We start from the raw sequence: 54834 nt of genomic DNA, 5'->3' as shown, positions 1-54834 counted from the left end.
ATACAGTGAGAACGCCGGTAAGTGGATCTGAGTCCACGAAAGGATCAGCCATGATCTTATTGAATGGCGGAGCAGGCTCGAAGGGCCAGACGGCCTACTCCTGCTCCTAGTTCTTATGTTCTTATGTTCTATCACCCCTTGCAGATTCTTTCTGTTCTCATCCTAACATGTCCTTCCACCTGTTTGTGCAACAACAACAAATTTGTATAGGTTACAGTCTGGTCTCTCCTGCAAATCATTCATATAAATAGTAAGTAATTGAGGGTCTAGGACTGATTCTTCTGGCACTCCATGAGTAATATTTCCTACCTAAAAAAGACTCATTAATCCCCACTGACTTCTGCATGTTGACCCAATCCTCTATTCAAGTTAATACATTACCCCCAGTACCATGCTCCTATCTTGTGCAGTAACTTTTCATGTAGCACGTTATTAACTGCCTTCTGGAAATCCCAATACACTACATCTACTGGTTTCCTTTTATCAATTCTACTTGTTACATCTTCAAAGAACACTAGCAAATTTGTCAAATGTGGTTGCTCTTTCACAAAACCATGTTGGCCCAATTTGATTGTATTGTTTTTCTAAATGTGCCGTTATTTCTTCCTTCATTATGGATGCTAGCACTTTCCCAATGAGAATGAGAGAACATAATATATGGAAAGTATAAATCACTCCATGGATGCAATTATGGAAACTAATTATTGCATGTACAAAGAGGTCTTAGAGATAAATCTCCGCTTAACTGCATCAAATGTCTTTCCATTTCACTTGAATTCACTGCTGAATAAAAATGTCAATGCTTCAGCTATATAGCTACAGCTAAGCAAGATATGGTCACATGTGAGTGTGCACATGGATGTCAGATGGGGAATGCTCAGGTTTGGTTGTAATGCACTTAGATACTCGTATCAAGACCTGCCATTCCAGGTTCACATGGGAGTAACAACTGCAAGAGTGACTAGAGGAAGGATGCATGTTGCTTTCCCCAACATTTTTAAGTGGGACAGAGAAGACCCACTTGCAACCTTATCATATCAGAGTGGTAACATACTAACATAAAAGTGACTAAAATGGGGTCCCACATGACAGCTCACCTAAAATTTTGAAAACATAAAGAACTAAGAGTGGGGATGGGCAATTCAGCCCCTTGGGGGTGCTCTGCCATTTGATATGAACATGGCTGATCTCATCTGGTCCTCAAGTCCACTTTCCTGCCAACTTTCCATAACCCTTCAACATATTAAGTTTGTCAAACTGTTCTTTTCTCAATTGTGCTTTGCAGATTACTACAACATTAGAAAATGCTTAACTGCATTCAAAATTTTTCCCAGCCTGTCCAAAGAATTTGGACTTTAAAAGGTGGGACTTGATAATCAGCAGACTGATTCTAAGTACTAAAGACAAGCATCTAGGATACGTATGCAAATGCATTTTTATCAAGAGTCACCACAGTACTGGAAACATTAGCTAATTACCCTCTCCTAGTTTTGGGAATCTGAAACTAATCATAGCACTCCTCTTGCCATCCAGATGACACCAGTTAATTTAGACAGAAGTGCAACTTGCAGACCCAATTCAGAAAGGACTGTGGAAAAATGACTTTAGACAATTCAACTTCGTGCCACAAACTTTGCATTAAGAAAACTACAGTTCAAAACGCATTTGCAGTTGGATATCCAGTGACCGGACAACTGAAGCATAATTGTGAGAATTTTAATGACACACAGGATGGATGATAATTAGCTTGTTCATCTAAGACCTACAAGCACTTGTGCTTATGGTACTTTGAAGTCAACCTCAGCCATAAAATTGAGATGAGCAATCTAAATGTGAACAAAGTAGTTTTAACTTAACCAATACAAAAAAAATTAAATAATTTTCTTTGTGGTAGAACAAATTTGCAGTCATGACAATCCATCAGAATTTTCCATTTATTATCTCAACAGACTCTAAAATGAAATCAACGACTCGTGAATTCATTTATACACACGCACAGTGGACATCATGCCTGTTGCTACTAGTAACGCTTGAATATTTCTAACAATTTAAAAATCTGTCTCCCTATATCTGTCATTCTACACCAAAGGCTGCACAGCTTCAACTTATACTTGTTAAGTTTATTTCAATCACAGTATGGTGCTGGCAACTAGTGGCAGGAATGGGATTCTGCAGCAACAAGGCATGGAATTAAAACACATTCAAATTCATTTATTCAAAAAAAATCACCAATGTTTATCCAAACTGTTCATATGATACTTTGTCCATTTGTGGTTTGGAGATTATTAGTTTGGAAAGTCCCAGGTCCTGAGAACATTAATTCAATCTTTGTCCAGCAACTACGACAATATTAGTTGTATTTACAACACGAAGCACTGTCAATAAGAAAACATTGGTGTTTAGATTTTTCCTCTTGCTGCATACGTCATCTTCCACCTCCACCTGAACCACCACCACTGCCTCCTCCGTTAGGATCCTGAGCACCCGACATCATCAGAAAAATCACAATGGGAACGATATACATCCACTGTGAAAGGAGAGAGAAAGAGAAGAAACAAAAAGAAAGAGGTCAACTCTGAACTCCCAAACGATACAAAATTCACTCGTCCCTGCAATGAGTGAGATCCCAACAGCTCAATAGTACAAAAAGACTGAGCACAGGGTCCAGTTTTAACCAGTGTGATATTCAATTTATACAAAACTTATTTTGCAATTTAGTTTAAAAGTATGGCAGAAGCTACAGCCCTAGTGAGGGCAAGGCAGCATGGCCAGGTCACAGGTTAATGAGCTGGATTACCACAAAAAGAAGCAATTCTGAAATGAAAGTACCCCTCCACTGCTCACAAAATGCTGCAAAGATGAATGCTGCACACATTATGTTCTGATATCAATAATGAGAAAGTCACTGTTGCTCTCACTCACGAAGGATTTGAAAATACCCTCATTGCAACCCTGAATGTGCCAACTCAGTTGGCAACAACAGTTTCAGCCCCTTGGGAATGCTCAGCCATTCGTAGGCATAAGCTCAGACATCAAAGGAAAGATTTTCCATCTGTGCATGATTTCAATCACCTGAACATTAAAATAAAGAAAACAATATCAGGCACAAGGATCATACATCAGAAGGAAACCTGCTTCCTGCTTTTTAAATTAAATAATTAATGGAGTGAAAAATCAGGTAAGCTCCTTTCCTGGTATTTAAATCTTCCACCCTGTTTTCCTCAGAGCACTGCGCCCAGACATTTCAATACAACTAGGTACAGGAGCAGGAAATTCAGTGCCCGAATTAATCCAGAGGCACTTTTCAAATAACCACCGACGACAAGAGTAACTGGACAACGATCTGACAGAGGAAGTTTTGGTAATTTTCTTCCCCTCTCCTTCTCCATTGACTCATTGACAAACTGCAACTCAAAATGGTTATACCACCAAAGGCCAGAGCACAAACTTGGGTCCTTCTGCTCTGAATGGTTCAATTCCACTTTGAATGTTACGATTACCCACTGTAAGGTGGAGGAGCCTTATGTGAGAAATTTAAAGAGTCTCCCAATTTTGCTTTATCCGTTTAATTTAAAACATTATAATGGTAACATTGTTCAGCTCACAGCTTGTTACAAGTTGGTAATCGGCATTTCACATTAGTTTAACAACATTCATCCATAGTGGGGTGGGGGTAAACACAGAATTCAGCTCTAGGCTGAAGGATCTTATGGCACAGTAGCATCCCTACCTCTAGCCTAGGAGATTCAGGTTCAAGACCCACCTACCCTGGATGTGTCTGAACAGAGTGCCTTAAATGAGTTTTTAAATCATTCAGTTTTACATCAAATACAGACTCATAGGCCCTTCCAAGGCAGTGTTTCTCCATCCAGAGAAGGAGCACTTGCCAATTCTTTGTTTGACGTACTTTCTTTCTTTAAAATAAGATGGCCCTGATGACATAAGTTTTCTTTTTAATTTATTAAAGTCTGGAGTGATTGTGTGGTTTAGAAGATGTTGCTTTGCTGTGTAGTATTATGGTTGAACTGTCCACTCCTCATAGTAACCCACAGCAGTGTCAAATTCTAGACTGTTAACAAAAATAAAAGTCAAGCTCTTGTACTAATTATCAGGAAAAGAATAGATTTCTAATTAATTTAAGCTCAATTTAAACTCAAAAACAAAGTATTATGCGGCAATAAATTACAAAAGCTGCAGATCTAACTGTAGTGTTGTTAGTACAAACACAATTTAAATCAGTCTCCCAATTCAAATTACATCACGTGACCCTTGTGGCTTTCACTCAATATGTTATATTTCAGAGGTTACTTCAAATTGCATTTGCACATAACCGCCAAGGTAAATGGCTAACAGTGGATTTAAAATGCTGCTAACAAGTAACTATACTTGTCCTGAATGCTGTGAGGACTAAAAGACCTTTCACAGCTTCCTTATCTTCTCCATCTTCTGCCATCAGATTGTTTTGGAAAACATTCAAGAGTTTTCTGCATGATTTTTCACAGCATTCCAAGTCAAGGTGAATTGGCTTCTTTTTCTCCCTAATATATAAACCAGTCCCAAGAACAATGGCAGCCAGGTGGGTTGCTGCTCCCTACACAGGCCTCCAAATATCCTTAATGGACAGGCATATATCTTATAACCTGGTTACTAGTGTATAATCAATCCTCAAGTCACTTATGTTGCCACTGAGGCGGTAGCCCAGGTACCTATCACCTTGGGTCTTAGATGACCCCTAATGTTCTGTAACTCAGTACATTCAGGGACTTCAAAGAGGAAATAAAGGAGCACAAAGAGACAATGGTTTTTTTATTTCGCTGAACCTGAAATAAGTTACATTTTTAAAATCTTATTCAATGTTTTCTTTCTTTCCACTCCTCTTTTGGGTGATCAATCAGTTCTCGAGCATTAGGCGCCTTCCAACAAGAACATCAATATTCACTCAACATCTGCCACAGGGTTGCAAGGCACTAATGGGTTTTAGAGTCGGGCTCGAATTTATTCACACCCAACATCTACACAAGTGTCTTTCGGCAGGGAGCCTCTACTTACCAAATGTAGCTGTTTTATTTTTCTTCTCCTCCTTAGCCCAGAAACCTAGAGGTTAATTAAAGCACACTAATAGCTGTTCCAGCTGACTGAGCACAAGCAGAAATCAAAACTGGGACCCTCCAGTCTCTCTAACATTCAATCTTTCTGAAGCCACATTACCAATAATGTCAGGATTTTAAAAGAACATTGCTCAGTACAGTTTGAGTTGGATTGCTACCAGGTTAACATTATTTCTAAAAGTACACCATTAAAATCACTTTTGGAAAGGTTTACTTTTAGATGAAACCTCTACTTTAAATATAGTGCTGTCTGAACACGGCATTTCCATAGGTCCAGTAATGGCCCAGGTCATAAATGCATTGTCCAGTACGGAACAGAGCCAAAATCATTCATAATATGCCACTTCTAAGTCTTGGTTTATGTGGAGTCTGCCATGGTCAGTCAAGTTGACATCTAGCCTGCTCATTCGTCTTAGCCCTCGTCAGTTTGCTACGTGTGCAACGAATTGTCAAAGTAAAGTTTACAGGATAAAATAGGGCTCCAGTCACTTTGACCTCTTCCCCCACAGCTGGATAAACAGGTACATTAATTGTCAAGGATACCCAATTTATGGCTGTTTAGGTCTTACTGTCCCCCCTACTCCCATGTTGGGAAGCTTGAATTCAGCATACAATTCTGGGACACAGAGCCAGAGACAGATTTATAATTGGGGAACAAAAAGGGGGAGGAATGAACACAATGGTGTATTAAATAAGTGAGAGCAATCAAGAAGAAAGTCATGGCTTAGGACTATGAATAAGTTATGAATAAATCTCTAACGTATGAGCCTTGGCTAAAAAGTAATGCTTTTGCCTCCAGTGTCAAAAGTGATAGGGTGAAATCCCACTCCAGCAGCTTTGGCACATAACTGAACATGCACCAAGTGCTGAATTATATAAGGTGTCATTTTTGGCTGTGACATTATCCCAAGATCCCATGACACTATTTGAAGGAGAGCATAAGAGTTCTACTGGTGTCTGGGCAACATCTGACCATCAAGAAAAACGATCAGAAACAGATTATCTGCCCATGTATCTCATTAATGTTTATGAGATTTTTCTATGCATATATTGACTACTGTGATTCCCTACATTACAACATTGATTGCACTTCAAAATGAACTTCATAGGCTGTAAAACGCTCTGGGATGCCCTGAGGTCATGAAAAATTCTGTGTAAATTTAAGCTCTTTCTTTCAAAAGAAGAAAGCACACCATATAACTCTTCCCTGCAATGAAAATGATGCTAGTGTTAGGATTATTCTAATTGTAATGAACCTACTCTGGCATTCATCCTTTTTTTCGACAAAGTACGTTGAGAAATAATTATTTTTAAAGGCTCCTGAATCAAGCCTTCTCAATCCATTTCATCAGGAGAACAGTAAAGCAGATATACTTCTGGCAATGTCAGCCAAGATCATCCTTTATCATGCCATTGCAGCATTTTATTACCGTTCAGATAGACCACTTATGTTTGATTGCCGACTTTCCTCCTTTCTCCACTCCTGATGGTATCAGCTCCTTGGTGGAGGTACATGATTCCACAGGGGCCAGCTGCCCTCCACTAGCTCAGTCAGGCAACTATTTGTCACACTGAAGCCTAGCTATTGAGTGATGGCAGACTGATGTTGGCCGGGGAAAGCATGAAAGCCTTCTTTCCTTAAAATGTGGAGCAGGAGCCGGGTTGCTTAATTCTCTCACCTAACCAGAGGGCACTTGAAGCCATTTGCAACATGCCCAAATGCTGCTATGGGTAAAATCTGCTCATGGGCAAGACAGACTAGGAATCCAACCAGTTACGTTCTACTCTTTAGCTCAGTGTTACACTAGACCATCAAGCTGTTTTGCTTTTATTCAGTCTCTGCAGGTTTTGGTTTTGGTTTTGCTATTACTATTTACATTCACGAACCTCAGTACCTAAACACAGCAGGAGATCAATGTTTAACTCAACAGATATTTGAGAAAGCTTTTTCCCCCAAGTAAGAATGGGAAAATTATAGATTTTATGCAGCTCTTCATATATATCTTCAGACTGTGTTGTCAAAATTTCCCTGGGAGATTAGGATAAGGGTTCTTAATCTTCTTGAGCACCAGCAGGGCAAGCAAAACCAGAGATTCTCACACAGCTGTGTGAACTAAATATAAATGCAACAGACCACCCCAGCTTTCTGATCAGGTCAACCAAAGAAACCACGTGCTAACTTTCACCGTGATGACAGACAAACGAGGAAGAGATATTCACCGCTGACCAACAGACAAGTGTTTCATGCTCTTACAAGTAATGAAATTATAAATGATAACTGAAAAACACCACAGTTTAAAGAAGGAAATCTAGAAACATAAAATATTGTTACCAAAGGTGTCAGATTGTTATAAGAACCTAAGTGGTCCTTTAAAGACTGTCCCCTTACTTGGTCCATGTGATTTCAGACCTATAACAAAGTGGTTGACTCTTAAACTGCTCACTGTAGAGGCCGATCAAGCCACTCAATTGTACCAGATTTGCCAAATGTATTAGCCAAAGTAGCAATCAGGATAAGCAATAAATGATAGTTCTGCCAAGGATTACCACATACAAAGGCCAATTTTTAAAGATAAATTACATCCAATTCCATTTTAAACATTAACTATAGGAATCTGGCCAACTAAAACAAATTTCTCCAATAAAACCTTCCATTATCTATAATAAAACTAACCATAACTTGTGGAAAGGAAATAGCCGGAACCTAGTCTTCTGATGTGCAATGAATTTTCCTATGAAGTGGTTCCGCTCTCTGCCCCGAGACTCAATTCATTACAAGAGGAAAGAAAGAACCTGGAGGGGCCCAGCAGGCAGTTAACATTAATTTGACAACATACTTTCCAGATCAAATTTGATATCTGAACAAACAACTGAACATGAACATGTTTTTCTTCAATACGAGATGTAATACTTTGATCAAAAATACTCAATTCACCTTAAAACAGTTAAAATCTGCCTCTCCACACTTCCCTTTAAGTACTAAAGAGATCCTGTAAATGCATCCCCGCACCCCGCACCCCACCCCCCCCCCCCACCCCCAACCCCCAAGTTAAACACCATCTTTCTCATCAACCCACAATAAGGAGATGCTCATTACATACAGCCTCTCTACTCTTTGACCCATCCACAACTCTGGACAAAGTGACAGGATGACCAATTGATAGGCCAAGGCGTTTATTAATCCTGCCATTTAAAATGAATATTACCACCTTCTCTTCTTGAGAATCACCACCTTTTGTTGTCTCTACTAAATATACTGCTCTGCATTTCATTTTCGATGAACATCTTGAGCTGATTTTCATTCTGTGGGAGTACATTATCTCAGTTATGACTACTCCCACTCTTTACCCAACCTAAATCTAAGATATTACGGCTAATATACAATGGAAGTCACTGAAAGTGATTCACATTGAAAAATGGTCTTGTAAATTGAAATCCCCACTGGTATGAAACTTGTATCGGCCATTCTTCGGTCAGTTAACAACCACAATGCACATATCAGCCGGACATCACCCTATCCTCTCACATTTACATTCACATATCCTCTTAACACATTAATTTCTAGCAGCTGTCACTGACTGACAAGCAGAATCAGGATTTCTTCCCAGTACAACCAGAGGAATCAAGGACACCCAACAATATTCCAGTTGAAGGGTCTAGGCCCGAAACGTCAGCTTTCCTGCTCCTCTGATGCTGCTTGGCCTGCTGTGTTCATCCAGCTCTACACCTTGTTATCTCAGATTCTCCAGCATCTGCAGTTCCTGCTATCTCTGAAACAATATGCCAGTTAAAACTAAGTTACTTGGCATTCTCCAAAAAAATGAATCTGGGATGTTCAAACCCACGAGATTAGCCCATTTGAACAAAAATGCCATGAACGGCATTCTTAAACAAAAAAAAAAGGGTGGTAATAGTGACAACAGGTAGAAGTGTGCCTATCTTGTAGTGTAGCAATATTGGTAAGCAGGGAGAAAGAAAGTATTTTTGAAAACTTATTGCTCTTTACAACAGTTTCTTGTAACTATAGACACTAGAATTTCAGGTTGTAGAAGACCAGCTATCATCAATTGGTTACAAGATCCCCAAAAATTCCAGCGTTAATCAAACGTCAATATTTTATCCAACCTGTGAGGTTTAGATCTTTGTCTCGAGCAGAATTATTGTGAACAAGCAGCGTCTCAGCAGCCATGTGACTATGTGTTCGATAATTCAACCTTTGAGAAGGTTTTTCCAAGATGTTCAGTCACCTGCAGAGTGATCCGCTCTATGCTAGCTTTCACTTATCAATCTACACTGCTGTGCCCATCAGTTCTCTCTCCCAACAGAGTGAATGACTCTCAGATATGAAGGTTACCTCAGAGTTGCTTCATATTGCTACAACTCAGTTGTAATGTGTTCAAAAGAGTGAAGCGGACAAATGAGTGCACACAAACTTAACATCATTGATCCAAACCAATCCAATCTGAAAAGTGTTTTCAATTCAAACAGAAATAAATTTAAAAGACAAATAGGAGACAAACAAAAGATTCAAGGTCAAATGATATTTAAGGTTTGAGAAGTTCCAATAAGTAAACAACTGCAAAACGATATCAAAATGAATCAATGCTTAAGTCATGCGACTAAAGCCACAGGGATAATTGGTATTTTCTTTTGGAGAGAGGCTCAGCTATTTATGGAAAGCACACGGAAGAGATCATTTGGCTTTCCCCACTCCAGCCAGTCTCTAGACTAATAGAAATTTAATTTACACGTACACTTTCTAGGGTTTGTGGCTGCACAGTGCAAAAAAAACCTGAAGACAGGAGCTACTAATGCAATGAATTCTTTCATGTTGCCAGGAGGTAAAACGGTCCCTTGGTGGCAGGATTGCACCTGTTCTATTGGTAACAATCATCAGTACTTTTTGTCTAAAGACACAGGTCTCTCAGTCAATGGGCATGGCCCTCTGAAAAATAATGAGCTTGCTGCTTTGATGCTACAAGAATCTAAAGATGGGGATCAGACTTCAGGTATAAAGGGAAACACAATCATTTGACCTTTGAGAAAATGGATAGTGCCTTGCTGGTCACTGCATACATTCTCCTGAAAACACTTGGGAACCACCATTACTTTGCAGACGTCAGGCTTGTGCTCCTAGTTCCTGAGGCACTTTGACGGTATTTGTAACCATGAGAAAGATGGCCCCGCCCAGAATTAAATGCCACTGCATAAAAAAAAAGAGAAAAATACCAGCTCAAATTCAAAGTATAATAGCACAACATATTAAGCATTCGTGAGGCAGCATTTTTGAAGGTCACCGTGTATCACGGGGTTTACAGCATACAGCTTTTACTGAATCTCTTCCTCACTTTCTACCAACACAAACTCGAGAACATCTCAACCCATTCTATTGTAAACTTTATAAATTACAGTACTTCTAGAAATACAGCTGGTAGATGCAAAACCCATCACCTCACAAATATTCTCCAAATCACTGAACAAAATCCCATCCTTTCTTCCACTTTCCAAATTTCTCTTGAAGATGGTAAATTGGACGGAGGATGTTTGCTTCCATGGTGACCATTAGGTACCTTGTCTAAAGCCTGGCAATGAGTTTGGCAGGCTAACTGAGGAAGACGTCACAGTCAAACCCAATCATGTGGTCACCGATTGCTGCATGTGCATTTTGCAGATCAAGTCACCGAACAATCAATCCGGTGGAAGTTTTACATTCTCTATCCAAGAGCCACTGAAGTCAACTGAATATAGTTACTTTTGTTTTATTCTTCACTGCTGTTTGAAGAAAACTTTTCAATAGCATTAAATCTCTGTAAAACACAAATAACATACAATATGCACAAGCTGCAGAAGTACTCCTTAACAGGTAGTGAAATAAATCCCATGGTCACTTTTCAAATCATGAAATTCAATCACAGGACATGGTCAACTATTGCCACATGCCACAAAGCTACGAAAAATGAGAAAGTTGATTGATAAGGTTAAGTGAAATATATGCAACGACAATATACTTCAGCAATAACATCTAAAGTTCCTCCTCTGAGTTTAACAGAGGCACCAACCCATTTAACATTGTAAAGAGATTAATGCTCTTGCTAAAAATACCAAGCAGAGACAGAAATCCAGAATGAGCATGAAGTCACACAATAACATCACTAATGACATTTTTTTTAAACTGTACAGTGTAACAGTAGTAAGTGGTGCCAGTTGATTCCCTGTGATCTTTAAACAATTCAAAATTGACACTGAATATTAAAAGATAAACTTTCTTTCTCCCCCCACTTATTTCTTTTTGTAATATTTGGTTTGCAATTAGTTTTATCTGATTTATTGAATTTTTTAATCTGATTTATTGTGATGCTTCAAAACACAATTTTGATTTTTAAAGTTACACCTATCTTTGTTTTGGAGACAAATTCTATATCTGCATGTTGTAACAATGTCAAAGAAGAGGCTAAACCAACAAAGCAACCCAACAAGGTTAAAAAACTGAACAAAAGTGCTAGAGTATGTTTTTACCAACAGTCTGTAACATACTACAGAAAAAAAAGTCACTGCAGCCAGAAGCAGAATACAGCTTTAGATTATAAGGCCTTTTGATGATATCATTGTGCAGAAGCTTGAATCGTTCCAAATATGTTTTGCACAAGTAGTTTTTGCAACTAAGCTGGAACCTGTGGTAATACTGTCTTCTGAAGTAGCTTGGAGAGAGCCAAAATCAAGCGGGAATTAATATTCTAGGATTCTCTGAGCTATGCAAGGCCTAAAATACATAGCAGCCAGACTGTGCAAAGTGATGAATGAACTAACAAGAAGGAAGCATTCTCACCAAACTACTTGTCACAGATGTATCTGTCCCGAACAGTATCTGTAGGAGCGCCGAGCACTGGTGGGGGTAAAGTCTTGTTCTCATATTGAAGATACCGTCCACTGTGTTATGTGGCACTACCTCCTGTGAAGTAGGGCATGCTACAGCGTGCAGTTCTGGTCACTCTGTTATAGGAAGATTATTATTAAACTGGAGAGGGTTCAGAAAAGATTTACCAGGATGTTGCTGGTAATGGAGGATTTGAGAATATAGACTTTTTTCACTGCTGCGTAGGAGGTTGAGATATATAAACCTTAGAGGTTTATAAAATCATAAGGGACATAGATAAGGTGAATGACAAGATCTTTTCCCAATGGTGGGGGAGTTCAAAACTAGGGGGCTTTTGTTTTTGAAAAGGTGAGAGAAGAAAGATTTAAAAAGGACATAAGAGGCAACATTTTCAGAGAGTGGTTTGTGTGTGGAATGAACTGCCAGAGAAAATGGAGGATCCATGTACAATTACAAGGTTTAAAAGACATTTGGATAAGTACATGAACAGGAAAGGTTTGAGGGATATGGGCCAAGCGCAAGCAGGTGGAACTAGTTTAGTTTGGGAACATGGTCAGCATAGACTGGTTGGACTGAAGAGTTTGTTTCCGTCTGCATGACTCTAGGAATGCAGAGGTCTGTGCACGGTCAGTAAACCTCAAGGCTGCTGTTTTCAACATGGGCAAAATAACTCAGTAAAGAACTCTAAACATAACATCACATGATTGGCAGTGATGTAAAAGGCACATCTTTCATCACTACTCCGTATCCTGCACGTATGTTCTAAACAAATACCTACACCTCAACAGTGTTGAGATTTTTTGTAAATGAACCAAACAATATTTGTGATTTTTTAAAAATGGGAAATAGGGAATAAGCAATGCATTGGAGTCAAAGGATGAGTCATGTTTAGCAGAACAACTGGTGTTGATATTTAGAGGCAAGGTCATGGCTAGAGGAGTGCGTAATTTCACAAATTATAACGTAATACATTAAAAGATTTTTATCTTCCAATAAGACATAATATAATGTTTAATACACAGGAATGAGTTTTTTTCCACAGTGAACAGACTCACTTTTCAGGGCAAAGTGGACAGAAAATGGTTCCAGGTTTGAAGCAGAGAAAAATAGATCGATCATTTTCAGTTACGTATGCTAACAGCAGCTCTACGGTTTCAGGAAAGGAAACTAAATTGTTGTTAAAATGCAGCTTTTGTTGATGAGAGATTAAAACAATCCTTAGATTGATTCATTCCTTCAGGCGAACAATTTTCAGTTTTTCAATGTTTATGCCTGTGTGCAAAAATAAATACTGCTCCTGTCAACATTATATCAAAGCATTATAAAAGCTCCCCTTTAGGGGGCACTCACAATGGATCAGCTTGTCAAGGATCTTCGCAGTGTAAAACTGAACTGCACACTACAAGATCCAGAGTGTTGATCCAATCTGTACAGACTTGGCGAATTTCACAGTTAGAGCACTGGGAGGAGAGTGCCAAGTAACTTCCATATCATTTGTTCAGGAAATGGGGAGACAAGAAAAATGGCCCCAGTGCAAATTATGCATTTGTGAATGTATGAAGAAACAGTGTGCTTGATCAAATAGCCAGTGAACATTCTACGTCTATAGATGAAAGAAACTAACAGCAATAGAATAACTGCATCCCAAGGTGAATCGAGACCTATAGGAGAAGGGATCAGAGAAGCAAAAAAAAAACTCTCAACATATAACACTGATTTTTTTTATCTTCAGTGATCACCAAGTGGAAAAATTCCAACAGGAAATCTCTTAAAAAAGGATAACACCTGAAACAAACCTGTTATGTGTGATAAAATTAAATGATGTATGGCAATATGATTAGAGTTGCAACACTCTCAAGAGAGCAGAATGTCTAAAATGTAATGAGTTTCACTCTTGTGGTTTAACGCATCATACATAAGCCTCAAGTGTACTATTGCTTGGCACACATTCTCAGCCACTGTTTGTGCTTCATTTAATCCTGTTGCCAAATGAATATATTAGTTTCTGGTGAGCAGGTCAGGTCACTTTCACTGCAGCAGTCAGCAGTTTGAAACAACTCAGAACTTGAAGTATAATGAAATCTTAGAGGATTCTTCCCCACTGATGGATCTTATAAGGGATTTCTGAAGTGAATTGCTTAGTTCTGCACCAAAGCATTTCATTCACAGGGTCTCCTTGGAATTCCTTATTAAAACATTATGGATCTTCTCCTCTTACTCAGTGAGTAGATGAGAACTATAAACCAGAAGGCCCATATTGGATCTAAAACCACACTGTTAGCTGCACAGGGCTGCAATGGGGGGGCACTATTTCTGATCGAGGTCGCTGGTGTTGAACCGTAGTCCGGTAGCAGTAAATGCCACATGAGGAAGCAAGACGGACAGAAAATTGGGAGTAAGGAGCTAGAATTAAATCCAATGAATTCTAGCACAATCACAGACTCCTTCATCAACCTGCGACTGCAAAGTCACATTGTGGAGGTGGCTCACATCAGCTTCAAACAGATCAGATCCAAGAGCAGACCAACTGCTAAAACAAGACAAATAGAGGACTCCAGATGGGGGCAGACTTCCATAAAGCACTCAACATCAACTTCCTGGGCAATTGCCAATATGCAGAAGGTCAAAACAGGTTTTTAGTAGTAATGATAGAATATGGGGCTACTGCATCTGATCATTTAACACAGCATTAGATCAGTGTTTTCCACTGCAATCAGCATGAAATACTCAAAGGCAAAATCAGCAAGAACTAGTTCTTTAATATTCAGGCAAAAGAAAAGAAAAGCTCCCTCCCACTTATGTTGAGTGTATTTGACAATTTTGGACTCTCAAGTTCCCTCATAGTCACATAATCTTGAAAATGCGAAGAAACTAAATAAGTCCCCTCTCTTACGTGCAGTCTTATACAGCCCTTATCTAGCTACAGAACCCTTAAATAAAGTGTTGAATTTCATTTGACTGCTTAATAGCATAAAATGCACTTAAATATATTGCACATAAATGACTGTAGCACATTAAGAGATGTGCCAGTGTCATCCGATATGTCGTTCCAGCCTTCTCTATTTATAATATATGTGGATCAGCTTGTTTGAGGGTCATAGGAAAAGGATTGCTCTTACTTGTAGTTGTGTCTCTCTCTCTCTCTCTCTCCTCTGTCACCCCTTGTCACTTGAGAAAACTTAACACTGGACTGAACCAGAAACGTTTGTGGCACGTATGGCTTGGAGCTATGTCAGGCAATGCATTTGTGCATCAAGCCATCCTAAGGTCTGAGAAAATTTTAACCATTTACTTTTAAACATACACGATTGCAGATGAATTGCAGCAGGGCAAATGCACTCAAGGCTATGACTTGAAATAAACAACTGCTGGTTTTTATTTCACTGTCAGTTATAAGAGTAGTTGCATGTTTAGTGCATTTTATAATATCAAATTTTAACCTCTTTAAATGGCATAATATCACACATGGCTCCTGTAAAGTACAATACTTGCTAATGTGTTTACAAAATGTCTTCCTGGAATTTTCTTCAACATGAATAATGCATTAATTTCACAATATTATGCAAACATTTTATTTCACTAATAACATACATCCCAAGAAAGCTACAGTTTTCCCCTAACAAAAGGGTCAACTTACGTATTTTGCGATGAATGACTTCTGTTCCTGTGGATTTTTCGCTTTCTGGGCCTGTTCATGTTCTAACCGTTCAATAAATGCTGCAGTCTCTGGTCTGAAATGGAAACAGTAAGAAATTTTAGAGTAGTGTGAGTAAGGCAGACTGATCATTAAGGTTTTGGAGTAGATCTGTAGCTCGGGTTGGGGGTGTTGAGGTTGGTTGGCTCGCCGAGCTGGTTTGTTGTTTTACAAAACAACAAACCAGCTCGGCGAGACAACCAACCTCAGTAGATTGATCATCCTAACAGCTTAGGGTTTATGAGAGATGATCAATTAGAAGTATAAAACCACAAGACCATAAGACATAGGAGCAGATATTAGGCTATTTAGCCTATCGAGTCTGCTCATTCATTCAATCAATGCTGATAAGTTTCTCAATCCCATTCTCCTGCCCTCATCCGGTAACCTATCTATCTCCGTTTTAAATATACTCAGTGACCTGGCCTCCACAGCCTTGTGTGGCAATGAATTCCATAGATTCACCAGTCTCTGGGTGAAGGAGCTTCTCCTCATCTCCGCTCCAAAGGGTCTTCCCTTAACACTAAGCCTGTGCCCTCAGTCCTAGTCTCCTGCTAATGAAAACATCTTCCCAACATCCACTTTGTCCAGGCCTTTCAGTATTCTGTAAGTTTCAATTAGATCGCCCGTCACCTTTCTAAACTCTATCGAGTACAGACCAAGAGTCCTCAAACATTCCTCTTATGTTAAGCTTTTCATTCCTGGGATCATTCTCATGAACCTCCACGGCCAGTACATCCTTCCTGAGATAGGGGCCCAAAATTGCTCTCAATATTCTAAATGTGGTCTGACCAGATCCTTATAAAGCCTCAGAAGTACATCCCTGCTTTTGTATTCTGGTCCTCTCAAAATAAATGCCAACACTGTATTTGCCTTCCTGTCTACTGACTCAATCTGTAAGTTAACCTTAAGAGAATCCTGGACGAGGACTCCCAACTCCCTCAGATTTCTGAATTTTCTCCCCATCTAGAAAATAGTCTATGCCTCTATTCTTCCTACCAAAGTGCATGATGTCATACTTTCCCATGTTGTATTCCATCTGCCACTTTTGCCCACTCTCCTAACCTGTCTAAATCCTTCTGCAGTCACCCCACCTCCTCAATACTACCTGTCCCTCCACCTATCTTTGTATCATCTGCAAACGTAACCAGAACGCCCTCAGTTCCTTCATCTAGATCACCGATGTATGAAGTGAAAAGTTGTGGTCCCAACACGGACCCTTGCAGAGAGGCAGTGGCCTAGTGGTATTATCGCTGGACTGTTAATCCAGAGAGCTAGGTAATGCTCTGGGGACCTAGGTTCGGATTCCGGCACGGCAAATGGTAGAATTTGAATTCAATAAGTATCTAGAATTAAAAGTCAAATAATCACCATGAATCCATTGCCGATTGTTGGAAAAACCCATCTGGTTCACTAATGTCCTTTAGGGAAGGAAACTGCCATTCTTACCTGGTCTGGCCTACATGTGACTTCGGGCCCACAGCAATGTGGTTGACTGATAACTGCCTTCTGGGCAATTAGGGATGGGCAATAAATGCTGGTCTAGCCAGCGATGCCCTCATCCCGAGTGAATAAAGAAAAAAAAACACTAGTCATCGGCTGCCACCCTGAAACGGACCCTTTTATCCCTGCTCACTGCTTTCTGCCAGACAGCCAATCTTCTATCCATGCCGGTACCTTACCTCTAACACCAGGGGCTCTTATCTTACTCAGCAGCCTCCTGTGCAGCACCTTGTCAAAGGCCTTCTTGAACTCCAAGTAGATAATATCCATTGACCCTGCTTTCCCTAACCTGCTTGTTAGCTTCTCAAAGAATTTTAACAGATTTGTCAGATATGACCTCCCCTTGATTAAACCATGCTGACTTTGCCCTACTTTATCATGCACTTCCGAGTATTTGGAAATCTCATACTTCTCAACGGACTCCAAAATCTTACCAACGACCAAGGTCAGGTTAATCGGCCTGTAATTTCCCATTTTTTGCCTTACTCCCTTCTTAAACAGGAGGGGTCATATTAGCCATTTTCTAATCCTCTGATACCTTCCCTGACTCCAGTGATTCTTGAAAGATCACCACTAACTCCTCCACTATCTCTTCAGTTATCTCCTTCAGAACTCTGGGATGTAGTCCATTTGGTCCAGGTTCAGACATTTCAGTTTTTCTAGCACCTTCTCCTTGGTGATGGCCACCATACCCACCTCTGTCCCCCAACTCTCTTGAATTTTTGGGATGTTACTCGTGTCTTCCACGATGATGACGGACGCAAAGTACTTGTTCAGTTCATCCACTATCTCTTTTTCTCCATTACTACTTCTCCAGCAGCTCAATGTCCACTTTGCCTCTCTTTTGCTGTTTATATATCTAAATAAACTTCTTCCAATCTTCTTTTATATTTGGCTGGCTTACCATCACATTTAATCTTCTCCCTCCTTGCATAAATTCCTTTTCTTGTGATCCACTACCAACCCGATTTTTCCAGTCCATTGTTATAGTTATCAAATGAAAAGGAAACATTACCATCCCATCCACCATTCTGTTATTTCACAAACTACCATATAAATTGCAGCAGAAAAGGCAAATCAGTGTGTAAGATGAGCCCATTTTTCTGGTCCTAACAATTATGTTTTTGCATATACGCAGTGCATACATGAACCCCCTTTACACCCACAATATGCTACGTATGCATTAGTAGTCAGCCACAACTTTTCTCTCCACAAATGCATATTTTACTTGGGAGTACCTTATAACTTGGCGTAAGGGATCAAACAGATGATACAGGTTGTGATGCAAAGGTATACAGGAGCTTAAACTGTAGACACGTTTGGGTCTGAAGCAGATGACATGGCAACCATCCATCCCAGTGTTTCACTTTTACTCTTGGTGTACAAGTTGATTTCTTTACTAGTTTTTATGACATCTTCCGTTATAGAACAATTCCATGCCCATATGCATACTATCATTCTTTAAACAATACCATTATCACAATGGAAAGTACAATACTAAGTCTTTGGGGCATTTTGAGACTTCAAAATATTGACTAATAGATATCACCTATAGTACTCTTTAAATTTTAACCTTGCCCTCCAAAGAGATCTTGCTGGCTCAGTGGACATTGCACTGGACAGAGCAGGAAGCTCCTGGATGAGAAACTGAACCATTCCAAGCTGTCCAATCACAGCTGGGACATTGGTAGTGGCATTACATTTGGTCTCAGTAATCCTTAGGCTACAGGAAAGATTAAAAGCTGTCACATTTCCTAAGTTTGACACTCAGGGACATCAAGCTCATTTGTACGTCCTCCACAGTCAAAGTCAACCCCACTTACCTCTCATGCTCATTATTTTCCATATAAAAGCATTACGTCTTCAAAAAAAAAAAGACATCCATCAGTACATAGTTGTATCATCTATTTCAATTGCTTTCACCTGGTAACATTCCTGGACATTTACCACCTTTTGGGTGCAAACAGTACAGCTGTTTTTTCCCCTTATATGCCTGTATTTTTTTAAACTAACTTCTACATTCATCATTTGTAACACCTGACATTTGATCTATCCATATAGTAAATAATTTATTTAAATCAGATCACAAGAAAAATACACACAAATCAAACAGAAGTTACAACGAACACACACAAAAAATACTCACGCCGATGCCAAGACTGGCTGCATTAGGTGCACAGTTGTGTTAAATACTTCCAGATCCACATCTTCTACCTCTGCTCCATTGCAGGATCCAGGCACAGTTACAATAGAGATACCAATTATAGTTCCAGACACATCTATGTTAACAGTGATTACATCAGAGAGGTGAGACTCAACCAGAGAACACTAGAGAAAGAAAATTAAAACAAAGACAACAGCATCAGCAGCCAAACTGTGGAAGGAGAAAGTTCCATAATATTTATAGCTTAGAGTTCTGAACTTTTCTTAAACTATTCCAGTGCAGTTTTGATATTTTCAATATATTTTTTCACATTTATTTGTTTTCTGAGTTGGTAACAATCCATCTCCCCACTTGAAGACACTGATACATGCAGTTCCAGAGCTACTGCTAGCCATAAAAAGTTGGCATTCTTCTCACCTATCCAGACTTGCCAAGCATCCACATAGTTCCATATTTCATCAGGAACATAGCATGATAATCAGCAATGGGAACTTTAGCTTGTTGTTACCTTTCCCTGGCCTAAGGGTCCAAGAGGCTGCACCAGTGAGATTAAATATTGCAGTACAGATTTGCTGCTGTGTATTAATTGGCTGCATCTACTAGCGTTTTGAACCATTAAGCTATCATGAAAGCTCAACCTCACTTCCAGTCTGAAGACTATTTTGCAGACTTCTACAGCGAACATATAGTCAGACACAAGGTGGTGTACTCTTAACAGCTAGATCATTGCAGGGTACTTCAGGGCAAACATATCATCAGACATAAACCGTACCTCTACTGTTCAGATGTTATTACACACCTCTGAAGCAAGTGGGATTTGAACTCAAGCCTCCTGGTCCACAGATAGTGGCACTACCATTACACCACAAGAACACATCAGGTTTATGCTCCATGTATTGGCCCAGTAAAGAAATGTTTATGCTAGCATCATAGAAGAGGCTCAATCAGACTTGCAAACCTTTTGGCTAGAGCTACTGAGCAGCCCCATCACAGGACTAACAGACAGTTTGTTACTTATAATAAATAAAACAGACATTATAGTTTTTTTTTTTTTAAAAAGTTGTCCGCGTGTCTAGGCTGTCACACTGGCGACAGGTTTTATGCAAACATAAAATGGAAGAGATAGAAGATTTCTTGAGGCACAGATCAAGCATATGTTGTTTCACCTAAAAGAACACTGTAAAGACTACTGGGTGATTGAAAAAGCTGCATTTCATATTGTTTTGACAAATAATTAATGACATTTTCAAATTCAAATTCATACTTACAATAATGAGCATCATGAAAACAAAAATGATGCAGATACTGGAAATCAGAAATAAGAACGAATGACAACATCCAAGGAGACAATGATTCAAGTATGTTCTTTCTGAGAACATGAAAGCTTTGAACTAGCCTCCATACTCAAAACACTAAGTGACCGATTCTCTTCACAGATGTTTGACTGATTCAGTGCACCCACCATTTTCAGCTTATGCAAATAATGAGGTGCTTGATAAGGAAGATTATGTAGTGCAAAGAGGATGCATTACTGTGCTGGAATATTTTATACATTGTTAATTATGAAGGAAATAATGATTAAAATAACCATAACACAACAGAAAATATTTCAAATTACAAATTAAGTGAATTTCTCTGATCTACAAGACAAAATACACCAGAAGCTTATTATATAGCTGAAAGGTTCTAAATGTAGAGAATAGATAAGAACAATATGAATTTTTAAAAATTTGTTTTGTTGAAATTATATCAACTAGATCTACTATGGCATTGCTCATGGAAATAAGCAGGTAAAAAGTACGATATTAGACAAAGTTGAGCTGTGCCCCATTCCTAAAAATGTTGCTTAGTTCAAATTTAAATGAGGCACAAAAATGGCTGCCTACACCGTGAGTTTCAACGAAAATTATTTAAGTTCTGTCTTTGAACCTCATACCTTTTCTTAACTATAAAGTAGCTTTGAAATAGCTGCTGTAAAATAAAATGCCACACACTTATGCTTGGAAAATATGTTGAGTATTGAATATATTTGTATGGACCATTTTGTACATGGGTAAAATTCAAGATTTTTAAAACAATTTGATGTTTGCATTTTGAAGAGGCAAGGGAGGGCAGCGAAAGAGAACCTGTTTTATGCTGCCGTGTGCAGCTGTTTCTACCATGTAGCACTGTTCAGTAACGGCATCAATAGAAACTGAAAATGGAGAGACAGCCAAGCAATTACAAAGCACATGATGGAACTGGGAACACCATGTTTTGTGATGCATTTGTTATATTGGCTTCATATCGAGATTTTTACGAAATTGAGTTTGAAGTAACATGGAGATTACCAGAGTTTTTTTTTTTAAAAAGAAGTAATTCAAAAGACACAATGGAATTTCTTTTATCTAAGGCATTTCTCGGAATCCACATGGTTCTGGATCATTGCTGATCTTAGTTGAACCCACTTCAGAGAAAATACCTCACTGTTTTTGAGACTGAATTTTTTAGATCTTCTGTTTTAACTGTGTTTGCAGGCTTGGAGATGACTTTGGGTTTTCAGCTTGGGGTTGGGGTAGAAAAGCCTGCTACAGAACAAGCTGCTCACCTTCTATCGCATGTTTCTAAAGCATTTTTGTGGTGAGTTCGGTGTGAAGCCTGACTGTCCTCTTCAACAACGATTGAGAGACTTCTTGATGTTGTGTTTTCTGAGTAAGCTGCATCTGCAAAGATCCCAGAGACAATTTCCTGTGTCTGGTGACACCCATCTACATATGTCAGAACTTTCATCAACAGCTATTTGATCTCTCAAGTTTGATCCCTTTTGTCTTCAAGACTTTCGTTGGAAAGTTTTCCAAAGTAAATCCCTACAGAAAGAAATATTATTGTGCATGTGAGTGTGTGCATGTGCATGCACTTTTGGTTTTGGGTAAACATTTATATTTTCATTTTAAAAACAAAATGGCTTAATCATTTTTGAATCTTCATTGAAAAACACTTTTTTTTTTAATTTCAGGTCTATTTTGGAGAAAGCATACAATTCACCATATTGGGAACTGGGTCAAACATCCAAAGTGATTTTGTGACTCCTGCAATAGATGATTACAGAAAGACAGTGCGCATCTCCCATCTCAGTCAGTAACATACTCCTGCTAATAGAAGGTAGGTATTAAAGATTACAGTTAGTTTGGAGGTTCACCTATGGAACTGAATCATAAAATAAAGTATCATATCTAAAGCACACCATGAAAAATGCAGGAATTAATATTTCCATTGCAAGAAACATCAAGTTAACTGGAAGCGCACCCCTAATGAAGATCTCAGTCCTCCAGAAAACCGAAGTTTAATGCATGTTGCTGGGATACTGTAAAGGAGCTTTGTCTTTCCTAACATTACTGCAACAAAAAGAAACAGGACAGCTGTGCAGCTTGCTGGCTTCACAGCTCTGGTCTTTGAGAAGTGCAATAAAAGGAATGCAGTTTGGCGAAACAACAGGAGCCTTTTCTTGCTCCTATTTCATATGGCCTCAAAAGGACATTCAACCTTAACACCCAATAGTACAAAAGCTTCCTGATTATACTAATTTACTGTCTATCACTCCTGAAGTATTCCCAATATAGCACAGTTAGTTAGATACCAGTCACATAGAACATAGAACAGTACAGGCCCTTTGGCCCATGATGTTGTGCCGAATTTTTACCCTAATCCTAAGGTTTATCTAACCTCCAACCCTACCTTATACTATCAACCATATGCCTATCTAATAGCCGCTTAAATGCCCCTAATGAGGCCGACTCCACTACCCTCTCCGGCAATGCATTCCACGCCCCTACCACTCTCCGAGTAGGAAACCTACCTCTGACGTCTCCCCTGTATCTACCTCCACTCACTTTAAAACTATGCCCCCTCGTAATAGCTACCTCCACCCTAGGAAAAAGTCTCTGGCTGTCTACTCTATCTACACCTTGAATCATTTTGTACACCTTACAGCATTTTGGGCCAATGAGTCATTCTTCAAACATGAGCCCAAATCATATTATTAGGTCAGTTATCAGAGGCATTGCTACCATGTCTATAGCTGACCTCTTAGCAGACCCCATAATCAAGTATTTCACAGAATCATTCAACAGGAAGAGCAGTTAACATGGTTAATTTATCCACTCCTTCACCCTGGACTGTTGTCGTGTCCCAAGTGCCATACTGGTTGAAAATAATTGGCCCACCAGAGATCATTAGTTGAAAGAAAACAGAAGTTGCTGGAAAAGCTCAACAGGTCTGGCAGCACCTGTGAAGAAAAATATCCTAGTTTACATCTCAGATCCAGTGACCCTTCCTCAGAATGGGACCTGAAACGTTAACTTTTTTTTTCTTCACAGATGCTGCCAGACCTGCTGAGCTTTTCCAGCAATTTCTGCTTTTGTTCCTGATTTACAGCATCCGTAGGTTTTTTGGTTTTTATCAGTTGTATGTCTGACTCAATTCCATCTTAGCTTTAAGCACTGACCCATATGATGAGCTGTCATCAAGAAACCTTTCAAAATTTTACAAAAGGGCAATGATGAGGGGCAAATTATGTGGTCAATTCCAATAAATAGGTTAGCCAAGGGGAACACACTGTATCCCCTTAAACGACTAGCAATCTGACCACTCACAAGAAGATGCCAAGATGACTGTATCCAGAAAAAGATGATGGTACCCAGAAAAGATTGCAAAGGAGTGGTAGCATCTGTTTTTAATTTAGATCATTGCCAATGTTCCCTGCAGCTTCTTCACTACTAATATGGTAATGTGGAAATGATACATAGTAAGAAAATACAGGATATATCCTGTTAAACATGTGGTTAGCTAAATATATCAAAGCTGGCAAGCAGACATACAATGACATCACCTTACTGGGGAAGGGAAAACATGCTGTCCCAGTCGCTAACATCTTGGAAAGAAACGTACCCATATATCGCATTTCACACAAAATTCATCACATATTACATGTGACACTTGTTCCAAACATTAAACTTTTGTCCTCTTCCACAACCTCCCAACTCTTGGCAGCATATAATTCCACAGGCACAAGAACTCTCCTGCAACATATCCAGACTAGAGAGCCTGACTGATCGATTTGATCACAGGTGTGTCCCCATCAGTGCATGATTCCATTGCATAAGATCACAAAGCCATGATAGGACTGGGAATAGGAGCCAGTAGGCAGCAATCAGGAATGGCATCAAGGTCAACTTTACATTCCAACTGCTGCCTGAAACCAGAGCAACTCAAGACGGGGCAAGGTCAAATCCGGGACCTGTATCTGATGGGTAAAGAGGAACAAATGGTTCAAGAAACTGATTTTCATCTATGTTCGCCTGCAGTGGGTGATGGGAAGAAAGCCTGTAGTTACTGGTACTACCTGCATCACCCTATTGAATACAAGCGTCATAAAGTACAGAAACAGACCTTCAGTCCAACTCATCTGTGCTGACCAGATTTCCTAAATTGAACTAGTCCATTTGGCCCATATCCCTCTAAACCCTTCATATTCAGGTGTCTGTCCAAATGTCTTTTAAATGTTGTAACTGTACTTGCCTTCACCGCTTCTCCTGGCAGTTCATTCCATATATGCACCATCCCCTGCGAAAAAAATGCTCCTCAGGTCTCTGAAATCTTTCCCTCTCCCTTTAAACCAATGCCCTCTAATGTTAGACTCCCCTACCCTGGGGCAAGACATTGTCTATTCACCTTAACTATGCCTCTGAATTTTATAAATCTTTGTAAGGTAACCCCCCACCAGCCTCCTATGCTCCAGGGAAAAAGGTCCCAGCCTATCCAGCCTCTCCAGGCTCTCCCTATAACTCAAACCCTCCAAGTTTGGCAATATTCTTGTAAATATTTTCTGCACCCTTTCCAGCTTAATAAAATCCTTCCTATAGCAGGGCAGCCAGAGTTGAATGCAATAGTCCAAAAGTGGCCTCACCAATGCTACATACAAAGCAACATGACATCCCAACTCCTTTACTCAATGCTCATACCAATGAAGGCAAGCATGCCAAACACCTTTACCACCCTGTCTACCTATGAAGCTACTTTCAAGGTGTATGTGCACCCCCCCGGTCTCTGTCCAACAACACAACCCAGGGCCCTACCATTAACTGTGTCCTGGTTAGTCTAACCAAAATGCAACATTTTGCATTTATCTGCCACTCCTCAGTCCATTGGCCTAGCTGTTCAAGATCTCTTTGTACTCTTAAGTAACCTTCTTCACTGTCCACTGCACCACCAATTTTTGTATCATTGGCAAACTTACTAACCATGCCTCCTATATTCTCATCCTAATCGTTTATATAACTGAAACAACAGTGGACCCACTACTGATCCTTGCGGCACACAGCTGGTCACAGGACTCCAGTCTGAACAATCCTCTAACACCACCCTCTACCTCCTATCGTCAAGCCAATTTTGTAGCCAATTAGCTAGCTCTCCCTGGATCCCATGTGATCTAGCCTTACTAACCAGACTATCATGCAGGACCTTGCTAAAGTCCAGATAGACAATGCCTATTGCTCTGCCTTCACCTATCTTCTTGGTCACCTCCTCAAAAAACTCAATCAAGTTTGAGTTATGCGATTTCCCACAGACAAAGCCATGCCAAATCCCTAATCAGACCTTGCCTTTCTAAATTCATGTAAATCTGTCTCTCAGAAACCCATCTAACAACTCACCCACCAGTGACATCAGGCCCACCAGTCTATAGTTCCCTGGCTTTTCCTTGCAGCCTTTCTTAAATAATGACATAAAACTAGCCACTCTCCAGTCTTCCAGCAGCTCACCCATGAATACGTGGCAACAGAAGGAGGAAGAACAAAGCATATAAAGCGGATAAATGGAGGGCAGTGAAAAAGTGCTGACAGCAATGTTTTGGAAAACCACAGTATATTTATGAGTTTAAAAAGGTGCTTCAAAAATTTAAAGCGGAAGTAAAATATACCGAATTACACCTAATTTCAGGCTGCAGAGTTTTGAATTTGACAACTATACGTCTCTTTCTCTCAAACGCTAGTGTACAGTTCAGCCAATGCCACTCATTACATTGTCCAAACGGCCATTTGTAACACAAGTCCAGTCCGCAAGTGTTGGCAGGATACAGGTTTCACAGCAGATCAGGGATCCTGTCCTCATCTTGCGTGCAAAACTTTTCAAGCAGAAGTCACTTGGAAAATAATTAGAAGCAGTGGCTTTGATCCCAAACTTAGGATCAGTAAGTGAATTGTAGCACACAAAGTAAGTTCTACAAGAAACATATGCACCTCTAGCCACTAACCAGTCAGGGGAGGGTCGGCACAGTGGCTCAGTGGTTAGCACTGCTGCCTCTCTATGCCAGAGGGCTGGGTTCGATTCTGCCCTTAGGTGACTGTCTATGTGGAGTTTGCATGTTTTTCCCCGTGTCTGCGTGGGTTTCTTCCGGGTGTTCCAGTTTCTTCCCACAGTCCAAAGATGTGCATGTTAGGTGGACTGGCGGTACTAAATTGCCCATGTCTTCAGGGGTATGCAGGCTAGGTGGATAGCCATGGGAAATGCAGGGTTACAGTGACAGGGTATGGGATCGGGTCTGGGTGGGATGCTTTTTGGAGGGTGATCTCAATGGGCCGAATAGCCTTCTGCCACACTGTAGGGATTTTATGATTCTAGCTCAATACGTAGTCTTATAGAGTCCAGTTTAAGGCTTTTGGTTTTCCCCATTTGCTCACATTTTACTGACTCTTCACCTAGCTTTCTTGATTAGAAATTTTATGGATAATGTGTGCATTCCCTGATGTGCATCCTTCCTTGGCATATGAATTAACTGAAAGCAGATTTTCTTTTGGTGGACAGGAGTGAACAGCTATTCTTCACACAAGTTTAGGCAGCAGGTGGTGATAGGTGATTTAATCAACAAAGGCTCCATGGATGAGTGCAGTCCTGATTGACCCACTATCCATATCTGGAAATTGTTCCAATGCAGACATGCTAAACAGCCATCAGAAATAGCCGCTTTGTCCAGTCTACTTCAGGTCTCTTGAGCATCGTTTTATTTTAATTGCTCCACTATTGGTAGCCATGTCCGCAGTTGCCAGGGCCCCAATTTCTGCAATTCCTCCCCTAAACTTTTCTGCCCCCTCTGCTCTTTTAAGATGCTTGTTAAAACCAAGCACTTTAACCAAGCTTTTGATCATCTGCTCTAATCTCCTAATAGACTTAATGTCAAATTTTGCATGACAATACTCCTGCAACGTCAAAAACATTTTGTGTTGTTAAAAAAAAAAAATCACGATATGAATACAAATACCTGCTCTGCAACCTGTAAATGAAGAGAGCAATCCTAGCAGCTGAATATCAATATCAGTTGACTTTGCAAAGAACAGAAACCAAACACAAGATTCGCAATTTACGTGGCTGAGCACTGCATTAGACTTTTACCCACCAAGGCCACAGCAGAGCATGAACAAGAATTCCAAAGCAGCATGTCTGAACAGGTGTCCTGGTTTGTCCTTTTCCTTGTAGTAGAAAAGTAGAATATACTTCCACTTTAAAATATAAATGTCAAATTCATATTTGCCCATTTATATAACAGGCTCCATTTGGGATGGCAGAGAGTCATTCATAAGCACTGAGAAAGCACTAGATTAATTTGTGATACACAAGGAATAAGCTTACAGTACAAAGGAAAGATTAAAATAGTCCGATCGGGTCCTGGAATACATCCTAATTGGACTCAATTTCTTTCCCCCGCTTATCTCGTTAGCATATTTCTATGCTTGGCAAATGTGCCAGAGAAAAAGTGACTTAATGGAATCTTGTCTCCTGACTGTAAATGTTGACTGTGTGGCATTTGGTGAACAGGGGCAGATATGATCATATTAAGATAGATCAAGTGTTGAGACAAGTGTGTGAATGCTGATTCAATCAAAGCCCCATGTGAGCAGTTAAAATAGAAGCTCAGTGATCACAGTGAGTAAAATAAGAACTTGCACTTTCAAGACCGTCACCAGGGAGTGCATGAAGCTGAAGTTAGCATACAAGCTGATTTTTTTTTTTAAAACCATTTGTGTTTAGTATAATGTATGCTTTATATTTTCAACAAGCATTTCTTCTTTTTAGGAGAGGGGAAAAAAAAAAAAAAAGAGAAAGCTGTCAGGACAAAATGGTTTTAATTTTTGTGTATACTACCCCCTTCATGAGTATAGTTCTTTTGTTGGAATTGCTTGATGTTTCATTAGCCTTGGTCCCACACTCTGCAGTTTTCAGTAAATCCACAATGGAATGTTCAGTCCCTGGTTTGAGTGGTGAGTCACACAGGCCTGTTAAGACCAAGGTTAATTGCCTACTCCTTGTTACTAAGCTTGGCAGCTGTAAAACAGTTAAAGCTGGTTTCAGCTGTCCAATGAAACAAACTGCAGGAGGAAGAAATACAGGAGGATGAACCACTCACAATACCTACTCACCTCTTTTTCAGCAGTTCCGTGGGATCAAGAATGACCTGGTTCCATACTATTTCAGCACGGTTTTGGGATGGTTGATAAGTCCAATGCATGATCTGCACACTCTACAACAATGCACAGCAGATTGCACTTGAAAGGTTGTAGATGAGTAGTATGGAGGTTTGACAACTTGTTGCTGCCCTGTCCTCATCTTTGTGTCACCTGCAAACTTAGCAATAGTGCCCTTCTCCCAACGGTTCCTTCTTCCATACTGTTGTGATCTCAACACTGACTCCTGCAGAACTCCACTACTCATGGGCTGCCATCCTGAAAAAGACCCCTTTATCCCTACTTTGTCTTCTGCCAGTCAGCTAGTCTTCTATCCACGCCAGTATCTTACCACTAACACCTTGGGGTCTTATCTTGTTTAGCAGCCTCCTGTGTAGCACCCTGTCAAAGCCTTCTGGAAATCCAAATAGATAACATTCTCTGGGCCCTCCTTTGTCTGACTTGCTCATTATCTCAAGGAATTTTAACAGATTTGTCAGGCATGACCTCCTCTTGATGAAGCCATGGTGATTCAGTCTCATTTTACCATACACTTTCAAGTACTCTGCAATCTCATCCTTAATAATGGACTCTAATGCTAACAACAGAGGTCAGGCTAACTGGACCACAGTTTCCCGTCTTCTGCCTCTCTTCCGTCTTAAACAGGGGTGTTACATTAGCCATTTTCCAGTCCTCTGGGACCCACTCTGACTCCACTGCTTCCTGAAAGATCACCACCAATGCCTCTACAATCTCATCAGCGATCTCCTTCATAACTCTAAGGTGTACTACCTCCGATTGGGGTGCTTTATCCACCTTCAGCTCTTTCAGCTTCCCCAGTACCTTTCGCTTAATGGTGGCCACCTCACTCACCTCTGCCCCCTGACTCTAAGTTCTGGTATCCCAGTGAATTCTACTTGAAAACTGATAAATAAGTACCTATTCAATTCGTCCATCACTTCTTTGTTCCCCATTAGCCTAATTTTCCAGTGGTCCAATGTCCATTCTTGCTTCTCTCTTACCTTTTAGATATCTAAAAAAAAAACGTACACAATCTTTTATATTACCAGCTACTCTCAAATTTCATTTTCTACCCCCTTATTACTTTTTTTTAAAAAAGTTATCCTCTGCTGGTTTTTAAAAGCTTCCCACTGATCTTCACCACATTGGAAGCTTTTCCTTTTGCTGTTGGCCATGCTGGCCTTGCCCTCCCCTTAGTATGTTTCTTCTTTCTTAGGATGACTTTCTGCTGTGCCTCCCAAATTATCCCCAAACCCCTGCTGTTGCTGCTCCACAGTCTTCCCTGCTAGGTTTCCCTTCCAATCAACTCTGGCCAGCTCCTTCCTCATGTTTTTGTAGTTGACTTTTCTCAGTTGCAATACTGTTACATCTACTTCCAGCTTCTCCCTCTCAAACTTCAGGCTGAATTCTACCATATTATGGTACTGGTCCCTAGGAGTTTCTTCATCTTAAGCTCCCTAATCAACTTCATTATACATCAGCAAATCCAGAATTGCCTGTTCCTTACTGGGCTCTACTATAAGCTGCTTCAAAAAAAAATTTTGTAGACATTCCACAAATTGCTTTTCTTGAAATCAGCTACCAAGCTGATTTTTCCAGTCCACTTGCATATTGAAGTCTTCCATGATAATTTTAATAGTGCCTTTCTAACACACCTTTATCTTCTGATTTATTTTCTTTACTACATCCTGATTACTGCTCAAAGGCTTGAACACAACTCCCATCAGGATCTTTAGGTAGATAGCCAACAGCTTTTCCCCACGGTAGGGGAGTCTAAAACTAGACAGCACAGGTTTAAGATGAGAGAGGAGAGATACTAAAGGGACCAGAGGGGCAACTTTTTCACACAGAGTGTGGTGAGAGTCTGGAATGGGCTGCCAAGGTAGTGGTGGAAGCAAGTACAATTTCATCATTTAAGAAACATTTATACAGATACGTGGGCGGGATAGGTATGGAGGGATATGGACCAAACACAGGCAAATGGAACTCGTTTAACTGTGAAAACTGGGTGGGCTGGCCGAGAAGCCTGTTTCATGCTGTAGGCCTCTAGATTTCTATAACTCCACCCAAACAGTTTCTACACCTTCCAACTCTATATCACTTCTTGCGATCAATTTAATTTCAGTTCTTCTTAACAAGGCAACCTCAGTCCCACTGCCTATCCTTTCAACAAGACGTGTATCTTTAGATATTTAGTTCCTAGCCCCGATCCCTACCAGGGATATCTCTATGATACAGCATCATAACTGCCAATTTCAATCTGCACTATAAGTTCATTTACCCTGTTTCGGATACTGCATGCATTTAAGTACAACACCTTGATTCCTGTGTTGACTGCCCCTTCTCATAGTTGTCACCTCAACTGCTTTGCCTGAACTTAGATTCCTGACACTTTCCACACTCTCTATTCTGTTACTTGTACTGGAAACTTTAATAACCTCTGTAAGCCCTTCCCTCCTTTAACTTTTTCCATAATCTTCCATGCCACTGAACACACCCCTCCACTCCACTATTTAGAGACAGTAAATATGTGATCTATCAAGCCAAGTTTAATTCTGGCACCTGACTTGTCCAATATTAATATCAGCTAGGATCATAACATCCTGCTCCACTTGTCTCTTCAATGGAAGTTTTAATAGTAAGAAGGACAGCACTGAGATACATAACAGAAAATGGCATTTTTACATTTTCCAAAATAGGAAAAGGGATAGCATTTTTAAGAATAATATATTAAAGTGGTATTTTATCTTTCTCATGTTTCAAGGCTTCAATACTTGTCATTTCAAAGCCTATCAGATCAGTACTAGAATGTGGAAGGACAGAAAGGAAGAAATAGTCAGCAAGTCCTAGCAGAATAATAGGGAAAAAATGAAGACATTCAAACTATACAAGTAATCACAGATAGCCTGATAGCCTGACCAGCAATTGAAGAAAACATTCAGTTGCACAGTTAACAAGAGTGGATAGATTTACCAACAAACAGATTCCAAAGCATTACCATCTATTAGACATGTATTCTCTTTCAGTCTTTATTTGCTAAATTTTGTGAAAAAGGGTGTTAAATTCACACAAGGGTTAGCAGCCTTGGAATGTAAACTGCTACCTTGGAAAGATGGCATCCCTGGTGGTGGTGTCACAAACAAGTTCAGATTACTGAGCAACCAGACATGAACCAGCAATAAAGTCTAAAATTGAACAAACTCCCACTTCACTCAACAATCTTTGAACTCAAGGATTTTGATCTAACATAAAACTTCAAAAATATAGAAACAATCTTTTTTTATAGCCTGAGATAACAAGGTAGAGACCTGGATGAACACAGCAGGCCAAGCAGCATCAGAGGAGCAGGAAGGCTGACATTTCGGGCCTAGACACTTCTTCAGAAATGGGGGAGGGGAGAGAGGAGAAGACGGGTGGGGAGAGAGGAGAAGGACCGGCCAAAGAGGTGGGGAGAGAGGAGAAGGACCGGCCAAAGAGGTGGGGATGGAGCCAGTAAAGGTGAGTGTAGGTGGGGAGGTAGGGAGGAGATAGGTCAGTCCAGGAAGGACGGACAGGTCAAGGGGGCGGGATGAGGTTAGTAGGTAGGAGATGGGGGTGGGGAGTTCCTGGACCAAGGAGTAGAAAATGGAGTCGAGATAGTGGAGATAAGTTCAGTGGGGCAGGAGCAGGCGGAGACAACGGGTCGACGAGGGCATTCAGGTTTTTGGATTTTGGGAAGGAGATAGAGGCAGACGGTGCGCCGGAACTCCCCACCTACGTCTGTGACACCACCCACGCCCTCCACCTCCTCCAGAACTTCCAATTCCCCGATCCCCAACACCTCATCTTTACAATGGACGTCCAGTCCCTGTACACCTGCATTCCCCATACAGATGGCCTAACGGCCCTCCGCTTCTTCCTGTCCCGCAGGCCCGATCAGTCCCCCTCCACTGACACCCTCATCCGCTTAGCCAAACTCGTCCTCACCCTCAACAAATTCTCTTTCAATTCCTCCCACTTCCTACAGACAAAGGGGGTGGCCATGGGTACCCGCATGAGCCCAAGCTATGCCTGCCTCTTTGTAGGTTACATAGAACAATCCCTCTTCCCTACCTACACCTGCCCTGAACCCCACCTCTTCCTCCGTTACACTGATGACTGTATCAGCGCTGCCTCGTGCTCCCACGAGGATCTCGAACAGTTCATCCACTTCACCAACACCTTGAACCCCAACCTTAAGTTCACCTGGATCATCTCTAATACCTCTCTCTCCTTCCTGGACCTCTCTGTCTCCATCTCCGGCAACCACTTAGAAACCGATATCCATTTCAAGCCCACCGACTCCCACAGCTACCTAGAATACACCTCCTCCCACTCACCTTCCTGCAAAAATGCCAACCCCTATTCCCAATTCCTTTGCCTCCGCCACATCTGCTCCCAGGATGAGGCATTCCACTCCCATACATCTCAGATGTCCTCGTTTTTCAAGGACCGCAACATTCCCCCCCCTCAGTGGTCGAGAACGCCCTCGACCATGTCTCCTGCACTTCCCGCAACTCATCCCTCACACCTCCTCCCCGCAATAACAACCAAAACAGAATCCCCCTCGTCCTCACGTACCACCCCACCAACCTCCGGATCCAACGCATCATCCTCCGACACTTCCGCCATCTGCAATCTGACTCCACCACCAAAGACATTTTTCCCTCCCCACCCTTATCTGCCTTCCGGAGGGACCACTCTCTCCGTGACTCCCTTGTCCACTCCACACTCCCCTCCAGCCCCAGCTCACCCAGCACTTTTCCCTGCAACCGCAGGAAGTGCTACACCTGCCCCTACACCTCCCCCCTCACCCCCATCCCAGGCCCCAAGAAGACTTTCCACATCAAGCAGATGTTCACCTGCACATCTGCTAATGTGGTATACTTCATCCACTGTTCCCGTTGTGGCCTCCTTTACATCGGGGAAACCAAGTGGAGGCTTGGGGACCACTTTGCAGAACACCTATGCTCGGTTCGCACTAAACAACTGCACCTCCCAGTCGCGAACCATTTCAACTCCCCTCCCATTCCGCAGATGACATGTCCATCCTGGGCCTCCTGCAGTGCCACAACGATGCCATCCGAAGGTTGCAGGAACAGCAACTCATATTCGGCTTGGGAACCCTGCAGCCCAATGGTATCAATGTGGACTTCACAAGCTTCAAAATCTCCCCTCCCCCGACCGCATCCCAAAACCAGCCCAGCTCGTCCCCGCCTCCCTAACCTGTCCTTCCTCCCACCTATCCCCTCCTCCCACCTCAAGCCCCACCCCCATCTCCTACCTACTAACCTCATCCCGCCCCCTTGACCTGTCCGTCTTCCCTGGACTGACCTATCTCCTCCCCACCTACACTCACCTTTACTGGCTCCATCCCTGCCTCTTTGACCGGTCTGTCTCCTCTCCACCTATCTTCTCCTCTATCCATCTTCTATCCCCCTCCCCCTCTCTCCCTATTTATTTCAGAACCCCCTTCCCCTCCCCCATTTCTGAAGAAGGGTCTAGGCCCGAAACATCAGCCTTCCTGCTCCTCTGACGCTGCTTGGCCTGCTGTGTTCATCCAGTTCTACACCTTGTTATCTCAGATTCTCCAGCATCTGCAGTTCCTATTATCTCTGAAACAATTTTTTTTATAGCCTCCTTATATTATTCTATTATCACCTCATATTGGCACTTTGGAAATAGAAGTAACATTTTCCAAATAAATAATTTCTTTTATAGAAACAACATTTTCCATGACCACAGCATTGATTCAAGGTACATAGGTACAGGAGTCGTTGTTTGGCTCCTGGAGATGGGTTAATTGTGACTTAATTCCATTTACCCTCCTTTGTCCCAAGACTGTTAATACCTTTTGATTAACAAATATCTATTATTTTCAGATTTCAAATCAATAATGTGCTGAGCGTCAAGTAGCATCTGCTCAAGAGAATCCCAAACATCCGCCACCCTTTGCAAATACAAATTCCACCCTGAAAGCTCTCAGTTTTAGGCTGTGTTCCCCTCATCCTAGAATTCCCAACCAAGAGAAACAGCTTCTCTCTGGCTCACCGTTTCTCCTTAATTCCTTGCAAACCTCAATCAAATTATCCATTTACCTTCTAAATTCCTGAGAGTACACACTAGGTGGTGTGATCTCTCCTTGCAATGGAGTTCAGGTATCACTCTGATAAATCCATATTGCACTCCCACCAAAGCCAAAATATCCTTTCTAGGGGATGGTGCCTGTAACTGAACACAACACCCAGTTAACTACGAATCAGAGATAGTAGGAACTGCAGATGCTGGAGAATCCGAGACAACAAGGTGCAGGGCTGGATGAACACAGCAGGCCAAGCAGCATCATAGGAGCAGAGAGGCTGACGTTTCGGGCCTAGACCCTGGCCCCATCCCCGCCTCTTCGACCTGTTTGTTTCTTCTCCACCTATCCTCTCCTCTATCCCTCTTCTATCCGCCTCCCACTCTCTCCCTATTTATTTCAAAACCCCCTTCCCCTCCCCCTTTTCTAATGAAGGGTCTAGGCCCGAAACGTCAGCCTCTCTGCTCCTATGATGCTGCTTGGCCTGCTGTGTTCATCCAGCCCTGCACCTTGTTGACCCAGTTAACTAGGCTGTCTAAATTGGATTTCATGTAGCTGTAGCATAACCACGACCTAATTTTATTCCAAACTTCTAGATATAAAGCCCAACTCTCATTTTGATTGTTTTCATACCCGCTCCATGACATTTAATAAGTTATGTACAGAAATCCCCAAATATTTTTTGACCTCTACTCTTTGGGGTTTTTCCACTATTTAAGTATTACTCCAATCTATACGTTTTAGATCCAAAAGCAGCTGGCTTCATATTTGCTTAAAATAGATTTGCTACAATTTACACTTAATCTATTAATATCTTATTTGTAACTTTATGGAATCATGCACGCTGCTTAAAATGTCACCCATCTTTATGTTATTGCCAAATTTGAACATGTAATTCGCTATTACATTGCCCAACTCGTTAATCAATATGTTGTCAATTCTTGCTGAGATACAATTCAATTGTGGCTTGCAAAATGGTCTGTGAATAATCTCTTTACAAAATTACAGAAAATCTCAACCAGACAGATGAGACTTTCTAGTAATTTGGTAAAGAGATCATTCACAGACCATTCTGCTACCCACAATGGAGTTCATAGGGAGTTCGGATTCTGGGGTAGGACATTTGGAAGGACTACTCTAGTTCTCCAACACAACGGTCCAGCTCCCAGTACGGTTTTATGACCACCCACCCCCACCCCAACCGCCTGTTAAATTGAAGTGATTATTAGCTTTTGAAGTCCAGCCAAACATTCAGGGCTGCTTCCTTTTTATTCATTCACAGGATGAAGGCGTCGCTGGCTAGGCAGCATGAATGCCCATCCCTAACTGCCCAGAGGGCAGTTCAGAGTCAACCACATTGCTGTGGGTCTGGAGTCACACGTAGGCCAGACCAAGTAAGGATGGCAGTTTCCTTCCTTAAAGGAAAACGGTGAACCAGATGGGTTTTTCCAACAATCGACAATGGACTCATGGTTATTATTAGATTCTTAATTACAGATATTTATTGAATTCAAATTCCACCATCTGCCGTGCAGGATTCGAACCTGGGTCCCCAGAATGTTATCTGGTTCTCTGAATTAACAGTCCAATAATAATACATCTAGACCATCACCTCCCAGCTACAGCTGCCATAATAAAAACTTCCAGTTACATTATCTGAAATTACAGAATAGAATGGTATTTAATTTCCACTTCAATGTAGACTGCCTGTTAATCAATGGAGGGGCACAGGTGCGGAGATTTCTTTTCCATCTTTTAACAGAAGGGTTTTTTTCAAGAAAAACAGGTAGAGTTGTCAGTTGATTTACATCACAGCATGAAATAGGATAGTAGATGCTACTAAGACATTGCTTTATACATCATGCCATTTCCACTTTCATAAATGTTTTATAAATGTACCATAACACAAACAAAGACTGGCCAACATATGAATCAACTTACCTTTGTAAGATAAATCCTTATGATGAATCTCTATATTAAAAAGTACATCTACATTAAAACAGATCATCTACCAATGGCATTCAAAGATGTCAAAATAGCTTACACACTTTTAGAATGTTCTCAAGTCCTCAGCGGTCACAAATTCCCATATGTGAGTTTTTATACAACTTCCAAAACTCTCACCAGCACACAAGAATTGTGTACAGGATGAAATACAATTTTCATGTGGTCCTCACAAAGAGGACGCCCAATCTCAGAAGAGGTGAACTTGAAATTTGCTAAAAAGCCACACAAATGATGTAAGACTGAAAAAACAGATGAAAAGAGTCTGTTTTTCTGGAAAAAGCAAAGTTCAATATTTCACCAGGTGGAGGCACTATCACTGCAAGATAAGAATCTAGCCACTGAAGTTTGCACCTCTGCCAATTCTCCAAGTCCTTAATTTCCTGAATCTCTACAAGGGTGATTCACCCTTTGATATTTGCTTTCTGCTGGTAAGAGGCTTACTTCCACTAAATATCTTCTTACTGTACCATAACCACTCAATTATCCAAATCACAGATGCAAGCTGGTCACCACTCATCACCACAGCTCCATGCCTCATCATTATCAGTCCTGTCTTGTTGTTTTTTAAGAAGCATTCAAGTTTCCCACCATCTTCCTTTTTTGCATCACAACACCACAGGTCAAATAAGCTCTCAATGGACTGTCACAAAGATATGTTAGAAAAAAGTTATTTTATACCTTTATACTTGAACTTTTTTTCAACTAAGATACTAGGCAGCATACTGACCTTTTACTTCTGGAACTAAAGTCAAAATCCAGCCCAGCCTCATCAGAAGGCTTTTTAGGCTGTTGACCACAAGGCACGATGCAAAATTAATTTGAACAACAGCAGTTCATTTTCTAGTGGATTGCTATTACTACCCAACTTCAACATTATACAAAGAAAAGGTCATTCAATCTATGCAGTCTACTCCTCCATTCAATTAGATCATGGCTGATCATCTACCTAAATGCCACTTTTCCACACTTTCCCCATACCAGTACCAAGCTAAACAAGGCATGTCACATCATTGAACCTTGTTGGGAAGACATGCCTGACACACAAAAAGTGATCTATTTTAAAACTAAGTTCTGTTTGGTGAGAAGTCTCACGGAAATGAAAAATGGAAAGGTTGGGTGATGAGTGACCAGCTTGCACCTGTGATTTGGATAATTGAGAGGTTATGGTGCGGTAAAATGATATTTAGCGAGGTAAATTTAAAAAAGATCTTTCGGGAATGTGTGTTCACAACACAAGCACCTCCAAAGGTTTAAGTCTATGTACAAAAACAAAATCCTGTAAGCAGATCTTCTTCATTCTTGGTTGAATTGCAGGATGTTATTTTTTTGTGGTACTTACAACGCGAACAAAAGATGACACGTAGTCTATATTAGAGCTCTCGCTGCCCAGTTTTCTTGGGATCCTGATCCGGTACAGCCCATCAGTACTAGCCATATCCTGTCAGAAATGGCAAAGAAGCAAAGATCATAAATAGACAGACAATGAATCTTGACTAAGAAAAGTCGATCTAAAATGTCCAAGGTTAAACAATTTTCTGGATTCTACCAGTCATGCATTCTCATCAGAATAAGATTCATTTAAGTAACAAAGAAATGACACAAAAGTTATAGTCATCAGAAATATCAGAAGACAGAGCTTAAACTCCAAAATCCAGCTCTTGGGCAGAAAATTGCTTCCTTCTAGTCTTCACACCAACAGAAAAAGGTTCATCTAACTGTCTCTGAAGACCGCTAAAATCCAGTCAGAAAACCCTAACTAAACATACCCACTTTTGAATCAATCGAAGACCTAACCTAAGGAAGAACCACGCTTTATCTCTCTCAGGATACTTGGGGCACTCAAAAAAAATCTTGCTCAGAATCCTTACTTTCTAACATTGAAAGTATTGATCCCCTTAATTGTTCCTTTCTACTTCGTCAATTTTCTTAACGATAAGGCAATGAGACATTTTCGACTGATCTCCTACAAAGACAGACCTCTATGCATTTGTGTGTGTGGCTTTAAGACCAAGGATCTTTTAACTGATAAAATTCTGGATAGGTTTTTTGTCTCCCAGCTTGTTGCTTGCATCACTTTTAAAACACAAGCGGTTAGTACAAGGATATTAATAGAAATAATTTAAGAAATTCACCCTTTATTCACCAATGGTTATTAGCCATTAATTCTTCAGTTATATTATAATGCCGGTGCTTCTAATTATCGTAAAAAATTTAGTTTATCAATGCTTTGAGATTGTTAAGTGTGGATGTGTGATAGCACAAGTGGGCTTCTTTCAAAAAACGTATCATTACAGAAATTAATGGCCTCTTTCCCTTGTTATGATCACAGGTGATGTAATACTGGACAAGTCAGATCTCAGGGTGAAACCTAGCTCGACAGATCATAAGTTTTATTTCTGGAATTAATGTGGATGACTGTCACTGAACGTACTCACCATGATGTTGTCAATATCTATTCAACAACACAATGTATAAGAGAGATAATTTAGAAAGATCGTAACTTAAATACCAAAAAGAAAAATTCAACCAGTTTCCCAGTAATATTCGAGAAACTGACATGTGACAGGGTTATAAGTATTTTCTTTTGACAGCTTTTTTTACATCAGCAGATGTGACTATCTCCATTACTATCGCCTCTCAAAATGCTTAGGCACAACTTTTTCATTGATTTTTAACTGAATTCTGAGAAACTTTGTCTAGTTAAAATGCTACTTAAAAACAGTTTTAAGACTTCTTTCCAGCTTTGAAAGCCTGTATTGCCACAAACTAAACTACCCTTCTATAGGTATGAAACTGAAACCAGATTGTGCTCAATCTGTCTGTCAGAAAAGTTTCAACATTGTAAATATTTCATCAATTAACTTCCAGCAATGGTCCCTCTAAGCTGTACACCTGCTGGGAAGCACCACGCACGATTGGAGTGCCGATGTATTGCTTGTGTTTCTGGTAGCTGCTGCCGCCCACAGACCTCAGAGGTCTGCACCATAGGAATAAAAATTAGAGGAAACCATTGCTTCCCAGGTAGTTTATCTAATAATTTAGCTCAAGTCATAGATATTCTTGGAAATGATGTTTGAACTCACTGTTCAAAATGACCTTCTGACCTTTGTTGAAAGAAACTTTGAAATTACTTTGTTGAAAGTTACTTTGAAATCCAAATTCCCAAACGATAATAGAAGATAAGCCTTTATCACACTTGTATTTTGTTAATGAAAAATGTGTTTATGAAATGTTTCTGAAAGTACCAGATTTACTAAATCTTAAACTACAATCTAAAACCCAGGAATATTTACATCATTATAGCTTGGCTGATCTATCTTCATTTGAAACCTGAGTACGCATTCTTTCCATCAAGTGGTCATTGGACAGCAAATAGAATCTGGAACCAACCTGAAACTAGCTTTGCCCAACCTTCTCCCTCACAGCTGTCAAAACAGGATCAGCAAACTCCAAGGTTGAATAACAAGCTTCCCAGCAACAAACCTTTTGTTTTAAATTCTTTAATTCCTTTTTCAACCTTTGTGATGCACTGGATCCACTTAATACCCACTTCAGCTTTCTGCCACCTTGCTGACCAGCTCTATTTTGCAGCCCTGCCCCTAGCTATATTTAGCATGATATCATCATTACACTATGGGAATAACTGTGCTTATATCAATATGTTTAATGTTGTGTTAATATTCAATACCCTTGATTTCTCATCTCAAATTCTTTTTATAATTGCCAATAAGTTTGGGCATTCTCTTCAGGCGCAGCCCAAGGTCAGAAGGACAAAATCAATAATCACACAGCTGGATGCTTTTCCACATGATAAATGGACAAATCTACCCTTCCCATCAAATAAACTTGATTTTGAATCTTAGAGTACTGATATGCCAAATATCACTGAATTTGTTCATGGAATGTGGGTGTTGTTGGCTGGGCCAGCACTTATTACCCATCACCAATTGTCTGCTAATTGCAGTTATGTGATTTCAGCCCTATATTGCTGTGGGGCTGAAATCACATGCTGTCCTTACTTGGATCTGGCCTACAAGTTCTTTCCCTAAAGGATGTTAATGAATGCATTCATTCAAAAGTCACAATTTTCATTAAATGTCAATAAATCACAACTGAATATTTTGGATAGCATTAGGACACAAGAACTAGGAGCAGGTATCTTTGAGCCCTTCAAGCCCTCTTCATTATTTAACACTATTATTGTTGGTTGTTTACCTCAACTCCACTTTTCCACACTACTCCCACATTCCTGAACATAATTATTTCAGCAATTGCTTCCTAAAGCTTTTTCTCATTGTGACTCATTTTGGAGGACCCCAGGTAAAGCAGGAGGTGGTCGAGACAGGGGAATGTGGGAGAGAGACCCATGAGCACAGTGGGGGTAGAGCCCAAGGGGAGCATGGTGGTGGCGGCAGCAGAGAAGGGTACTGTAAGATCAGGGATAGGAGACACCTGTGAGGGGAGGGACCAGAATCAACAGAGCATGGATGTAAGGGAGGGGGACATGTGAGCGCAGTTGAGGAACAGCCCTAAGACAGCAGGTGTTGAAGAGTTCCTGAAGAGATCAGGCAGACATTTTTGGCACAGCATTCAGGCCCCAACATTCAGCCAGACGCCATGCCCTCTTAAAAAAAAAACTCAGACCATTTACAGGATTCATGCAGCTTTAAGCATTCACTTAGAGCTCCATAGCAATAACTGCTGCCTCAAAATTTGAGCTATGGACCCCAGTTTGAGGATTCCTGCCTCTGTCTCAAATCTGTATCTTGAATATCTTGAATAAACTCAACAGCTGTCTAACCAAAAGCCTCTCAGGTATAGAATTCCAAGGTTCAACACCCCATCAAGTGAAGAAATTTATCACCTCAGTGAGGGAACAGATGAGATAAAGAAACTTAGAATTTCCTACAGCACTTTTTCTTGAATTTATAATAATTTAGTGAGTTTAATCAAGTAACAAAGAGAAGCAAACAATGATCAATCTATTACTTACCACATAATAATTAGCCTCTAATTGAGCTCAGGGCTGATTTAACGTTATGAACAGGCTCACCATAGATTATCCATAGATAATCACCTAACATTTTTTAAAGAGCAGCTTCCTTTTGTTTAAAGTGTAACTACGAGTTCTTAGTGCGTGTAATGATAACTTAGGTAAAAGGAAACACAAATCAAAAAATTATTAACTCAGAAGTGACAAAAAGGTTCAGAATTGTACCTACAACCCAGGAATATAAAAGAAAATGCTACTTACCCGGAGTTTTGCCCTTTCATCCTCTGTTAATTGTGTCTGAGTTAGAGTGAGAGTGTTTTCACGGCCTGGTCTCCACAGGAACGAGCCCCTCTTTTTATACTGAACACTGTCATCTACAATGATAAAACAAATCTTTATTATTGTCAAATGGGTCACAATGTACAGGTGTCTTAAATCCTGGAAGCATAATTTCAGGGTATTGAACTGGACGAAAATGCAGAGAAATTCTCAACAAGTAGAAAGAACGCTTGTTCGATATTTCCCTCACTAACCAGGAGCTGTGAAGCAAATTAAAACAACCTGACTTCTCTCACAGTGGAGATCAGCTAATTCTCAGCAAGCCATAAGCAGAAGTATAGATTGGCACAGGACAGAAGGAGGTTTTCGACCCATTAAGTCTACACCAGTTCATCGAAGAGCAATCCTATCACGGCCACTATCCTGTCCGTTCCTAATGCTCCCGCAATTGTTTGTTCTTTTAAATATGTAGCCAATTCTCTGTTGAAGGGTACTTCTGAGTTCACCATTCTGTCAGGCAGTGCAATCCAAAATCTTAACCACTCCATGGTTGAATTTTTTTTTAAGTTGTCTTTGTTCAGTTATCTTAATTCCGCAGTCATTAATCCTTCAGTCATTGGAAACAATTTGATGTAGGATCCCTTGGTGTATCCCTCAACTGGGACAAATAAATCAACAAGACTTCCATTTGGACACCCACTGTGATATTCAAGATTCGATACTTGTTTGAAAATCAATTCTTGTCAACTTTTCAGACTTACCAAATTCAAATGAGTGTTCAAGGGGCACAGACAATCCAATATTTTCAGCATCTGGAACATCTCCGGGCTGAAAGAGAAGAAATAGAAATTACTGGTTGTGCATCACTGCAGTGATACAGATCTGATCATTTCACCATCGTGGGCTTAGTAACAGCATCAAGCACTACCAGCTCAGGCATGAGTCAGGGAGACCAAGCAGCTCTAACAGCAGGACTTCTGAAAGAACACAATAATATTGTTCAAATTTGGTTTACCCTATATTAATTAACTCTGACCTTTAAAAGTGAGGAAAACTGAAGTCTATGAAACACTGAGACCTGGTGTTTCTGTTCAGATGCAGTGTATTCATAGACTCTGTGGATAAGAGGCCACCCTATGACATGATGCTTTCAGTCAGGATTACATATTGACTTAGAAATTAGAAAAACTTACACAATGCAAAACCACTAGTTCCGGCCTGTAACTGCTGATAAATGTGATCTCATCATGACGATACTGCACTCTTGTTGCCTGTATTGTCGCAACAAGACTTGCTATTTTCAGTTAAAACATCTCCCCACCAGCAAAAATGAAAAAAAACCAAATGATCCATCGGGGAAAAGGATCAACCACTGCATATCAATTATTGCACAGTGCTAAAGACAGACAGGCAGACTGATTTTATGAACATTTTCCATGACCTTGTGACATCTCAAATAATTTTACAGCCAATGAAGTATACTTCTGAAGGACAGTCACTCCTCAATTGTGAAAAATATGGAAGTCAATTTTTGCACAGCAAGCTTCCTCAAACAAAGTACAGATAACCTGCTTTTCAGTCATGTTGGTTGAGGATTAAATATTAGCCATTGCACCAGGGAGAAGTCTCCTGTTTTGGCAATAGATATTGACCATGACTTCCTTGCTCTTCTTCAACATAATGTCACAGAATCAAATTTAAGACCACGAGAGAGGACAGACAAGTTCTCATTTTAGCATCAGCCAACAGACAATTATCTTTGACAATGGAGCGCATTCTGATGCTCGAGTGTTATCCTAGATTTTGTGCTCAAGACTAATAATCTTCTGTCTCAGTTGCAAGAGCAGTACCGCTGAGCCACAGCTTAAAAACCTATAATGAAACTGAAACCCCAACATACTTCAGCACTGCTCTTCCCCACTTTAAAGAGAGCATCCCATTACATTATAGATCACTGCAAATAATGTTAGATAATTTTTTTTGCCATACATGCAGTGCGATCATAATCATCCAGCAATGCAATTACAGATATTTCTCCCCAAACCAAGCTTGTGTATGGAGAAAGTATCATGAGCTGTGTAACACTAGTACTAGTGCCAGTAATGAAAGCAGCTGATCTGATTAATTAAATGCTTCACACAAGCCTATCACACCAACATTCAATAGCAACGCCCGACAGCAATTATTCCTAAAACATTTTCCTACTATCAAACTAAAGACGCCATTAGACAGTGCAGTTTTACCTCATTGTAAATATTAATGTCTCAAATTAAAAGTCAGCTTCTAGGCAACTGTTCACATTTACAAAATGCACCACAGGGTCTGTACTTCAGAGTTAAAGGTACATTTCTCCTTGGAGACAATATTTTTCGGAAAAATTGAAAGATATCTGCTGATTTCAGAGTATAACCCAACCTCACTAATACCAAGCAACATTCACTACAACAGACTATATCTGTTATTACTGCAGATGCATCGGACCATTAATAGTAAATCACAGGATGACTGCATATGGTATATATTATGCTGCAACTGAGGCAAAACCCTGCAGCTTTTCTGGCAGCAAATGCAACACTTCATCTTATTTATGTCTTTTTTTAAGCACTATTCATAATCTCTGATAAAATCATTTCAGTTAGTTTCAATTAATATTCTGCTTCAGAGATCACCATGTCTAGGTGAGGGTAATGAGGAGTGAAAATGGAAAATCGACAGGAGATTTGCACATTGTCGTTTCACTGTTAGAAGCTAAATTTGATTCCAACTCAGATGGCTAATCACAAAGCCACTATTTCAAAGAAGAGCAAGGGAGTCCTGGCCAATATTTATCACATCGCTGTGTGTGGTATCTTGCCATGCAATCACAATTGTTAAGGTGCAAGGTAGACCATTCAGCCCATCATGTCTCACCAGCTCTATTACCTAGTGGCAATCTACTACTTTTTCCCCATACCCTTGCAACAAATATCCAAATAACCATCCAACACCCTCTTGAATGCCTCAACTGAACGTGCATCCATCAAAATTCTCGGTAACGCATTCTATACCCTAACTACTTGGAACGAAAAGGTATTTTTTCACATTACCCATGTTTCATTTGCACATATTTTAAACTTGTATCCTCTCATTCTTGTTCCTTTTGACAAGCAGGAACAGCTTCTCCCTCTCTACTCTGTTCAGCCAACTCATGATTTGAAGCTTTCAAATCACTCTTCTGAGTCTACTCTCAATCAGTTATACATTATTAGCATTATACAAAAAGAATGGCTACACTCAAAATACTTCATTGGCTATAATGCCGACGAATGAGACTATATGAACACAAGTATCTTTCCTTGTTTGATGTGTCCCTGTAAACTAATGTAGAGTGAATTTTATGCCAACACTGATGCATTCCTAGACACTCCACTAATCAAAGTTTAGGGCTTCTGATGCCAACGTAAATCCTCATCACAGTGATTCAAGACAGGTTATATTCTGGGTCTGAAATTATGACAAGGCCATGCCAATTGCTAAACATGCCTTGATTGGTTTCTCACATATCCCATGGATTGAAATGTTGCTGTTCATGTTGTCAAGAGATACGTAACATGAAAAGGTAGCCATCTGGAAACTGGACAGTTCAATTCAAACACAAATGGATTTAAATTTGAGAAGCAGACACAGTACTTACTGACAAGTCTTAACAGGCATAACGTGCCACATGAATACTTGAACTTTGATTTTCTCTTCTCGTCACCCTAGCCTAAATTTCTCTTCACCTGAATAAATGTAGAGGTACACAGGTTACAGCCAACTTCTGCAACCTAGCGGTTATGCCTCATACACATATTAAGGCAGTGAATGCCTGCAGGCTGTTTCATGACATAGGGTATTACAGCTGGCCATAAATTTGTCTTCACATGATGTCCATACATGTACTTTTCAGTCATTTTGAAGTGAGGGGTAAAAGTGAACATCCTCAAGGACATTAAGGCAGCATTTGACCAATTACTGCATCAAGAAGCCCAAGAAAAACTGGAGTCAATGGGAATGAGGAGGACAGGTTTGGAGTCATACCTGAAAAAAAAACAGAAGACAGTGTGGTTGTTGAGGTCAATCATCAATCCATGGATATGACCAATGGAGTTCCTCCAGGTCATCTCCCAGGCCCAACCATCTTCAGTTGTCCTTTTAAGCCATATAGGTCATGGATTGGAAGACACTATCGGGAGAGCATTGGTGAGTTATAGTGTAGATGCAATACACCTGCGGCCCCTGTATGTCGGTGTTGAAAGTAATGAATGTTGCAGTTGGTGGATGGAGTACCAATCAAGCAGCTACTTTGTCCTGAATGGTAGAGTTCCTTGAATGTTGTTGGAGCTGCAGCTGCTTCATCAATAACCATCTCTCCATAAAGTCAGAAACGGGCATACCCATTATGCAATCATCAATATTCAGCACCATTTGCGAATCTTCAGATAGTAAAGTAGTTTGTTTCCCTATGCAGCACCTTCTAAACCAGTTATCCCTACCATCTAGAAGGACAAGGGCAACATATATGTGGCAACACCATCTCTAGTATGTTTCCCTCCAAGCCACTCACCAGTATGACTTGAAACAACATCGCCATTATTTCATGGCCATTTGGCCAAATTTCCACAAATCCTTACCTAACAGCATTACGGGTCTACCTACACAGCATGGACAGCAGCAATTAAGGAAGGCAGCTCACCACCACTTTCTCAAGTCAGGATGGCGAGTGGCTTGAATGGAACCTTAAAAGGTGGTGGTGTTCCCATGTATCTGCCGCCTTCGTTCTTCTAGATGGAAGTTGGTTTGGCTGGTACTGTCTAAGAATTTTTGGTGAATTTATGCAGTGCATCTTGCAGCTAGTATACACTGCTGCTACTGAACATCTTGGTGAAGGGAGTGGATGCTTGTGGATGTAGTGCCAATCAAACGGGCTGCCTTGTTCTGGATTGTGTCAAGCTTGAGTGTTGTTGGAGCTACACTCATCTAAGCAAGATATATTCCATTACACTCTTGACTTTTGCCTGGAGTATGGTGGACAGGCTTTAGAAAGTCAGCAGCTGAGTATTTGCTGCAGGATTCCTAGCCTCCGATCTGTTCTCGTAGCCATTGTATTTATATGGCGAGTCCAGTTCAGTTTCTGGTGAATGGTAACTCCCAGGATGTCGATAGTGAGGGAATTTAATGATGTTAACACCAACGAATGTCAAGGGGCAATGGGTGGACTGTCTCTTATTGGAGATGGACATTGCCTGGCATTTGCATAGTATGAATGTTACTTACTGCTTTTCAGTCCAGGCCTAGATACTGCCTGGATAATGCTTCAGTATCTGAGGAGTCACGAATGGTGCTAAACATTGTGCAATCATCAGTGAACATCCCCACTTCTGTCCCGCTGATAAAGGGAAGGTCTTTGAAGACAAATGGATCTAGGACACTACCCAGAGTAACTCCTCCAGAGATGCTCTGGAGTTGAGATGACTGACTTCCTTTGGGCTAGGTATGATTCCAAACAATGGAAAATTTTATCCAATTCCCACTGACCGCAGTTTTGCTAAGGTTCCTTGATACCAAACTGTGTCAAATGCAACCTTGCTGTAAAAGGCTACCAACTGTCACCTCACCTCTGGAAGTCAGCTGTTTGGACCATGTTTGAACAGAGGCCATAAATGAGGTAAGGAGCAGAGTGGCCCTGGTGGAACCCAAACTGGGTGTCACTGAGCAGGTGCTGCTTGTTAGTGCTGTTGATCCATCCCTTTGATGATTGAGAGTAGACTGAAGGGGCAGTAATTGGCCAAATGGTGTTGAATTTGTTCTACTTTTTTTTTTTTTACAGGACATATCTGGGAAATTTTCCACGTTATTGAATAGATGTTAGTGTTGTATCTACACTGGGACAGCTTGGCTAAGGGTGTGGGAAATTCTGGAGTTCAAGTCTAAAAACAATAATGTTCTATATAACTAAAAATGCGCAGCACTTGTTTTTTCAAGTTGTGAAATTATCCAAGTTGTTCAACTATAAGCAGTGCCTGACCTCCACTCCAGACTGTGACCCAAAACAGGAAAATACATGGTGCCTTACAATTCCCACAGAAGTCTAATTCAGCAGAGACCCAGAGTGGAGACATCGGACATTGCTCAGATGACAGCAGACATATTGACAGAATTGAATAATAGTAATTTTAAAGAAAAATGTAATCAGTAACGACAAACATTGGGTCCCAGAATAATTCAATTATTCATCATAATTTGGAAAATTCTTCATAACTAAAAGCCCATTTCTCCAATATGAACACTGTTTTCTTTGGCTAGACAATTGAATGGCTCCAAGTTCCACAATATACCCATGCCTCTTGGAAGAACACCTTGAACAGAAACAAGGTGACACTGTTCTATTCCACACATCAGCCATTTTATGAAATCTCTTCAGCATGATTAGCGCAGATATGGACTGGTCTCAAATGGTAAGGCAACTACTCAAAGACACAATTTTTACAACTTTTAATTTAAATAGCCATAACTTGAAAGCGTCATATCAACTAGAAATTCAAATCAGAACTTTTGCATCAGATCTTTTACAAAAGATCCTTTTAAAAAATAAATTCATATTATGGTAAATGCGGCAAAGCTTCAAATTTCTTGTTCTCAATCCAAAAATCACAAACAAGCGTGAGCCAAGATGTCAAATAAAAACCAAAAGAACTGTGGACACTAGAAATCACAAACAGAAACACAAATTGCTAGAAAACCTCAGCAGATCTGGTAGCATCTGTGGTGAGAAACAAGAATTAACATCCAGTGATCCATCCTCAGAGCTAAAAGATGTCAAGCATCCCATGTAGAAAGAGCTGCAAATCCTCTTCCACTCCATCTCCTGTCTACTCCCACATAAAAGCAAAATACTGCAGATGCTGTAAACCTGCAGTATTTCCTATCAGTGTTCTTATCAATTCATTCTTGCCATTGTTGTGGTACAGTAGTAGCATCCCTACCTGTGGGTCATAAAGACTGGGTTCAGGTCACACTTTCCGACCTACTATTATGTGTCTGAACAGCTTGATAAAAATATCCACAATTCGTTTCAAGTACCTAAACAGTTAAGATGAATAGAATGGATCAATTATATGTAAATAGTGCTGTTCCAGAATTTAGTGGATATTTTCAAGCTGTAAATAATTCAAAATACATGTCCACATTACTACACAAGGTGCCGCATATTTCTTAACAGGCATAGAATGCCATCTTAAGACATGTTGTAACCAATTTTGCTGCAGATGCAACTCATCAATAAAAAAGGCTTTGTTCAATTAAAACCTTCTGGCAATTTGCAAGTTGTAAGCACTTCCTAGATTCTGGCATTGTAGGATAAAGGCAAAGGAAACATATCAAGATAATTGGACAGCTGTTGCCTTAGGGGTACACTTCAGAAATAATGATCAAGGAACTATTTTCCAATCAGTTCAACATTTCTGTTTTTCAAAAAGAAAAACCCTCACAAGGAGGGCCATCTTCACTTTAGAATACTACTTAGATGATAACATTCTTGCTTTGATGACTTAATCAAATACACAGTCACGTTAAGAGTTTCAGAATAATTGCACAATCCAATGACAATCACAATTATCTTAGTCAGTCAACCTACAGAATTCTCTACGAGTACACATTTGGGATAACTCTGAATATCTCAATGAATTTTGTGATTAAAATAAGATTAAGATATAGGAGCAAAATTAAGCCATTATCTGTGTGACCTTCTGTATTTATAATTGTGTGCAATATTTGGAGGCGTTTATAGAACTGTAAAATGATTCCCAACACAGACAAACATATTGATATAGAAACAGCACCAATGGGGATTCCTGCTACAAATAACCTGGGCCATGCCCCATTGTCAGGCAACTGGGCCCTTGCTGTTCCCACTACCAAGCACCCAGGCTCATGCAGCACCTGCTGCCATGCCACCCCAGGCCCTTGCTGTGCCCAGTACCAGGCACCCAGGCTCATGCAGTACCTGCTGCCATGACACCCCAGGCCCTTACTGTGCCCAGTGCAAGGCACCCAGGCTCATGCAGATACCGGTTGCCATGCCACCCGGGCCCTTACTGTGCCCGTTGCTATGCCACCCTGCTGTGCACCTATTCTGGGCCCTCGCGCAGCCACTATTCAAATTGCAGCCAAACGTTCCATTCCCAACGGCATCTCGACCCGGTACAACTCACATCACCACCTCTAACCCCCTCCCAGCTTCAGGCCTCTCTTCTTGGCTCCAAACCCCGGAGTTCGCTCCTCACCCTCCTGGAGTTGCAGAGACCGGCACCGAAGAGATTAAACAGCAAGAAGCAGCTCAGAATCGCAACGCCCGGCGAATTCATTGCTGCAAACACTGAGGCTACGGAACAGCAGAAACTACACGCCCGATGTACCATGGGATACACGGAGGACCGAGGCCCGTGTAGGATGATGGAATGCTGGATGTCCATGGCTCCTGTACCGTGAAGCATGTAGGGAAACTGGAGGACTCTGAGGAAGCCGGAAGAGCAGACATCAGGCTTTTTCCGGAGTAGGGAAGTGTTTGCTGATCCTGTTCTTTCGTGACAGACCAAACAAACCTGTCGAGTATTCTTAATTTAGAAAATAGGGAGTCCACCCATAACTTTTCGTCTGGTTTGTGCTAGAAGTTGTATGTATCTACATACAGGATTCTGTACTTTATAGGAAAATTTGCCCAGGCGAAGCACCTTTAGGAAAAGGGGTTGTGGTGACTGCCAATCCCTGTTGCATTCCTCATAGCAATGTCCTAACCAGTTAAAGTCTATCTGTCTCCTCTTTTTAAACCAAACAAATGTGGGATAAACAGTCCCTGATGGGGCATTGTAACAAAAATACAAATTAAAAGTCAATGGTGCATATATAAGGGAAAAGAAACTTACTAAATCAAAATAACATTGCATGGGGTGATGATTCATTGCAGCCCCTGCAGACCCCACTGGTCTCTAAAGGATATCAACCTGTCTAATCTGAGGTTAATCGGCTAATTTAGATTGACAGTTAACAGCTTGGTTAAAAAATATCTACAATTCGTTTCACGTACCTAAACAGTTCCTGCTGTATTGCCATGCCAATTGTGGTCCAACCACAATTATGCTTTATAAATTGTTGTTCTTATTCTAATTCTGGTTTCTTACATTCCAGTCCTGAAGACTGCAAGACAAAAAAGTTCAACTGTATGTTTCTTAGCAATGTTTACATTATGTACTACCAAGCAGTTATTTGTATGAAATACCTAGTTCAAGGCGGATCATACGCTCATACTAATTAATGTGATTTCTCAATTCCATTCTACGCTTTTTCCATATTAGTAACTTCCTTGCACTCAACACGGAATTTTGCAGAACAGAGGGAGGTTCAAGCGCTGTATCCCTGTCCCAATGCTTTCACCTGCTGTCCAATTTAGTCCTATGCCCCAGTTCCTATAATTGTGCAGTTCCTATAATCGTGCAAATTAGTCGTCTTCATGAGTATGTCTTTTGAAACTTTTTGTGAATCTGATTCCACAACTTTTTTTCAATAGTGCATTCCAATCTTAACAACCCTCTGTTAAATCAGTTTTTCTTCATTATCTTTGTAATTTTTTGCCAATTATTTTAAATCTACCACTTCTGGTTACTAACCAACTTGACAGAGTAAACATTTTTTTCCTATTTGCTCGATCAAAACCCCTCAGAATTTTCAGTTTATGTTTAACCTTCACTGCTTAAAGGAGTACATATCCAGTTTTTCCTATCTCTGTGCATAACCAAAGTCTGTCATCTATGGTAGCATCTGGTAAGCCTCCCCTGTGACATCCCAGGGCTTTGACATCCTTCCTCCAGAATTATGCAAAACACTCTAGCTGAGACCCAACCAGAGGTTTATTAAGGTTCAGGTCAATGTCCTTGTTTTTTTGCGTTCAATGATCCAATTTATAAAACCAAATACAAGAACATAAGGAAAAGGAGCAAGACGACACTTGAGCAGTGTTGTCGAACAGAGAGACCTAGAGGTTCAGGTACATAATTCTTTGAAATTTGCATCACATATAGTTAAGGTGGTTAACAAGGCATTTAGCATGCTTGCCTTCATTGCTTAAATGTTTGGATACAAGAGTTGGGATATTATGTTGAAATTATACAGGCCGCTAGTGAGGCCTCTTCTGGACTACAATGTCCAGTTCTGGTCACCCTTTTAAAGGAAGGTTATTATTAAGATGGAGGGTTCAGAAGGGATTTAACAGGATGTTGCCAGGAATGGAGGGTTTCAGTTATAAGGAGAGGCTGGTTAGGCTGGGACGTTTTTCGCTGGAGCGCAGAAGGTTGAAGGGTATAGACAAGATGAGTGGCAGGTATCTTTTCCCTAGGGTGGGCAATTTCAAAACTAGGGAACATATTTTTTAAAGTGAGAGGAGAAAGATTTAAAAAAGGGGCAGTTGCTTTTTAACACAGAGGGTGGTTCATGTGTGGAATGAACTTCCCAAGGAAGTGGTGGATGTGGTTACGGTTATAAAGTACATTTTGATAAGTACATGAATAGGAAAGGTTTGGTAGGATATGGGCCAGGAGCAGACAGGTGGGACTAGTTTGGTTTGAGGGTATGTGCGGCATGGACTGGTTGGACCGAAGTGTTTGTTTCCGTGCTGTATGACTCTATGACTCTAAAACACAGTGCCTGAAGGCTTCTCCACCATTCAGTATTGGCTGATCTTGGGATTTAACTTCATTTTCCTGCCCACTCCCCATATCCCTTGGTTTCTTGAGGTAGTAAACATTTGTCTACGGCAGCCTTAACCATATTCAATGATGGGGATTCCATAGCCCTGGTGGGCGGAGGATTTCATAAGTTTCATAACCCTTTGAGTGAAAAAATGTTTCCTCAAGTCAGCCCCTCATCCTGTGCAATGTCCACGTTTGTGATTTCCCAACCAGTAGAAACATCATTCAATCTCTATTCTGTCAAGTCCCTTCAATGTACATCACAATAAGACTGCTCTCATTCTTCTAAACTCTAGAGAATATTGTCCCAATTTACTCAGTCTCTCTTTTTAGGGCAACCATCTCATCCTAAAGTCTAGTGCAAATATATCCTTTTCATAGAATCCCTAGAGTGCCATTCAGTCCAACAAACTCATCTCTAAACCTAGGTCTTGGCTCCCCCCGTCTGTAACGTGATTTCCTGAACCATAGACCACAATGAGTAAGAATAGGTGACAACACGTCTTCCACAATAATTCTCAAAAATGGTGCCCTGCAAGGCTGCAAACTCAGCAGCCTCCTGTACTCCTTATACGTTTGAGACTGTGTGGCCAAATTCCACCCCAATTCCATTTACAAGTTTGTTGATGACTTCACCATTGTAGGTTGGATCTCAAACAATGATGAGACAGAGTATGGGAAAGAGATTGTGTCCTTAGCTGCATGGTATAAAGACAACAATCTCTCCGTCAACACCAGCAAAATGAAGGAGCTGGTCATTGACTTCAGGAAGTGGAGTGGAGAGCATGTCTCTGTCATATCAGTGGTATTGAGGTGGAGATGGTCAAGAGCGTCAAGTTCGTGGGAGTGATGATCACCAGCAATGCATCCTAATCCCCCCATGTCAACGCAATGGTAAAGGAAGGAGGCTAAGGAAATTCGGCATGTCCGCAATGACTTTTGCCAATTTTCAGAGATACACCATAGAAAGCATCCTATGTGGATGCATCACAGCGTGGTATGACAACTGCTCGTCCCAAGACCGCAAGAAACTACAGAGAGTCTTAAATACAGCCCGGTCCATCATGCAAACCAATCTTCCATCCATTGAATAAAAACTGAAAGAATTGCAGATGCTGTAAATCAGAAACAACAACAGAAGTTGCTGGAAGGGTCACCAGAAACATTAACTCTGATTTCTCTTCACAGATGCTGCAATACCTGTTGAGCTTTTCCAGTAACTTCTGTTTTTGCTTCCATCCATTGACTCCATCAATACTTCCCACTGCCTCAGGAAAGCAGCCAACGTAATCAAAGACCCTTCCCACCCCGGTTATATTCTCTTACACTCTCTTCCATCAAGGAGAAGACATAAAAGTTTAAATACAAGTATGAATAGATTCAAGAATAGCTTCTTCCCCGCTGTTATCAGACTTTTGAATGGATCTCTCAAATGTTAATTCTGATCTCTCTATCAGCACATTCTTTCCACTGTAACATTGTATTCTACATGCTGTTCTACTACCTGATGCACTTTATAATGGTACAACCTGCCTCTATAGCATGCAAAACATCACTTTTCACTGTATCTCGGTACACATGACAACAATAAGTCAATCGTTGAGTCTGCACCAATCTTCCAAAGAGCATCCCAGTCTATCCCCATAACCCCTGCATTTTTTTTAAAAATATACTTTATTCATAAATATACAAAAGAAATAGACACATTTGCACACCTACCCGGTCATGCTAGCTGCTCCGGGTTACCCTGGGGGTACGCACACTAACTAAAGGAAAAAAGCAAAAGAAAATCTCCGGCAGTCATCTCTACCCGTGGTCATAGTTGGCCCCCTGACCAGTTGGAGGAGACGCCAGCTGGGCC

General features: G+C 40.6%; 1 protein-coding gene across 3 annotated transcripts; it reads right to left on the bottom strand.

The window, feature by feature from the left end:
* Nucleotides 1-1920: 1920 nt before the first annotated feature.
* Nucleotides 1921-50988, bottom strand: emc10 (ER membrane protein complex subunit 10). Of its 3 annotated transcripts, XM_048617471.1 has the most exons (8): nucleotides 50517-50988; nucleotides 42975-43041; nucleotides 42196-42308; nucleotides 38281-38379; nucleotides 19326-19507; nucleotides 15620-15713; nucleotides 10218-10311; nucleotides 2416-2527 (listed from the first exon to the last, which is right to left on the bottom strand). In XM_048617471.1, the coding sequence occupies exons 1-7, from the start codon at nucleotides 50724-50726 to the stop codon at nucleotides 10228-10230; spliced, it is 849 nt and encodes a 282-aa protein (XP_048473428.1). In that variant the 5' UTR covers nucleotides 50727-50988; the 3' UTR covers nucleotides 2416-2527; nucleotides 10218-10227. The 3 variants fall into 3 exon arrangements, with proteins under 3 accessions (XP_020392933.2, XP_048473429.1, XP_048473428.1); XM_020537344.2 differs by lacking the exon at nucleotides 10218-10311 and having other exon boundaries at nucleotides 1921-2527; nucleotides 50517-50974; XM_048617472.1 differs by lacking the exon at nucleotides 10218-10311 and having other exon boundaries at nucleotides 1921-2527; nucleotides 50649-50973.
* Nucleotides 50989-54834: the final 3846 nt, after the last annotated feature.

Source organism: Rhincodon typus, chromosome 37 (genome assembly GCF_021869965.1).
Source record: "Rhincodon typus isolate 14 chromosome 37, sRhiTyp1.1, whole genome shotgun sequence".
In the NCBI taxonomy this organism is placed as follows: Eukaryota; Metazoa; Chordata; class Chondrichthyes; order Orectolobiformes; family Rhincodontidae; genus Rhincodon; species Rhincodon typus.
The sequence above is the reverse complement of the archived record's forward strand: the minus strand, read 5'-3'. Positions and strand labels throughout refer to the sequence as shown.

What these genes read in the sequence shown, in the direction of transcription:
- emc10 (XM_020537344.2), bottom strand. Translation starts at nt 50,726, where the DNA reads ATGCTTCACGGTACAGGAGCCATGGACATCCAGCATTCCATCATCCTA. An exon ending in TGAACACTCATTTGAATTTG is followed by an intron (nt 42,309 to 42,974) that starts GTAAGTCTGAAA and finishes TTATCATTGTAG; the next exon opens with ATGACAGTGTTCAGTATAAA. An exon ending in AGTCATTCATCGCAAAATAC is followed by an intron (nt 2,528 to 15,619) that starts GTAAGTTGACCC and finishes CTCCTTTCACAG; the next exon opens with TGGATGTATATCGTTCCCAT.